Source organism: Rhodamnia argentea, chromosome 6 (assembly GCF_020921035.1).
Source record: "Rhodamnia argentea isolate NSW1041297 chromosome 6, ASM2092103v1, whole genome shotgun sequence".
In the NCBI taxonomy this organism is placed as follows: domain Eukaryota; kingdom Viridiplantae; phylum Streptophyta; class Magnoliopsida; order Myrtales; family Myrtaceae; genus Rhodamnia; species Rhodamnia argentea.
Window position 1 is genome coordinate 1,995,431 of NC_063155.1, and position 70,089 is coordinate 2,065,519.

At 38.6% G+C, this 70,089-nt stretch overlaps 7 protein-coding genes across 23 annotated transcripts in view; 3 read left to right on the forward strand and 4 right to left on the reverse strand.

The window, feature by feature from the left end:
- Positions 1–284: 284 nt before the first annotated feature.
- LOC115755965 (putative serine/threonine-protein kinase) lies at positions 285–3,612 on the reverse strand. Of its 10 annotated transcripts, none has more exons than XM_048280201.1 (9): positions 3,264–3,604; positions 3,023–3,182; positions 2,598–2,791; positions 2,265–2,500; positions 1,911–2,037; positions 1,750–1,821; positions 1,465–1,651; positions 1,241–1,370; positions 285–768 (listed from the first exon to the last, which is right to left on the reverse strand). In XM_048280201.1, the coding sequence occupies exons 3-9, from the start codon at positions 2,749–2,751 to the stop codon at positions 520–522; spliced, it is 1,155 nt and encodes a 384-aa protein (XP_048136158.1). In that variant the 5' UTR covers positions 2,752–2,791; positions 3,023–3,182; positions 3,264–3,604; the 3' UTR covers positions 285–519. The 10 variants fall into 10 exon arrangements, 6 of the variants coding, with proteins under 6 accessions (XP_048136158.1, XP_030551467.1, XP_030551472.1 ...); XM_030695607.2 differs by having other exon boundaries at positions 3,023–3,195; XM_030695612.2 differs by having other exon boundaries at positions 1,241–1,365; positions 1,505–1,651; positions 3,023–3,607.
- Positions 3,613–13,386: 9,774 nt separating this feature from the next.
- Positions 13,387–16,999, reverse strand: LOC115755968 (E3 ubiquitin-protein ligase Topors). 2 transcript variants are annotated; one of them, XR_007198657.1, is made up of 6 exons: positions 16,605–16,999; positions 15,913–16,050; positions 15,632–15,680; positions 14,431–14,678; positions 13,965–14,145; positions 13,387–13,853 (listed from the first exon to the last, which is right to left on the reverse strand). XR_007198657.1 is itself a non-coding variant. In XM_030695617.2 (5 exons), the coding sequence occupies exons 1-5, from the start codon at positions 16,991–16,993 to the stop codon at positions 14,076–14,078; spliced, it is 894 nt and encodes a 297-aa protein (XP_030551477.1). In that variant the 5' UTR covers positions 16,994–16,999; the 3' UTR covers positions 13,387–14,075. The 2 variants fall into 2 exon arrangements, 1 of the variants encoding a protein (XP_030551477.1); XM_030695617.2 differs by having other exon boundaries at positions 13,387–14,145.
- A 546-nt stretch (positions 17,000–17,545) lies between these two features.
- On the forward strand, positions 17,546–24,133 carry LOC115755960 (anaphase-promoting complex subunit 7). 4 transcript variants are annotated; one of them, XM_030695598.2, is made up of 20 exons: positions 17,546–17,585; positions 17,636–17,798; positions 17,894–17,962; positions 18,098–18,148; positions 18,534–18,671; positions 18,817–18,879; positions 19,078–19,193; positions 19,819–19,903; positions 20,427–20,486; positions 20,970–21,015; positions 21,598–21,671; positions 22,033–22,083; positions 22,168–22,368; positions 22,446–22,490; positions 22,584–22,677; positions 22,772–22,917; positions 23,005–23,234; positions 23,405–23,465; positions 23,586–23,716; positions 23,824–24,133. In XM_030695598.2, exons 2-19 carry the CDS (start codon positions 17,730–17,732, stop codon positions 23,673–23,675), a joined length of 1,689 nt encoding a protein of 562 aa, XP_030551458.1. In that variant the 5' UTR covers positions 17,546–17,585; positions 17,636–17,729; the 3' UTR covers positions 23,676–23,716; positions 23,824–24,133. The 4 variants fall into 4 exon arrangements, with proteins under 4 accessions (XP_030551458.1, XP_048136118.1, XP_048136119.1 ...); XM_048280161.1 differs by having other exon boundaries at positions 23,893–24,133; XM_048280162.1 differs by having other exon boundaries at positions 22,168–22,172; positions 22,293–22,368; positions 23,586–24,133.
- Positions 24,134–30,046: 5,913 nt separating this feature from the next.
- On the reverse strand, positions 30,047–30,717 carry LOC115755952 (monothiol glutaredoxin-S2-like). The gene has a single exon (XM_030695583.2). It carries the CDS (start codon positions 30,600–30,602, stop codon positions 30,291–30,293), a length of 312 nt encoding a protein of 103 aa, XP_030551443.1. The 5' UTR covers positions 30,603–30,717; the 3' UTR covers positions 30,047–30,290.
- Positions 30,718–41,739: 11,022 nt separating this feature from the next.
- On the forward strand, positions 41,740–42,391 carry LOC115755955 (monothiol glutaredoxin-S10-like). The gene has a single exon (XM_030695588.2). It carries the CDS (start codon positions 41,896–41,898, stop codon positions 42,202–42,204), a length of 309 nt encoding a protein of 102 aa, XP_030551448.1. The 5' UTR covers positions 41,740–41,895; the 3' UTR covers positions 42,205–42,391.
- Positions 42,392–63,610: 21,219 nt separating this feature from the next.
- On the forward strand, positions 63,611–68,717 carry LOC115755958 (lipase-like). 4 transcript variants are annotated; one of them, XM_030695591.2, is made up of 11 exons: positions 63,611–63,833; positions 63,939–64,031; positions 64,907–64,986; positions 65,247–65,312; positions 65,436–65,483; positions 65,595–65,662; positions 66,420–66,492; positions 66,578–66,739; positions 67,085–67,279; positions 67,724–67,812; positions 68,308–68,717. In XM_030695591.2, exons 2-11 carry the CDS (start codon positions 63,959–63,961, stop codon positions 68,519–68,521), a joined length of 1,068 nt encoding a protein of 355 aa, XP_030551451.1. In that variant the 5' UTR covers positions 63,611–63,833; positions 63,939–63,958; the 3' UTR covers positions 68,522–68,717. The 4 variants fall into 4 exon arrangements, with proteins under 4 accessions (XP_030551451.1, XP_030551454.1, XP_048136160.1 ...); XM_030695594.2 differs by having other exon boundaries at positions 63,613–63,833; positions 63,953–64,031; XM_030695592.2 differs by having other exon boundaries at positions 63,617–63,833; positions 63,959–64,031.
- A 476-nt stretch (positions 68,718–69,193) lies between these two features.
- The window catches only part of LOC115755964, a 1,250-nt gene continuing 354 nt past the window's right edge, over positions 69,194–70,089 (reverse strand). Inside the window, exons 1-3 of the mRNA XM_030695604.2 lie at positions 69,758–70,089; positions 69,591–69,679; positions 69,194–69,263 (exon numbers count right to left, since the gene is read on the reverse strand). The exon at positions 69,758–70,089 is cut by the window's right edge and continues 354 nt beyond it. Of these exons, the coding sequence (XP_030551464.1) occupies positions 69,219–69,263; positions 69,591–69,679; positions 69,758–70,089 (466 nt within the window). The 3' untranslated portion in view covers positions 69,194–69,218. The remainder of the gene's footprint in view (positions 69,264–69,590; positions 69,680–69,757) is intronic.

Sequence of the window (70,089 nt, forward strand, 5' to 3'; positions counted from 1 at the left end):
TCCCATGTTCTTATTTGAGAAAACGAGGACACTTCCAGTCATTATTTAGAATTTTTCTGTCTTTTTTTTTTTTTTCTGGGTGCTCCACGAATGTCTGGATTGATGTAGATCTGAACATGTGAATGTCATCAGAATGATGCTTCTTTCTTTCTTCCTCATTGAACCAAACTATGGAGTTTAAATTTAGTCTTATGGGTTTGTTGGGGACTCTTGGAAGAGAATGAAGGCATACAAGAAGCCTTTGCAGTTGCTGTGCATCCTGCAAAAGTTACACTATCTCGGTGTGCTCTAAATTGATCTTCCTTCTGGAAAATGTTTCATCAAATACAATCAATTCACGATGTTTGGTTTGGCTCCAATATCCCGCTGATCCACACACACGCAGAAGCACACGCAGACGCACGCAATGTAAATTGCTCGCTACCGTCCTACAGCTTCTAATAGCCGGGTCCATTAAGTTTACAGCTTTGCTCTCTCTTAATGGACACCTATAGCACATATTTTAACAATCCTGGATCGTTACGACTTAAACAACTCACTGCCCGGAGTAATTATAGAAGTTCCCTCGCCCATGACTGTCGTCAAAGCCATCTCTTTCTCCCAAATCCTCTCGAGCTCCCCCACAATTGTGTCCATCTTCGGTCGCCTGTGGCGCGGGGGAGTTATGCATGACAATGTTAGCCTCATCAAGTCCCCCATTCCATCCATCGTGAAAGTTCCAGCTAGCCGAGGGTCCACAAGGTTTATCAAGCTTTCCCGGGACTCCACCTAAAATCGGATTTTCCGAGAGGAGACGAGAAAAGTTCATCACCGATGACGTTCTGTACGAGTCACTTTTTAGTATGCAAGATGATGGGATGGATGGTTAGGAAGGTTAAACAAGCAACTTATGCTATGCAAGTGATGGAAATCAAATTGGTATTACCCTACTTTACAACCAAGTTACTCAATTAGGCATTCAACCGAAAAAAAAAAAAAAAACTGGAGAACTTTTGAGGAGAGAATGAACTAGAGCAATAGAAGAATCGCCAGTTGCATTGTGCTAATCCTGTTTAGGGAAATGATCCGCCTGATTCAAGATCTTTACTATAATTTTTGCATCTGTGAAGTGTAGAATTTCAATTGATCAAGTTGTTGATAGTAGATTTTTTTGCATCTTCGTTATGTGAATGTCAAGAAAATAACAGGAAGAATCCTAACAAGTTGATTGCATAAAAGTATTGGGTAGAAGTATATTTACCCACTGGATTAAGCTTTCATGTCCTGACGATATCATGTTCGGAATCGCTTCTCCAGTAACTAGCTCCAAAAGAAATACTCCGAAGCTATATGCATCGCTCATCTCAGAGAAACCACCCGATGCTCCTGCCCTATACAATGTTAACACATCAAATTTCCATACGAAAGTGAGTTTTTGTTCTTTCCGACTTGAATTAAAGATGATGCAAGAAGGAATAAATTTACTCTGGATCTTGGAAAACACTGACAGATGGGCGAGATGGACCTGCTTCTTCTATCTTTATCTTTTCGAGAAGTTCCGTGAGCCCTGCATCTGAGACTTTAGCTATGAAATTCTCGTCGACCAAGACATTAGCCGTTTTGAAGTTCTTGTGCACCAAAGGAGGTCTAAGGCTATGCAAATGGCATAAGCCTGCACTGGATACAGATAGAAAGGGTCCTCAATTTAGATATGTCTGTGAGATCATGCTAAATAATCTTCTGATATCGGCTCATAGCGCCGGGATCTACCTTTAGCAGCCCCAAGAGCAATGGAGATCCTCTGCTTGAACTCCAACTTCGTCGAAGATTCTTGTCCTGTGTCTGCAACAGCGGTGTTGTTTTTGTCAGTCATGAAAAGTAATTTTCATTTGCCTTTGCTGAACCAACAAGCTTTAACCACACTTTCACACCATAAAGATGGTTGCACATGCTGCCATTTGGTAGGTATTCGAAGACTAACATCTGACACCCATTTTCAAGGCAGTAGCCCAAGAGAGTGACTAAATTACGGTGGCGAATCTCCGACAAATATGATACCTGTTCGGAGACAGAAGAACATATTAATCTGGATGAATTAAGGGCAGAAAAGCTTTAACTGAATAGCAAAGGTTAGACAGTGTTGACGAAAAGCACACACGATGTATGTAAGTAGAAAGCTAGAAGAGCTTGTGTACTCAGGAAAGGCTCCAGTTAAACAATGTATGAGTGAAACAGAGGTTCTAGATACTGATCTAAAGCAAGTTAAATGTTGCAGGTGCTGATACCTCCGTGACAAATTCTGGTTGAAGCACACCTGTGCGCCTTTTGATGGCGACAACAGTTCCATCGCGAAGTAAACCTTTATAGACGGAACCGAAACTTCCATGTCCAATGAGATTGCTCTCATCGAACTGCCTAGTTGCTAGCTCCAACTCTTGCATTGTAAACTGCCTCGCTCCCTGGGGCCCGGATTGGGGCGGAGCTGCTCCTGAACCGGACGCGCCTCCCCTATTCCATTCGACTGTCACAAGGAAGAGAATGCCAAAGTTTGTACAGAAGAGGTAACCAAGCATATAGCTATGACAGATCGTCCCTTTTCAGTTGGACAGAGAACTTACCCAATGCAGATGGATCAGAAGATCCCGTCTCGGAATTCCTGTTAGCTAACGTGTTCAGCTTTGACATGCAAAACCAAACGAGTCCAACTAGTACAGCCACCAATGCAAGTGCCCCGGCAGAAACTGCAGCTATTGATGCTACTGAAGTTGACATGGCTTTGGCTTCGCTACTTCAGTAAGCCTAATCATTGAACCTGCCAATACAACCAATGCAAATGAACCATGTAACTGTGATGTTGGGGTTCACAATGGGAAAAGAAGAAAGTGCGGTGCCTGATACTGGTGAGTGCAGAGGTATTAACTGGGTCAATTAGTCCTCATTATTCAGGAAGCTCTAATACACAAATGGGACTTGCACATTCATAACGAGTTTCTTCTTGCCCAAAGGTGTTGAGGTGTACTAAGCTTCTGTCTCGAGTACTTGCCTTGGGACTGGACGTGTGGTGAAGATAAATGTAGCTGACTTCTGGACTCGAGAAGACACATTTGCTTCCTTAAAGAAACCTCACTCTGCGGCTATGCACAGTGCTCGCTCCTTAGCACCTCTCCAGAGCATCCTTGTCCTCAGAAACCAAACCTTTCTATCTTATATGATTTCCTAGGAGAGTTCAATAATTATCTGGTAAGTAAGATAATCTCATGATAAGTCGCCGTTCCATCTCTTACCGCCAGAAACATGCTCGCGTCACATTGTCACATAGCATTTTGCAATTTCTTGATCCCCACAAGGTTAAACACGCGAAACAGTACTTCGTTACCGCGGTTAATCTGAGGCCTTTCGGAAGGTGGGAGAGTAATTCGTCAGAGTTCAGGGATTCTTGCAAATGGACACAGCCAAGCACATGACTGTATGTTTGCAGGAGAGATCCAAAAGATTGCTAAGAGGCTCAATGGAGTACCTCTAGATCAAGAAATTGCAGATGCCCACTTGCTTATTTTTGTACTGAGACTGTGAGCATGTACAATTTCTCCCTCTTTTTCTTGTGGGTTTTTGGTTTTTTTTCTTGTTTCTGAGATGTACACATTGACAGGTATGAAAGTGACATTTAAGTTGGACAGGCTCTCCGGAAGACATAATAATTGAAGGGGGGGAATCAAAAGAGAAAAAGGGCTGTTATAAGTGTTTCGATCTGAAGCCTCCCTCCCCTGAATTTGCTCTATCTTCCTTTTTGCCTCTGTTTTGTCATCCGATCTGGAAAGAAGAGGCTTTAGTCGTATTTTTCTTGCTTCTGGTATGGAGAGATATCAGAGTCTTGCCTGATGGGGTCATGACAGCTTAGCCAACGTGACATTGCAGAAGCAGCTTGGCAGATTTTTAGTTTCTCTTTTTTTTCTTTTCTTGGCCTTTGCTAATTCTTTTAGATTCATTTTTTTTCCTTCTCAGGTAGCAAAGTTTTTGGCTTTTATCATCCGAAAAAGGATGCCTTTTTTCCTTTTCTTGCTCGATGAAAAGGAGGCCTATTGGTCGGTCCATTTTTCCCAGAGATTTTAGCAAGAGCTTGTACAATAAGAATCCTCTCTCTCACAAACACACACCCAGAGACACTAGCTCAAGGATATGTTTCTTTTCCTGTTTTTATAGCTGGTCTTGCCTGGATTGAAAGTGAAGGGGAGTGGAGGGAAGGAAACTGTCATCTTATGCAGAGTACAGGCTGAAATTAAGAGGTCCATGTCCCTCAATCACAGATCCACAGAGAGAGAAAGAGAGAGAGAGAGAGAGAGAGAGAGATTTTGTTGGGGAATGATGCAGTTGTCAAGTAAGATGCTGTTTGGGCATCTTTGTCTGAGTCTGGCAGCATGTGGGGGGAAGGGGGTCTTTTGTACATGAGCTCAGTGATTCTAAAAGATCTGTGTGTGTTTTTCACTCCCATTTTACTGTTCCTCTTTCTTTCATGTAACTCACTTCATTTCTTCATGCAAGATTGCAAGGTGACACCAACATTTCCACAAACCTAACAAAACAACCATTCATCCATCATCTGTCCTACTTCATGTCTTCCTAGTGGTCCTCATAACATGCATAATTTAGAGTCCCCAATACAGAAAATTCTTTACTAGAACAGATTCGTACCAAGTATGCGTCCTTAAATCTTCAATCGGACAATTCTGCTTTTTCTTCGTTGCCTCTTCTTTTCCAATTTACCATGAAGACTTACAAATGTTCCGGGAGAATGGGATGATCTTCGCTGTACTGGCCTTACCGTAATTTCAAACTAGGACTCTTGACTTCCAACTCATGCATACTGTTCCTGGCAAAGGAATCACAGAAAAGTGACTTTGCCTTCTTCTTTTTCACCATGATCAGTACCAAAGTCTAAACACAGATTTCTTGCTTTGGATTGGGATCCTCATGGATTGCTTGTGCGTCATTCATGCATCATTCATTTCGTCATGTTTGGCATAAGAAACTCTCGTTTTGTTCTTTTTCTTGTCAATACTTTCAACTTTTCCCTTCATTTTCCTTCGCAGTACGACCAACCTTTCGAGAATTCCGCGATCTGCGCCGTGAAATTTGAGTCTAACACTGTTTAATGGAAAGTTGAACGGATCTCACAGTCTCTTGCTGGGCTAAGAGACAAGGGAAGAAGAATCAAAGTAGCTTCCATCAGGCAATGCCAAGCTCCTCAAATCATTGAATCACTTCTCTGTCATGGTTTTACAGTCCATAAGACACCGAACGACCCATGACTCTGATTGATTTCCCAGAGAAAGAGGAAAAGCCACAACTGAATGACTCGGAGATAAAATGTTTTTTGCCCCGAGACTAATATCTAAATTCAACAACATAGCAAACAAATGGAAATTTATTGCTGGCAGGAATTTGTCTCTCCTCTGTTATCACTTGTCCCGAATTTGGACGCTCTTGGTATGGTCAATTTCAATGGTCAGCATGATAAAAAACAGTTAAAAAAGAAGAAGAAGACAAATCAAAATAGTAAAATGAATTTTTTTTTAACAAGTGGCTCCAAGACACTAGTTAACTAATAGTAGAGACAATATATTTTTTTTCAAAGTGCTTTGGAAATCAAAGCAGTAAACATACTTGCAGGAAGTTGCGTTGAGTAGAAAGTAGAGGTAAACGGTTTTAGGTTTTTTTTAGGTTCTATCTGGAACCTAGAATCTATCCGTCTGAACCGATTCCTCATTTCTTGAAATTTGGAACCTACCATGGGTACCTGGAACTTGAAATTTACCCTGTCACAGGTTTCAAGGTTTATCCAGTTTCCACTTGTATTTATAATCGAACGACTATAATAAATTACCAATCAATGACCATCATTTGCTATTATAAGCCACTAACCACAACTTATATTTAAACACATGGAAAATGCTAAACATTAACAAAGTAAAAGTTTTAGTCATGGATATTGTCGGAAATCGAAGCTCAAACCATTGGTTTTAGATTACACAGTTATCATTAGAGACTATGAAATACCGCAGGATCATGTGAAGACATACCGCAATAAAAAAAAAAACACACAAATACTTGTTCCAAATTTTTGGGACTTAAAACCTACCCGTCAGAACCGATCCCTCAATTTTTGAAACCTGAAACTCACCATGTGTATCATGGAATCTGGAACCTATCATGTTTCCACCAGTTCGGTTCTCCGATTCCTAGTACTGCCTTGAAACCATGCTCACCCTTGTAAAAAGTTTTATATTTTTCCGAATAAGATTTTCAAAGACTTAACAAGTGTTCTAGGTGCATTTTTGACATTTTCCCCATAAAATAAACGTGAAGGAAATGAAAAATGGGTGAAGGGGAAAAGAGGGCAAGTTGCGTCCTCCACATGCATTGTTTCCATGTCTCATGCAGGTTCCTATAAGCATTTACAGACAACAAACAACACCATAAAATGAACAGAATTCTTGTTTTTCTGTTCACCAATAATGAAACATAAGAAAAGAGACTACTGTTGACCTTCCCTAAATCCTCTCCGTCCTTACTGCTTCTGAAAGCTAGAAATTCGAGCAAAAAGCCAGATGAAATTGGGGAAAAGGGGATTTCATCTCCAGGATATTAAATTTGTGCATGTTCTCCTCTTTTTCTTTTTTTTTTTCCTGAAGTGGGTCATGAGTGAAAAGTTGAAAAACAATGATTCCTCGTTAAAGCCTGATGCAGAATCGCAGCCTCCACCCGAAAATCTATCCTCGGCGAAAGTGGACCTTTCGGGCATTGGAGACAACGTACATCAACTCAATCGTGCATCTTATCCTTAAAAATAACTTTTTGTCAATCCAAGATTTCATAGCCCTACGTCATAATTTCTAATGTCCTTTAGATTAGCACCACAGTACCAAACGGGAAAATTACTAACTCAATTATAAATCTATTACTTCGGTCATACGCTGTAAGATTATTTTACGTCGTCTAAAATCTCGAAAAAATTGACTTACCTTTTGTAGAACAACCAGAAAATTATCCAGAAATATAGGTTGAATTACCAGCGCTTAATGGACGAATTTACAACTCAACGGTAGCCCAAATATGATCACAAGGAAAATATTCCTGTTCAAGTTCAACAGCACAAATGCCAATTACCTTTCTAAAATAACAATGGGAGCTTTCATACAATGAGTTCTGTAATTCTACATTTTCTATAGAGGAGAACATATGCCTACATATAGCAAATCATGGGACGTTTATTAACATCCCATAATGTGGATGAGATGGTAGGAAGTTAGTGAAAAAAACTCGCTCCCACCTCTCGCATATGGGTTGTCAGCCCATCAAAGGCGACCCTCCCAAACATAACATCTCCCACTCGAATATAATGGGCTTAATCCCTTATAAAAAATATGTAAGGCATTCAACATCCATCTTCTTTAATAGTAATTCATACTGGCAAATGGGTTGTGCGAACAATGATTACACCTACATTTAGGAGCTCAAAATGTGCACTTGTTAGAGATCTACTACCATAAAAATAAATAATGTCTCACATTGCCCCGGACATAATTTGCTATATTAGTCTAAGTGTGTGTCTATATATATATCCCTTAAAGGCTAGACATGACTATTTTCAAATTACAATGTATCCGCAATTATATCCAAAGCTACAGCAGGTTGGTCGATTAGTGAATACATGTGGTAGATATAAAACAACACTAGTCTTCCTTGCATATCCATGTCTTTCCATTTCGGAACAACTGCTTTCCAAGACATGTCCTATAAAGCCATGTTTATTTATGACCGCTAGTAACATACTAAAGTAGCAACATTGATCTGTTACTTTGAAAACATAGTCAAAAGTTACATAGGTTACAAATTGAGGATAATTAATTTATATATTACCTTAAGGACTTACACGGTGAGTAAATAGGTATTATCTCACTCATCTCCCTTGCCGGTTGCATAAAGCCATGTAGTATGAATAACATGTAATAGTGGATTTTTCTTTCTATAATAGCATACATAATTTATTAAACATATCCATTATATGGATCTTAGCTTAAATATGGTCACATGCTTCTCACATATGTATGTTTAGCCCGAGTGCGATATCGGCTTGCTTTCTATAGAGCCCAATCACGTACTCGCATCCGACTTCCATCCGGCATACCTGATTGTGGGATTATCATGTTCAGTCTTATCTCATATAAATTATAGACTTCATCTTGATCATAATCAAGGCGACACAAACTAAAATATAATCATATTATGTACCAAATTTTCTCTTCTTGCATTTAGAGTACATATGATCTCATCTCAATTCGCTTACTATAGCGCTTGAGATATTACTTGAGTGAGTGAGGCAATCAGTGCCTAGTGTCATACCTTTTAATAATATATGTGTGTTTATCAATTCATTCGTGAAAATAAACAAATGCAATTCTTGTATGTACATATACACAATGAAATGATCCTAAATAACATTACATAGGGATAATAGTGTTGGAAGTCCTAAAACTTGTTAATAAAGTGCAAATAAGTCCTAAAACTTGTCGGAAAGTGTAATTGAGTCCTAAAACTTTCAAAAAGTGCAATCAAATCCTAAAATTTGTCAAATTGGTGAAATTAAATCCTTCCATTGATTATACTTTTTGAAAGTTTGAGAACTGGACTGCACTTTCATGATAAATTTTAGGACTTAATGGCACCTTTTGAAGGTTTTAGGACTTAGTTGCATTATTGTGATAAGTTTTAGGACTTGATTGTGCTTTTTTGAAAGTTTTAGCATTCAATTGCACTTTCGAGACAAGTTTTATGACTTCCGGTGCACTTATCTCTGTTACATATTATATTCTACTCAATCCTAGAGACATCTAATGGGTCAAGAACACGTCTCTAGAAACAGGCTTAATGAATGGATTAGCATGCATCTGATTCGTAGAAATATATTGTAGGATCACTTCTTTCTGCGCTATAATATCTCTAATGAAATTATTCTTTATGTCAATATGCTTTATCCTACCATGATACTTAGGATTTTTCACATAGGTAATAGTTGCCTAACTATCACTGGTCTTGGAATGTCGGTGACAATGGCTAAATTTCCCAAGAATCATTTTAACCATACTGATTCTTATCTTGCAGCAGAGTATACAACAAATTCATTCTCCATCGTAGAGAGAGCTATACATGTTCCTTTCTTGCTATTCTAAGAGATTCCCTTGATTAAGCAAGACCGTATACCCAAATGTCAATTTGCGCTCATCTAAGTCTCCTCCTTAATCAGCATTTTTCATCATTTTTTTAAAAAATGGATCTTCAATTATTCCTTTCATTTTGGCCGGAAAGGGAGCGCGTGAGGCAGCAAAGGTCCTCACCTAGGGCAACCTAGGGCTTGATCAAAGCTTCGGGTAAGTCTCTTGAACTTGTTTTGGTGCTATTTTATGATTGAATTGCATAGTTATGCTCTAGTTTGTCTACTTGATTCGCCATTGATGTGCTATGTGCGAGCTTGATTGCTCGTGTTATGGTTGATAACTTTGGCTAGATTTTAGATATGTTGTTCTCCTTGTCTAGACAAATCAATTGGGACCAATTTCATTTCATTTGATTAAGGCTTGGCCAATGATCATCGCTGGAGGAACCTCGGCTGTCCATCGGTCGTCTTACGTGCAAGGACGAAGACCGGTCAACACATGTTGACTTGGTCAACATCCACGTGGACCTGACGTGGCGCCACGTCGGCTCCACGTTGACGTTATTATTTGAAACTATTTTTCAAAATAAAAAATAAAACCTAGATCGGATGGCTATGAGTTGAACATGTGGCGTGCGCGAACTGGAATTTTTAGAAATAAAAAATAATTTTTCATTTTATAAAACCATTTTCAAAATAAAAAATAAATTTTTTTATCGAATGGCTAAGAATTAGTCTCACTGTGCGATCATGGCTGTAGGATGTAATATGTAGATCGAACGGCTGAAAGTTAGTCTCGCGATTCGATCTCGGTCATTGGTTCTAGTAATCTGATCGGACGATTGAGATGATAGTCTCCATTCGATTTGGACCATTGATTTAGGTAATCTGATCCAAGGGTGGTGACTTAGCCACGTGGATGAGTCCTGACCGCAGGATCCGATATTAAAATAAATAATCCTCGGAAAATCTAAAAAAAATTGGAAAAATTAGAAAATTAAAAAAATCAAAAGCTGCATCGTTTTAGGCCAACCCAGGATCGGTAGGGTCTAGGTCTTGTGGGTCGGGTCAACCCAATCCAAAAAATATTAAAAAATTCAGAAAATAATAAAAATAAGAAAATCATGAAAAATTCATAAAAAAACATAACAAAATTAGAATTTTTTTTCCAAAAATTTTAAAAAAAATTCAGAAAAATTTCCCAAAAATCACAAAAAAGAGGAAAAGACAACATTCAACTAGCCCAACCAAATTTTGTTGATTTTGGGTTCCCATGCCTTCCAAATTACCACTTTACCTCTCCGAACACTTTGTCTTGAATTTTTTCCGAACCACCCCTGAACTTAAATGACACATTCTCTAAGCCTATAGGGCTCGACTAGGAATGGCATGTGCCCGATTGTATGATGATTTGATGCGTTTTATCAATTCACGATTCCTTAATCTGCGCACTTTTCATTATCGATTGTGATTATTAAGATAGACGTTCCCATATGCAAGAACCCTTTAAGAAGTTAGAGCGCACCTCACCATCCGACGCATCTACATGAAAATCTTAGATTAGAAATTCGATCAACTTAGGTACCGAAAGGGTGTCGATGGCAATTTCGACGTAACTAACTCTCCAAACCCACTTCTCTGGTTTTTGTAGAATCAAACGATATCTCCCGATTGCTCGATAGGATTTTCAATTATATCCTCCAAAAAATAAAATTAGTGGCGACTCCATTGGCATGTACACTGTTCACATGTCACTTTGGGTCCGACCCCCACTACGAAGGGGATCGACCCTCGTTTTATTAAGAATTCCATTCCATTGTGATTTGGTATGGGTTTGGGAGGACCCGCGCTGAGTTCCATTCTCGTTCTAATAAATGGACTTAGTAATCCATTAGCCCAACTCGATATTACCTCGAGAATCGGACCTTCCCGTCCGATGGGTTGCGACAGGATGTTGGCAAATGCTATTAAGGCTCCGTTTATTTTATGAAAAAATGTGTAATTTGGAAAATATTTTCCTTAAAATGATAACTTACATCGCTTGAAATAATTAGTCGATAAAGAAATTTTTCATTATCGATAACAATTTGTGTCTAAACATGTGAATAGACGATGAAAATGTCTTTCATTCATTCATTTTTGTAAGCGATACAAGCCTTTATTCTTTGGAAAGTATTTTCCAAATCACTCATTTATTGCAAAACAAACTGAGCCTAAATCCAAAGCGATTACAATCAACACCTTCCTAAGGAAAAAACAGTCAATTTAATTTCACCAGCTCAGACGAAAACACAAATCTTGTCGATTCCCTCAATGTGCCAGCTAGAGCAAATTAGAATCTTCAAAGGGTGCATGATGAAAAGTGCTTGATTAATCTCGCATGAGGGTCTCAATGACTTCATTTCGTCTATAGATTTATCTTACTTTATCTTGTTTTGTTGTCCTTCTTGGCTATAAAGTTTTGTGTAGGGAACAAATCCAGGGCAGCTCGCACTGGGGAAATCAAAGCACAAAAGACGGGGTGTGACCCACGAAAGATTCAGGCACGCTCGTGGAAAAAAAAAGGTGGGGATTGATATGGGAACACCACGTCCTCCCTTGTTGGCTACAGCATGATCTTTAAGCGTGGAAATTATTGGGGGTTTGGTGATGTATTTCATTCTCTTTCCTTGATATGTTCATAGTGACCATATTCCACATTTTAAAAGGTATTTACCAAAATGAGGATAAGGAAATCAGGGGGAAATGACACGATGGGTCTTCATCTTATTGTGCGGATGTTAATTCGGTCATAAATATTTACTTTTTTTCAATTTTTTCTTTTCTTTTTGTTAAGGTAAATAACTTTCATTACTCGATCATAGAAGAAACATAAGAAGATCCACCATCGAAACATAATGCAGCCTAGAGTGGGCGAGCCCAGCTATTAGGAAGACTATTTCTATGATGGGCTTTGACATTCAATCCAGGGTCAGATTGGGTTCCTTGGGCTCAAAGATAACTGAGACTCCGTTGACCTGGGCCAGAAGAAGCTTGCATTCATCTAATATTTGCTTCGTAGATCATAAGTCCTAAAGTTCTGCACGAGATTTCAATATAGTAATTCTGACCAATTTTTATCGAAAATCGCTGATTGATTTTTGGCAAAAATTGACATTGAAATTAGTGCACAAAATTTTAGAACTCAATTGATTAAATTAAATGGTTTAAGATTGAATTAACATCCATACAATAAGTTTATGATTGATTGAATGATTATCTTGGTAAATCAAAGTATGAGCTGTTTAAAAAGTGCAATAAGAATATGAACTCTATTAGTCCAATCAGTCATGACCATATATACTTCGAGTTCTATATTTTGAAATCGCGTAAATTCTATTTAATTCAAACTACTTTGTGTTACTCTCTTTTTACCACTCTCTGGTATGCAAACGCTAACGTGTTCACTCACATTATACGAAAGAGCCTGAAAATAACGGCGATAAATCCCGGTTTTGGTTGCTCCGTCGCCCTCATGTCGTCCCCTAAAAGCTGAAGGGCCCAATGGACATGATTGCTATCCCAAACGTAGTTGACAAAAATCACCAAACACCACAATTGCCCGCTAAGAGAAGGAGAAACTACAGTCCATTCTCACCCCCTAGGGAAAAAGGACTACTGGAATCCAAGGCCAAACATGTGCTACCACCAGCGTTCAAAGGGAATCTGTATGAGAGGCAACACATTATATACATACACACGTGTCTAGTCAAAAGTTAAACTATAAATCTAAAATTGAAATTCGTGAAGTTAGAACCCACAGCCACAGATTTCATCGTTGGAAACTCACTGAAAATATCGACCCAAAAAATAAAAAAGGTTTACATAACATGACCTTTAGTATTTTATCTGTCATCTAACCAACTTAATAAGTAAATACAGCGTAAAATTTTTGTCATTCTTATCTGCTCACCCAGAACATTAAAAACGAACTCGTAAAATTGTTTTTCCCATGCTATGCCTGGGATTTGCCACTAGTTAAGAAAAAGACAAGAAAAGAACCATTCAATCAGCAGATCACTTGCAAGTTCCACCAAAAATTAATGTATCAGCTGAAGGTAACACGACCTCCAGAATGGATTCATTTGTATAACAGACTAGAGTTTCCCATCATTGATCTTGCACATAAACACCAACTTTGCAGTAGAGGAAGAGAATTAACCAAATGTACTGACATAAGCAGACCCTCCTTTCTTTTCCTCATGTGCAATCGACAAGATTACATATGCCGTGGCAGATGCATATACATGAGATGGTGTGGCGGGAACTACGTACACGGCCTGACTTAGAAAATTCTCAAGCTATCACAGCATACAAAGTTCAACTAGTGTCATCTCTGCTATTTGACTACCTTTAAGATGGAGGAAATTCAACTATTGAGTATGATCACCAATTTACTAATAATTTACTTAAAAATTAAACCAATTCTGTAGATTGGTTTTGATATACATGACGTTGAGCATATGTAAAGTGTAATCTCAACAAGAAGTGGTTTATATCACCTGAACAGCAATGCCAATAGTTCCAACAACCAGATTTTGGAGCTTCAGTATGGATATCTTTGCCAGATTTGGATTGGTCAAAATTCGACGGTCAATTTGCAGACGATACTGCAAACCACCATCTTAGACAGGAGAAAATCCACTGTCAGTGATTACCCCTTCGTCTCAATCATCCATTTCGTAATTTTGAGACTCAGGCCACATGACTGTTCATGTATATTAAGCAGACTCGCAAGTGAAGCAGTGATAGATCTGCAGATTTCCTCTGATCAGCATCCCGTACATGGTATGCACCTCCTACATGAGATCCTCAACCTGGACAGAACAAAATCCACCTTTGACAGCTATTGCAACTTCCTGTACTTGACGACTGCATCGTATGCTTCCATAGAGAGCAAATTCTCAGCAAAACATCTGCAACCACAATTACAACTAGTAAATATTTACACAAGAAATATATACAACAATGCAGAAATCATAAATTTGACATTAAAAGGTAAATCTCCCACTGGTACAAAAGTCCAAGTTCGATCCAATTCTAATCTGGGGATAACATCAGAGAAAAGCAACATAGCCTATCAAACTCTCCCTTCTACCCATAAACACACACACAGCATTCTACCTTTCTGCAAACAGCATAAGACTGCAAATGAACAGATGGAAGCAGCTTCGATGAAACTTAGGATATAATTTACAAACCTTAATTCGTGCCAGAACATGCTGGTTCGATCATGTAGGAAAGGTTGTAGAGAAGAAACCACATCTTCACCCAGCTGTCCATGTGGGATATTTGGTTTCTTCTCAAAGGTTGAAATAAACACTGAGGTCACTACATGAACTATAACAGAAGGATCTGGGTCCCCAAGGATGGCCTCTAACTCCCTCCGAATCCATGGTTCTATTCTCTGTAAAATTCTTTCTTTCCAACCACTGTGTCTTGGCAAGCCCTGGAAAGACAAGAAGCGTTTTGAAGCTATTACAAACTGGAAAAAAGGGGAAAACGAGGAGATGAAGAGCCGTAAAATTTACTGAACTAAAGAATAGACGATCTATGAGAAAGGGGAAAAAAGCAGTAGAGATTGATTTGAAAACCATATTCTCAAACCAGAGAGGCGGGTTGGTTGAACTTGGGTTTGGATCCAGTCTGATATTCTTCCCCAAACTCTCTCTGGTCAAAATTAGTCACATAAGGTTTTAACCAATTCAACTCCTTAACCCAGGTTGACTGAATTATACACTACTAAAAGTTTTAGCATGCTGGAACAGGAAGTCCACCCTTGGAAAATGTTCACCCATGCTCAAGAGCTCAACTGAATGTGCCTTCATTGAATTAGATTAGATGTCAAATGACGGATTTCAAATTCACTTGTAGGCTATACTTCTGTATGAAACATTAATTTGGTAGGGAAAAAGGATGAAACCTATGCCCTTGGGGAAATGCAAGCCTTGGCTAGCTGAGACCATGCTTGTGTCTTTTGGGTGTATTATAACATTTTACAAATTGCATATGAATTCGATGGAAAAATTGAAAAAGCAGTTCAACTGGTTGAGCCGTGAAATATAAGCTTGACCTGACCCTGCACCGCTCTGGTGTTTAGAACACCAGTGGCTTAAATTAATCAAGTTACTAGATGTAGACTTACAGATTGTGCAGAGAAGTAACGAAAATGATTCCTCTCAAAAGCCAAACAGCAAATGTTATCTTACCAGGAATGTAAATGCAAATGCAGTCCTTTTATTTCTATGAACAGAAACCACATAGTTCTTAAATATTAAAAGAAAAAAAATTCAAAGATGACTAGCATATCTAAGAGCAAACCTCTTGCCTAGACCACTAAAGGATTTCAAATACACAGAGAAGAAAATTGACTGAAATCAGTGGCATGGGAAGTTCAAATACCTGAGAGTTCCTGGAAGAAGGAACAGCCTGCAAGAATCGGTTGTATATGCTGCATAGAAGAAAATATTACATTCTCAGAGATCGGAATGACAAAACAAGTGCCTACTACAAACTATTCAAATATGGGTATAAATAACACGGGTTATTGAGGATAAAGATGACATGTCTGATAATACTCATGAGACAGGAACATTCTATCCACAATATAGCATGAGACTGGATGTGAAATAGACTGAAGCGAACAAATCTAAAACTCGCCACTTTTACAGTCTTATGCGTACCTGGCACGCCATTGGAGTTTTCTTGCAGCTAAAACATCGGGTGGAACAGACCCTGGCCTCCCAAATGATCTTCGACATGGTTCTGACCAGGTTTGCCGGGTTGAACCATTCAACTCATCTCTTGATCTTCGGATAGCTCTATAAAGCAAAAGAACTCGACTTTTAATATGTGCCAACAAAACTCATGCATTTGGTCAAAGGCCAAGAAGAGCAAAACAAAAAAAAAAAAAAAAAAAGGCAAGGAAATACAATTATACAACACTGACCAAAGTTAGTATTGGTTTTATGACAGCCCTTACCGTTCAAAGGAATCTGAATTCTCCAGGCACATGTAATGCTTCAACAGAAGTTCCGATTTGAACCTTTGGGTCTTGATAATTTCACACATTAGAATCACTTTATTAACACGATTTGTATAGCCAATGCAATCATCCACTACTTGAACAACGAAACTCAGTACTCGAGGCTTCATACTTCACACTAAATCAGTAAATTCGACTTCGAAGAACGCCAAAGTTCTAACATCTAAATGCCCAATTCCGATATTGTGAAAGACAATATTCAAATCAAATTGCAATGCACTTGAATGGAAAATTCGTTAAAAAGCTAATTCACCGCCCAATTTTTTTTTTTTAATTTATCGGAAACTGGAATTGCGGTCACGAATCATGACGGACAAAGAAAAGCCTAACCTTCGACACGAGAGGGGAGTCGAACCAGCTCGTCGATTGGCCTCGTCATCCTCGTCGATCGAAGGCAACCGCTCTTCGAGAAAGCTCCCGCGATGGAGGCTGATCTGGCGAAACCAAGAGCCGAACTCGGCGTTGCAGAGAGGGCACCTCCTCCTCAACCTGCTCCACTTGCGGATGCAGCACAAGCAGTAAGCGTGCAAGCAGCTGGCGAGGACGGCCGCTCCTTGCCCTCTGTCCTCGACGTTCTCGAGACATATCGGACAGGATTGGCCTCGGATCGAAGGTAGGATCGCCCCGGTGAGCAATCTCTCGCGGTGGCGATGAGAAGAACTTAAAGCCCGTTTTCGAGAAGAAGAAGAAGAAGAAGGTGGACAAGATGACGACTCCATGGAATCACAGGCGAGGTCGATCCTTCGCTCTTGCGTTGACACTGTGAGTCGGTGGCTGAGCCCGAGACTACCTTAGGAAACGTTATTTATAGTTTCGCATTTTGTCCTTTTATATTTTTTATTTTTTCAATACCTTTTTCTTTTTCTTTTCTTTTTTCCCTCCATCACTCGACCTCAAATGAGAGCTGTCCTTGCCGGACCGGAGGAGGGCAACCCTCGTCGGCCTCGGATGAATGACGCCCCCTTCGGCCCTCGCCCACCTAGGCAAGCCCTCTCCTGTGCCAATGGAGGTTGAGGTCGGGAGAAGAATGAAAAAAAAAAAGGGAAAAAGAAAATAGAAAAAAATAAAATTATGAAATTAAATAAAAATATTAAAAGAATACGAAATATTATTAAGAATTGTCAAGCGGTCACCTTAGCAATTTTAGGCAAAAATATAGAATCGATAAAAAAGTAAAAATATTTAGGATTAAATCGGAAAACTTTAAAAGTTTTAAGGTTGATTTAAAGAGTTTAAAATTTTTTTTGGGGATTCTTTTTGCTAATACTGGCCCTACTTCAGGGGCCGATTTGCAATTTTCCCAAATTCAAGGGGATTTTTTTTTTATTTTTTTTTTTTTTTTTTGGGGGTTCGAAATGAAGCGGGTTTGAACTAAGCGGTTCTTGAGTGAGCGCCTCACTGGTCACTCAATTCACCGGCAGTGAAGGAACGAATTCGAATCAGCAACACTCGCAAATGGACGTCCCCAAAGACCAAATCTCCACTCTCCTCGACCATGGCCTCTCCACCTCCGCCCAAGTCCTCGTAAAATCTCTCTCTCTCTCTCTCTCTCTCTCTGTGCTTCGATTGTTACTCGTCCCTTGCCTAACGCCCAGCTCGGTGATCCCTCCTCGAATCAGGGCTCGTTTCTGGTCTCGTCGTCCTCCGCCAATGCCGAAGCCAACCCGCACGTCAAAGCTGAGAACCTGGTGACTTGACTCTTAAAATTTTGCCTCTTTTTCCTACTTCTTCGGGACACATTTTAGTGGGGTTCTTGTTCTTTTCCCTTGATTGGGTTTTGTTTTGAATGCGGAATGAGCGTTTTGCCTCCTCTTCTGCTGCAGGTGCTGCTCGGCGATGCCTTGCTTCGCGACAAAGAGTATCGGCGAGCGATCGTGAGTGCTCCTTCGCTCATTTGTGATATTTTGGGTCTCGGTATTATTGGGTTGGAGCTTGGTGGTCCTATGTGATTGTTGGGTTGGTTTTGTATTCATTGGAATCTGTGTCTGTACTCGTGTGGCCGAATTTTGGATGTAGTAGTGTTGGAGAAACACTTGGTAGTGCGTTCTGTGCATATCGCTGTGGATTGAATGTCCGTGCTCTCTGTATTGAGCTCCTTCAAGTTTGTGCCGTGTACATGTTATGGCATCGAATTGGTATTTGGTGGTTCATCGTTTATGTCGTGGCATCTGGAGTTAGTTTCGAATGAATGTTATATCCCTACACTTTGTGGGGTTGTTTAGCCGTTTTGGTTAATTCTCTAAAATGTGTCTTTGGCAGCATATGTACAAACAAGCCTTGCAGTACCATAGGAGTATTCCAAAACAAACTTCAGCGAGTTCCAGAAGCTCGTTGTCCACGTCGAATAGATCGTCTTCTCCAAATTCTTTCAATGTATCTGCTGTTAACGAAAATGAGGTTTGATCAATTCACTTTGTTCCAAACTCACTTTCCTTTAAAATAATCTTCTTATGTTGTTTCCTGCTTTATTTAAGGAATTACTTTGTTTATATTTCGCCTCTTCCCTTTTCTTTTTCCTTTTTTTTTTCCATTTTCATGATAGGTGAAATTCAAGATTGCATCTTGTCACTCTTCACTGAATGAGAATAAAGCTGCCCTTCTTGAGGTTCTTCTTTATTCCTTTCAATCCTCTCTGCTATTACTAGTTGTGGCAAATACATTATTTAAGGTGTGTTAGCATAGTAGGGGTAACGAAGTTTAGAAACAGTTGGCTTTTTTGGTAAAGTTTCCCTTTGCTAATTGGGGCTTTTGATCATTCTTTCTCTGTATATCATATGCTTAACTTTTGTCACTGCTATAACAGTTGGAAGGGATTCCGAGCAAAGCGAGAACTTTGCAAATGAATTTACTCATGGGAAAGCTCTACAGGAACTCACGGAACAGTCGTGCTGCTATTGCTTGTTATAGAGAGTGCTTGAGGTAGGTTTGTTCCGACACTAACCTTCCACTTATGTTGGAATCTGTGCTTTTGCATTTCATCATCTGTCACGTCCTAGCTGTGTAAGTTTGTCTTGTTTTGTCCTTGATGTGCATATTAAGTCATCTCCATCTTATAAGACACTCCATCCTATAATCCATACTCAATCATCAGCAAATGAAAGTTAGATCACTGGCCAAAGCTTACTCCTGAATTTAGAAAATCAAAACCACAGCAAGCACATTAACCGGTGTACCATTGTTGAGCAATTCCAATACCCTAAAACAATCTCTTACTTATAAAACAAGTCTAACTCAAGAGTGGAGCGATTCTCGCACCACATGGCCTTGACTATCAACATGTCTGGCAGGTTTCGGGAGATATGATCGGCTGGAGTGTCTCCTCATACAACTTGGAATAAATATACAAAAAGCAATCCTATTGCAAACTGTTGTTACTCTATGCATATTTTCAACTTTTTTTTAAGTATTATGTTGTCTATGTAAAGCACGACTATTTGCTAAAGTAGCCAATTAGCTTATTGCAGGATTTAATCACAGTAGGAGTTTACCGTTAAATGCTTTGAGCTTTAAATTCATGTTTGTTCTCTTTTGGTTCGCATTACAGAAACTGCTTTTACGTTGTGGAGGCTATTATAGCTTTGGCTGAGCTGGGAGTTACTCCTAAGAATATTATCTCTTTGATTCCTCAGGTATATGATACAAGGGAAAGTTTCAGTTATTTTTCACTTCATTGATTGTGCAAGTTTCTTGATCTTGTCTCAATCGTCACCTCCATCCATTTCACTCACAGAAAAAAGTGACTCGGCTTCTGGTCCTATCCATAGTTGTCCATCTAACTATATTTTGCTACATTGTAATCACTATCCATCTTCTCATCTCTATTTGGATTGTAAAACCATAAGAAGTGCATTACTGTGTGAGCAGATAGACAGATCTCTTAGAAACTAAATTTGCTCCTGCTTTTCCTTTAGGAAAACGTTATATTAGTTGGGAAAGAATCCAAGTCAATAGGCCATTATGGACAGCTCTCTTGAGCAATTAGTAAGCATTAGTTTAGTTGCTAGGGTATCCTGTTGTTATTGGTTTTGCAAACTGATTGCAATATAATTTGTTGCTCTGAGTCTTTTCCCTTTTGCTGATTATTCATTTAAAATAACTGGAGATTTTGTTTACTAAATCTTAAGCCTTCTTCTTTTGTCCATGCAACTTCAGACTCCAAATAGAGGCAACAGGGGTTCATATGATCATCTCGATTCAATGCGGTGGCTGCAAGTAAGTTTGAGATAAATGAGAGGTGACTTCATCTTGTCATAAGTCAATAAAGTTGTTCCTTATAGAAGAAATTCGATAAACCAGTTAGCCATTGGGCAAATGGCTTAGTTGGTTGCCGCAGGAAAAGGACACATGAGGGGTTCAAAACCATTACTGAAAATTGAGAGAGTTTATATATAGGTTACTGGCTTTTGTTCATCTTTCATTGATGATAAGTTATCCTACTCTCCTGCATAGCTCCTCCTTTAATTAGTTATATTGTTCAGATGCCTTGCAATTGTTAGAAATCTGTGTGCTGGATAATTGATAAGTCAGCCTACAGTTACAATCGATGCTTTTCTAATGAGAAGCTATGGGATACCATATAGTTGCGGGATTTCCTAGCTTTGAGAAACATTCTTCACATGTCTCGTAATGACAATACTGCTTGTTGTACCAGAGATTTAGAACAGAGAGAGATGACTATTCTGTATTTCTTTACAGCGTTATGTGGAGGCACAGTGTTGTATTGCTTCAAATGACTACAAGGGTAATCTAATGCCTCTGCCTTTGTACATTTTCTAAAGATCAACATTTTTGTTTGCTAGAAACGGATAGACTAATCCTAGAAAGGTTTTTGAGAGGGCATCACCATTCATAAATTGTCATGCCCTTCATTGCTATTTTTATGGGTGTGAATACTATGGAAAAGACTTTAGTGATCTTCTCTGGTGCTTTTGCCTCGAAATTGCAAGAAACTGCATCCTCTGGCATGTTTTGTGAAAGCCCCAAAGACATTTGGAATGCTGACAGTATATTCGTCACCAATTGCCGTTGTCATGTTGCAGATGCAACATCCTTGATTCTTTTCATTTTCTCAGGTGCCATATATCCTTTGGTCAATTTCAAAAAGGGAAAGGAAGATATTAACACTAAAATACTAACCTCTTAATAGTTTTATATTAGTTGGATGCACCTAAATCCTACCTTTTCTAGGTGCATTACAATAACACATGTGCTGCTATGATGGATGACTATGCATATATTGTTTGTGTAATTTGTTTGCGGGAGTATGTTAGTAACTGAAGGCATGATGTTTAACTTCGGAGACTACTCTTTTGTCTTTTGGCAGGTGGTCTGGAGCTATATGCGGAGCTTTTGCAACAATTTCCAAACAACGTACATATATTACTTGAAATGGCAAAGGTTAGAAAGATATGCGATGGTTCTAAGTTTATCATGTGTGCCTTTCGTCTATAGTCCATGTGAAATCGAGGAACAAGTTAAGCAGTAATAAGCAATGTACACATTATTTCATCTATGGATTCTCCACCCAAACACAATTTGATTTGGTTCTCAGTTTGTGAGCTGCAAATTCCTTTTATTGGTATGGACCACCTCGGCGTATCTATATGTGCATGATTTGCAAGTTCAGACCTATCCTCAAATTTCTTGCTTGCTTGAATTTCTGTTTCTTTAGTTGTATATGACATTATACATGCCCAGGTGGTTGAGAAATGAGTGCATACTGATTAATTTTTGTTTCCATATGGACAAATATGTGAAGGTTGAAGCTATTATTGGGAAAAATGACGAGGCTATAATGAATTTCGAAAAGGTTAGTAAAGAGGATTTTTGGGGGTCATATGGACAAAATATCATGCTTTATTTGATGGCACGAACATAGTGTATGTACTGACAGGCTAGGTCAGTTGATCCGTACATCCTAACGTACATGGATGAGTATGCGATGCTTCTCAAAATGAAATCTGATTACTCAAAGCTTGGCAAGTTGGTGCATGATTTATTGAATACTGACCCAACGAGGCCAGAAGTCTTTGTTGCTTTATCTGTGATGTGGGAAAGGAAAGATGACAAAGGAGCTTTATCTCATGCTGAGAAGGTAGTTTTGTTTACCTTTGGCTTTGGTTTAGTTGTCTCCTTTTATGGTACCTCACAATCTCTTCTTATTGTGATCAGAGCATTCAAATCGATGAGAGACACATACCTGGCTATATAATGAAGGTAGACAGTAGCTTGGTGTTGATGCTTCTGGTATAAATCATGATAGGTCAATGTTAACTAGAATCATCAGAAGTATTTCTTGTATGCTTTCAGGGAAACCTGTATTTGTTGATGGATAGGCCTGAAGCAGCTGTAATTGCCTTCAGAGGAGCTCGAGAGTTGAGACCTGATCTTCGTTCATATCAAGGTGTGTGTGGGAAACAACTTAAAATTTGTTGCACAGAGGTGTACATGTCTAATTCTTGACCGGCTGAGTGATTGGAAGCTTATCATCATTGCAGGTTTAGTTCGCTCTTATTTGGCATGCTCAAAAGTCAAAGAAGCCCTTCATACGGCCAGGGAAGCGATGAAAGCAATGCCTCAATCTGCAAGGGCTCTGAAATTGGTTGGAGATGTCCATGCTAGTAATCCTGGTGGTAGGGAGAAGGTATAAAGCTTTTCCCAGATTGCTCTAGAATCTCCTTTTCTTTTAACTAAGTTGAAGAAGTCTCTGAATATCCTGGAGTGGTGATAGGCAAAAAAGTTCTACGAGTCAGCTCTTCGTCTCGAACCCGGTTTCCTTGGAGCTGCATTAGCATTGGCTGAACTGCATGTCATTGAGGGACGAAATGGAGATGCCGTCGCTCTTCTTGAGAGATATCTCAAGGACTGGGCAGATGACTCTCTTCATGTCAAGTTGGCCCAAGTTTTCTCTGCAACTAATATGCTGCAGGATGCGTTGGCCCATTATCAGGCTGCACTAAGGTTGGCACGCTTGTTTTAGTTCTTTAAAATTCTTGATCCTGGCTTTCACCGTGGTGCCACTAGATCCTTGCAGAAGGAGAACCAATAATGTTTGGGGAGAAAAAAGATAAAAGAACAAGTTCATGAATTAATTGTTATATTCATGCTCTCTCTTTCTCATTGTGATTCAGGATCAACTCGCAGAATGAAGCTGCCAAAAAAGGATTGGACCGCCTGGAGAAACAGATGAAGGTGCATCTTTAGCTCTTGCGCAGTTTGGTGATGGAAAATCGTTCACTTATTCTCCCTTAAGTCGTGAGACCAGACCATTCCTGTGATGTGAGGCATTGACTGGGTGTTGGTTTCTTTTAGGGAGTGGATCCAGATGCGCCTGACGAAGATGAAGAAAACGATATTGAGGATGTAGATGCAGATGTCGAGGAGACAGAGCTGCTAGCCTGACCAAGGTGATGCTTCATACGGGGAAGGACAGCTTTGTGAAGGTTAAGATCATCTGAATCGTGGAACAGGGCGTTTCTGATCCATTTGGAGCCAGAAATTGGAGATTCTTCTGCTTTTGCTTGGGTAATCATGAGTAGCGTCATGACAGATGGTACAGATGGTCAGAAAAGCCTGCCGTTTTCCTTCAATATGTGAATATGGTGCTGTGCATGAGCAGGTTTCCAAATATAGTGCAGCACGGCTTTCTGTTCGCCTCTGAATTTGATGGACGTGCCATGCGAAATACTTCTGTATATAGATTCGAGCCTTCCTGTGGTGGCCGAGTCTTTTTTGCTTGTGACAACTTGACTTTAGTTTTAGCAGGTGATGCTTTGGCTCTGATTGTAACTTTATTCAAAGTGATGATTCCTGAGATAGTTATTTTGTGCTATGTCCATTCATGCAATGATTAATTCAAAGAATTTTGACGTTGACGGCCTCGAAGTTTTGAAGATATTCTGATTTTTCTTTGTGGCCAAAACGGTGCGTCATTTATGCACTTAAACGAAGCAATATTTTAAGTATTTTGGTAGAATGTGCAGTCTACTCATGGTGCTGAATTAGGGAAAATTGTGAAATGAGTGTCGGGAGTAGATTCGTTTTCTCAAAAGAGAGCCTAGAGTGGACCTTCAGCCTGAAGTGACCGAATTCGTTTTCACTAATGGCCCGAAATGACCAATTAGGCAAATCTTCGCTGTGTTGGTTTTTGCAACTGGGTAAAATCCTAAAAATCAAGAATCCCAAATTGAATTCTGATTGAAGGATGCGCAAAGAGGAAAAGACATCAACCAGAGGCTCAACTGCCAGCGCACGTTGTTCTCCCCATTCTTGCGAAGTCATTCAATGAAGTGTTGGGAGAAGCTTAGGATGGGCATGATAACACTTCTGAAAATAAATTTCTGCTTCGGAAGTACTTCTAGAGTAGAAATTCATTTGGTAAAAATTTTTACTTTTGAAAAAAAATTTCACTTTTGAAATTATTTTTTTCCCCAATTTGATAAGTTAAAAAAAAAATAACTTCTCTAATTCAAGAAGTATTTCTCACCTCACCCTCCTTTTATTATGCCCTTAGTCTCTTTTCGATTATACCCACATCTGCCAACCTTCGCCGCCGTGGACCGTTGCTTGCTGCCGCTAGCTGCCGCCCATTGCCGACCTCCACCGGCCGCCGCCCATGACCATTGCCAATCGCCGACCATTGTCTATCCTTGCCCACAGCGGACCTTCGTTGGCCGATGCCCATCACCGCCCGCGCCCGTCGACCACCGCAACCACCAACCAACGACCACGCCCACTTGCCAACCTTCACCGGCCGTGATCGTCGCCAATCAACGATCTTCGTCGGTAGCGACCGCGGTCGACCGCCGCCAATCGCCGCTAACCATCGACCACCGCATCGATTGCTGCCGTCGAGTTGCCATCTCTAGCCGCCGGAGTAAAAAATAAATAATAAATTTTTATTTTTAAAAAATTAAATAATATTTTAACAATAGAAATTATTTTTAACGAAATTTAAAAAGTTCAAAAATGAAGTAGAAATTTTTTGGCCACTGATAATAATTTTTCATAGAATATTTTGTGTTAATAATGTTTTAGAAGTAGAAATTTTCAATTGTTACCAAACGAATTTCTCTTATCAGAAATTACTTCCGGAGTATAATTATTAAAATTAACTTCTGCTTCTGAGGAGAAGTAAAAAAATCAACTTTTGGCTAAAAGTTAATTTCTAAAGCAGAAGTGTTACCATATGCCTGGGCGCATGATAATACTTCTAGAAGTGAATTTCTGCTCTAGAAGTGCTTCTGAAGCAGAAATCCATTTGGTAATATAACTTATGAAGCATAAATCTATTTGGTAAAATTTTTTACTTCTGAAAGAAATTTCGACTTCTGAAGTGAATTTTCACTTCTGAAGTTATTTTTACCTCAATTTGAAAAGTAAAATAAAAATAACTTCTCAACTAAAGAAATACTTCTTTATCCAAAAAAAAAAAAAAATTCTCAAGAGGTATTTCTCAAGCAAAAGAATTCAAGAAGTACTTCTCACGTCACCCTCTTTTCGACCACGCCATCTTCCGCGGCTGCCCACCGCTAACCATCACCACCCAACCCCCCTCCCCCATGCGTGCCACCAATCGCCGACCACCGTCTGTTGCCACCGATCGCCGACCTCCCTTGGCCACCATCCATTACCTCCCACGATCGCCACCAACCGCCAACCATTGCCCGCCGCCGCCCATCGCATACATCCACCGATCGCCACTTAACACTGCTCACAATCGTCGTCGCCCGCCAACCTCCTCCTATTGCTAACCATCGGCCACCGCCGACCTCTACCCATCATTGCTTGTGCCCTGCGTCGGACGCCGCTATCTGCCGACCATAGCTGCCGTCGACCACCACCCATTGCCCACCTCTGTCGGTTGTGACCGCTGCTAACCACCGACCACTACCGCTCTAGCCGCCAACCGCCAACCATCGCGTCGCCCATTGCAATAGTCTACTATTGACCTCCATCAATGGCAGCCGTTGAGTCACCGTCTCCAGCGGCCGGAGTAAAATATAAATAGTAAATTTTTATTTTAAAAAGGATATAATATTTTTAATAATAAAACTTAATTTTTAAAGAAATTTAAAAAGATTAAAAATAAAGTAGAAATTTTTCTGCCGTCGACAATAATTTTTCATAGAAGATTTTGTATTAACAATATTTTAGAAGTAAAAGTTTTTAACTATTACCAAATGAATTTCTACGATCGGACATCAATTTTTGGAGTAGAAGTAGAAATATCAACTTCTGCTTCTGAGTAGAAGTAGAAAAACTAATTTCTGGCCATAAGTTTATTTTTGAAGTAGAAGTGTTACTATGTGTGCCCTAAGAGACAGAGAATTCAATTTCATCGGGTCGATTGTAAGGAAGAGGAAAAATGTTTGACCAAATACAGAGAGTCAACATTGATGTGGTATCTTATAAAGGATTAGCCTTTTTTCTATCCCTGGGGTGACTTTGATCCGTTTAGTGACGGCCCTACCACTAGATCACCGTTAACAACATAATGATCGTTGTAATTAGTTGAACACTAGTATTATCTTTCCGAGTCATCTTTTTAGTCCATGGACAATTGCAAGTGTGAAAATTCCTCAACTTTTGAGGATCCTACAATATCTTATAATCATTTCGGCGGTATGTCGCCGACAAGTCAGTTCAAAAATATTGCATAAAGCATAGATCAATGACGCAGGAGTCAAAGTTTTGATGATTCACCCTAAGTGCGGGATGCTACTATAGGACCTTATCCGACGATAGCCATCCGAAGATGACACGGAGTCTACCTTCCCCACCATCACCCCTCTAAGTTGAGAGAAAATACTTTTCTTCTCTTCATCATAGGGAGTACCTCTAAATTTTACATCTCAGAGTTTAGACGAAGCGGTTTAAAGACTTTACTTAGGTCCAAGTTCTTAAACTGTAATATGGTAATGAGAGAGAGAGCTTTCCTTGCAACAAGAGAAATTAATTTTTTTTATAAACTTTAAAACTTTAAAATTGTGAATGGTAATTTTGACGTCAACTTTTAACGTGCAAATCAAATTATATTATATCTAAACGGGGATTCCCCATCTCTTGTGGTCTCATGATGCTAAGTACGTAATTAGGATACCACCTATTTCGTAATTGTACCTAACAATGTTAAAGTCCATAAATATAAACATATTATTTGGATAACACGAGTATTTGAACTTCCCAGGTTGACTAATCTTTCCGGATACATGCAAATTGCTCCAATGTAAGATTCCATCCACAGGGAGGCGAGTTTGCCTCAAGTTTAATTTGAGAGAGAAAAATTGTTATTCAAATATAAGATTCGGTGCACTCAAATCAAGTGCTTAACTACTCGACTAATTTATTAGAAGTTTACATGTTTTGTAACTTAGGTGTGACAAAAATGTGCTTAATTTCATGAAAAACATCGGCTCATAAGGTAAGTTTGGCAATTCTAGAATGAGATTTTCTTATTGTAGTTGAGGGATATTGTCCGATCAGTCTTATATCTTTTGTACAAGCATCAATTCAGTTTTAAAATTTTAAAATTTTGCTATTTTAATCCTAAACCCTCGCACAAGATTCCAATGCAACCCTTCCAGCCAATTTTCGTTGGGAACGATCGATGATGACTCCATCTCTGCAAACTCTTGTGAAAATTGACCAAACTAATTACATTGGAACTTTGCGTAAAAATTTAGGACTAAATTGAAAAAAGTAAGACTCTTGCTAGCATGACAGTCCGACAGATCTGTCATTATTTTTGAACCCATGATTTTTCAATTAATGAATGCTTTATACAACACACGAGATGATGGTGTGTGGATCTACGGTCAGAAATAACCGACGGTAGTGTCGGAATGTCGGGAAAGCATTTTCCAAAAATTTAAAACTATAGGACTGAATTGATGTCCGTACAATGGGGGAAAGTTATCCAAAAAGTCGTAAACCTATTGTACTTTTGTTAATTTAGTTCTAAAATCTTTTAGTTTTGCTAATTAAGTCTTAAACCTTTTCAAGTTTTGTCAATTGAATCTATATAGCCAATATTAGCCGAAAATCACCGATGTGAACACCGACAGTCGTACATGCCGTGGCCAGTGCTGACGTGAATAATTTTTAATATTATTTCAATATATGTCAACATTTTTATTGATTTTTTTTATTTTTTCCTTTTCATCGTTTTTTTTTACATGTCTAGCTGGCAAGGTCACGGGCCAATTATCCCTGGACACTGCGAGTGGCCACCAACCCCGTGACTAGAGATGTAAAAAAAGAATAAAGATATAAAATAATAATAATAAATAATTCAAAAAATTAAAGTATTATTAGATATTGTCCACGTCACCACCAATCGAGCCACATAGGATAACCGACGTCAACATCAGCTATGGACTTAATTGAAAAAATGTGAAAAGATTGAGGATTCAATTGGCAAAATTAAAATATTTAGGACTGAAATGACAAAAAGTGCAATAAATTTAGGATTTTTTATACAATTTTTCCGTAAAATAGATTTATTACGACTGGCAAGGTAATTTTCCCATTTTCACTGGCTATGAACCATATAAAAGGTCGGCAGTTGGAAAACTGGCTAAGCCAAAAGTATGATTACCATATAAAAAATATTCGGAGCTCCTAGGGAATATTTTTATCCATCAATGTAAGGTTGTCATGTATCAATAGAAGTCAATCAAAATCTTGCTTGTTTGGAGCACTACCACTACAACATTATTCGGTATCGAAAGTGTCCTATTACTTTAGGTGAACTGTCATTGATCCTTTGAAAGGGCTTAGCAAAATTTCTATTACATGAATAAGAATTCATCAACTAATTATGGAATCATTCGCAACACATTGATATAAACCCTAAAATTTGAAATCACGATATTCGAATGCAGCGATTTAGAATGTAGACCGACAATTTCGCATTTCATGCAAATCCGAACGTTGCAATTAGGAGGATTTTGGATCGATAATATAGTGGGAAGATTACCCAGTCGGTTATAAACCTATTGTACGGATTTCAATTCAGTCTTAAACTTTTTTTCTTCGCCAACTTAATCATAAACCTTTTTGGTGATTTGCCATTACAGTCCTTCTGACTAATTTTGGTCGACAATCCCTAACGTGGAACGAGATATCTTACGTGGCATAGCGTAGGACGATTGGTGCTGGTATGGACAATTTTTACAATTTTTTTAAATTTTCTGTTTTTTTTTTTGTTGCTTTTCTTTTCTATTCTTTTTCATGTTTCCCTCCATTGGTCGTTGGGCCATCGCTTGGCGAGAGTTGCCCTCTCCACATCCAGGCAGTGTGCCATGTAAGACGACCGTCGATGAATGGATCGCTACTTGTGAAATTCCAAAATGGTCCTTCCAATCAATTTTTACCAAAAATTGTTGACGTGACAGTGTGCCACATAAAATGCTTGTCAATGAATGGACTGCCACGTTAGCAAAATATACCGAAATTTAGCTAGAAGGATCACATGGGAATTTCGCGAAAATGTTTAAGATCAAATTGACAAAACATGAAAAGTATATGACTAAATTAGCATCCGTACCATAATTTTAGGACTGATTGGGTAATTTTCTCGTATGAAAATTATTAGTTAGTCAATCTACCTCCATCACCATTGAAGTCGATAGTTCCCCCTTCTCCTCCCCCCCTCCCCCCGGCGCCCAAAAAAAAAAAAAAAGTGGATAGTTATAGCTTGAAAAGTTGACCGACAATCCAAATCAATGTAGATGGATGTAGGTTGTGTAACAAATAACAGATGTTACATGTATAGCAAAACTGCGTCATTTTTATTACTCAGTTCAAAAACACCAGGGGTCCCCACAAAATGATACAAACCCCATAAAAGTTAGGATTTTGTATAACATGAACTATGATAAGCTCTCTTCATACATATGACAACACATCCGACTAACATACCTGGATTTCCAAAACTCATGCGTACCAAAAAGACACATTCATTTATTTATTCTTCTTTCTAATTTGGCCGGATGAGGCTGTTGATGAAATCCTTTAAACCCATATTGCTCCGGCGCGTTTGAGCATGGGGATCAAGGACCTATTGAGATGGAGGCTCATCACCTCATTGGTTCCTCCGACAAGCTGGCCACCAATGAACACGGCAGGGACCGCTGGGCTGCACCCGCGTCTCATGAGGGCCTGCTCGAGCTCCCTGCCTCTCGGGATCTCGTCTAGCTCATGGACCGTCAGGTTCGCCCCGAAGTCGCAGAGGAGCGTCTTGATGGTGTGGCACATGCAGCACGAGCTCTTGCTGAAGATCACCACCGGCTTCTCCGAGATCATCCTCGCCACCGGATCCTCCATCGAGAAAGAAGCTTTGAGATGTTGGGAACTCTGAGTACGTTGACTAGAGTGAATTCCAGGGAGTGGCTAATAAGCTTGAAGAGAGAGAGAGAGAGAGAGAGAGAGAGAGAGAGAGAGAGAGAGAGAGAGAGAGAGAGAGAGAGAGAGAGAGAGCAAATAAGCTCTTGAAGGTTGGAATGTGATATTAGGGTAACTGGAGTTGTGTGGAGTGCTTGAAGCTTCTTCAGGGACATGCTTATATAGATGTTTCAAGGTAGGGTTTTGGGTTTGCATGGGAGAGAGAGAGAGAGAGAGAGAGAGAGAGAGAGAGAGAGAGAGAGAGAGAGAGGGAGGGAGAGAGAGAGAGAGAATTTTCCTTTGGATAGTTGGCTATTTTTCACAAGGATTCTCATGGAACACTTGATCATTGCAAGTGTCCTTTGTACGGCTTCACATTATATCCACTATATACTTTATTTTCTTATTTTCATGGCTTTTGATATTTGCATGAGTTTCCTCCGTTTTATTTGGGCAATTTTCATTTTTAGGCCGAGTATTTCTTCCCTCCTTAAGCAATTAAAGCCATCTCCCTCATTTTCTTATCAGCACCAGCTAGGGTTTATAACTTGGAACTATTTTCTAATCAATCCATGAATACCAAAAAGTATTCATCTCTCTCATTTAATTTTTTTTTTATTTTCATTTTGGCTCATTGTTGAGACAAGTTCCTTTCAACCATGGGAATTTTCATGCGTGCATTTATCTTGGAGGCATCTGCTGAGTTGGAGAATGAAATAGGGTTTATCCACTTGGGGACCTCTCTCTCTCTCTCTCTCTCTCTCTCTCTCTCTCTCTCTCTCTGTGAAGATTCTCATTCTGTGTTCGAGAAGAGAAATGTGGTGAAAACAACTGCTTCTTTAGGACAAGGAAACCAACCAGATGACATAAATCTCTGCCCTCCATCTTTGTCCCAAGCCTCTTTTTTCCCCAATAAAGAACAGGATTCTGCCTAGTGCGTGAGTGACTTTGGAAAGCTGAAATGTGTGGCTTGGCCTCAACTTAAAGAGGCAGAACTCATCTTTGTGATTGTTAACTGCCTTGCATTGAACTCGTGTATGACTATGGTAAAACTTTGGGACCAATAAGTTGGCTTATTAAATTCTAATTACTCGTTTATTTAACCACTTTGGAAAGTCGAGGAAGAGTTTAAATTAAGTTTGATGGAAAGCTTGCCGAAGGCCTGGTTTTAGGCCAAAAGGAGCTTGAATAACTAATCCCGCTTCCATCTTTCAGCTTAATATTGCGGAGTTCATGTGCCAAAACACTCGTTTGGATGTTGTGCAAGTCGACTAGTAGCTAAGAAGACTTGTATTCGATTATTCATTATTGACTCTTCATGTCGTCATCCACGTGCGATTTTTCAAGCAAGGGGCGCTAAGAGATTATATAGTTTTCTTCAAGGGCTAAGTGATCTGACGTTTAATTCCTCATGCCCTTTTAAAACTCTTCCTTAATTTTCCTTTTCTGTTTCGGCTATTTTTCAACCTATATGTACTTAAGCTATTCAATATCATACCTCAAAACTATATGGTTTTTGGGTTTAAACCCTTCACCACCCCCATGAATTTACATGAGACGTCTCTTGGGATACTAAATATATAATATTTCTCTAATAAATTGAACTTTCAGAGCAATTAGTTGCGTCCTCGACTTCATTATGTCCAATTTATGTTATCGAACATCGCTTAGGAGTCCTCATATACTCATACTACCAATTTCAACAAAAAATTAATTCATTAAATCTAGACCTAGTCAAGGGCATCTCAAAAACCTTTTTTTTCTTTTTGGATTAACGGCACCCGATCATCTCGAAATAGACTAATTAGATGTCTATACTATGTCCTTAGCATAAATGTTCTCACAAACTCTCTCACCAACAACAAATTCTAGATCGGATTCCCCTCTTAATTATATAATTAGGAGGATGTCCGGCATAAGGAATAATTAACCACGGTGATTAATCAAATAAGTTGGCTAAACAGGAATTCACTTCAACTAGCTAAGGTAAAGATTCCAAAAATTTGAATAGACAACGAATATTAACCAAATTTAATCTGGTGAGAACTATTTACAAAATCATTTATTCAAACTTTTTAAACTTTTTCAATTGATATTATTCCCGCGTGTACCCGACATTGTAGACTACTTTTTTGGCCTTGCAAATCAAAAGGCACGTCGATCCAAAATCCGAAAGGCCACTTCACTTTCCCAATTCGACCTTTCGTCAGTCGTCACCATTTCGAATCTTCTTCTCACGTTAAAAGAAATAAACTAAAATCATGCCTCTCTTTAATTTGTATTTGTTTGAGTCTATCAAGTTACCACGTATGTATGCCCTGCAAAAAGGGTACTCGACCCTAAAATCATAGGGCACAATATCTTTATAGCTTATCCAATGGGCAGGCCAAGGGACATTTTGTACGGTCTTGTTCTTTTGGCCTTTTAAGAAAAGTGGGTGGTCCTTCAATGTTATTGTTATCTTATCGTGGGGTTGGGATAATTTGTACAATTTGAGGCAATGCAAAGTCAAAAGTGAACTTTGGACCTAAAAAAAAAAAGTCAAAAGTGAACCAATTGCAAAGAAAACGTATTAAATTTACTTGGTTATGTTGACGTGGCTAATTAAATTCATGAATAAGTATTGGATGAGTTCGATGCAAATGATCGTGAGATAAGAAATGTTCTCTCACGACCTAATAATAACCTTCATCGGATTGGGATATCTTGACCGTGTTGCTAAGATAAGCTTTCTTGATAAAGGACGTCTAATTTTAATCGATTTCATTCTCGCCGTGTATGACTTAAACCAAATTTATGAAAATTGTGTAGATCAACAAATCCAGGCATTATCATTAAATTTATACAAAAAATTGGTTGTGCATATCTTTTGATGCATCAACTGCTAAAAATTTCCTCCTATTGATTACCACATAATTAGAAGTAGCCATGAAAAGAAAAAGATGGGATCTAACGGCATTCCTAGATGCTTTAGTTTTCATGGGTATATATGTCTACTTTGGGTTAGGATGAACATTTTGATCTGGTTGGATGAAGATATGCCTCCTCTCATTCTGATGAGGAATCTTGAAAACGATCATAATTTATTCTTATCAAACAAAGACAGTTGGATTCATCACATTCATAGTGCATTGACTCTTTGTCTCGAGTCTCATCCTATTGTCTAAGTTCATTCTAAATGGGAAGAAAGTAAGTACGCACTTGAAGATCTTGAAGGGATAGCTCTTATCATCCTACTTTCATTTGGGAAATATGAATATTAAGTCTAATGTAAAGAATAAATGGAGATTTCGATTCCCTCCCCAATTATAGCAAATTTCTTGAAATTAATAATAAAAAAACATTTGCTTTTTTCTAATTAGGTTGTTTTCACAGTTAATTTGAAAGATTTAGCTTTGTTAATATTATCCTCCTTATGTTGGATTGGGATCCCAGAGAGAGTCGCCACCGGCTAAAGTCGAAAAATGGGTTACAAACTCTCCATACTATGATTCATCGGGAATTGATTCCTTGCTCGTAACTTATTATGATAATGTGAATTTTCTCGTAACTCTTCTCCAAATTATGAAGTGTGCTTAAAGAATTTGTAATCGATGGGAATCTTACTTGGTCCAATGGTTCAATTAATCTATTGAAAAACGATTTCTCAGGGATTGTAGAAGCTCCTATATGTTAGAGGATTAATATGTTTTAAGTAGTCGGTGGACCGCTTTTCGAAGTTAGATTAGTACATGGGGGTTAATGTCTTGTTCTCGTTCGAATCAAGTGAATCCAATATTTAGTTTTCTCTCTTAAGTTAATTGTAAAAAATAAAAGAGAGAGAGAGAGGGATAAATAGAGAAGGGTATAACACGATGTTTCTAAATATCCTTGATGATTAACAGGGGGATGTATTAGCATTGAAAGAACATGTGAGCAAATTTCACTTAACGATCATAAATCTTTTAAATTTTCATATGTTACAATTCTTTATACAGAAATTTAACGTAGAACGCCCGCGAATTACGAAGAAAGATCCGTCGCGGGGGAACCCTAGAAGTTCCTAGAGACGCAAGCGTGCGCGAGTTGCAGAAAAAGAACGTGAGCTTTCTCACCAGCCAGCAGCAGACAGCAAAAAGATAAAAGAAGAATGCGAGGTCGGACCGTGGCATCCCAGTGAGAGAGAGAGAGAGAGAGAGAGAGAGAGAGAGAGAGAGAGAGAGAGATTGCAAGTTACAAGTTGTTTACGAAAGAGAAAGAGATCTCTATCTCGGATGGAGACTGCATCACTTTTGCAGATGCCCCCGGATGGATAATATCTCTCTCTATATTTATACGAGCGCATATATATCAGAAACCCTAAAAAAGTTAACATTTCAGAGCTGTCGGAGACAAAATATCATAAGCCAAATAACGATGAGAGAGTGGGCGGTGACTTGGAAATGACAGAGATAACGACATAAGTCGTCTTTGAGACATGAAGTGTGATTTTTGAATTTTTAATTATTCATTATGATGGTTGGACTTTTAGTACATACTTAATAAGGTTCTTGAACTATATGAAAATGTTCAATGTTGTCTTTCATTTAATTCAAGTGCAAGGACAACATTGAATATTTTCACATATTCCAATGACTATATTGCACATGTATCAAAAGTGTAGAGAAAAGTATCGAAAAAGTCCTAAGCCTATTGTATTGGTGTCAATTAAGTCTTAAACCATTTGTGGTGCAAATTCAATCCTAAAATTTTTGCATTGGTGTCGGTTCAGTCTTAAACCTTTTGCATTGATGTTAATTCAATCCTAAACTTTTTACATTTGTTCCAATTGAGTTAATACATTCAATTTTGACCGGAAATCACCGACGTGGGCATCGATTGCCCTATGTGGCATAGATGGCACCGACGTGTATATTTTTTAATATTATTATAATATATTTAAATATTTTTAATAGGTTTTTTTTTATTTTTCTTCTTTTTTTTCTTGCACTTTTTTTTTATTGAGAGTCGACAAGGGTCGTCGGCCTGCACTTGACAAGGGCATCGCGGCCCTTGCCTGGGCCTACGGGGGTCGGCCGGCAACCCTTGTTGGCCCCCAATTTAAAAAAAGTGAGAAAAGAAAAGGAAGAAAAAATAAAAAATATAAAAAATATTTAAATAACATTAAAAAATACTAATGTCAGCGCCAGTTGTGTCACATAAGATAATCAACATCCACGTCAGCGATTTTCGGCCAAAATTAGCTGGATTAACTCAAGTTGCATAAATGCAAAAGGATCAAGACTAAATTGGCACAAATACAAAAGGTTTATGATTGAATTGGCACAAAAAAAATGTTTAGCATTGAATTGACACCAATGTAATAGGTTTAAGACTTTTTTTTGACACTTTTCCCCAAAAGTACATGGACCACAATGTAAAAATTAAAAATTTAGGGATGACATTATATATTAGGTCAATATTCAGGGATCACATTGAAAAAATTAAAAGTACATGAATCGCATAGTATATCAAAGTTCATAAAGCATTTATGTCACCTATCCGTAATGATGTTGATTATTGAGGATAATCCACTTTCGTTCTCACGTGTGCTTTTGTTACTGTCGAACTGTTCCTCAAAATTTTTCAACCCCAAAAAAAAAAAAAAATGTTCCTCAAAATACAATACATAATTTAGGGTAAAAGCCTTTGGATCTGTGAATATTCCTTCTGTCCACAATCCCACCCCCCATTTTGTCAACCCCTTGTTAATTTCTTCTGTCCTTCATTAACACGTGCATGATCGGAGGGAATACTTCGTCCCTCATTCCCACTTGGTGGATGCTTATCTTATAAAGTTCATTAATTGCCTTTAGCGTAGATGCCCTTCTTTTGTTTGTAATTGTACATATATTTTAATTAAGTGAGCCGTCTGGACATTTAAAAGTCAATTTTAGGTCTATTTTTCTATGGTGCATGCAAGAGAAGTCTGGTTTCGGGGGAATATATATTTAACTAGACGTTGCTTCGCGCTTTGTTTGAATTGTTTGATAAATTTATGATAAAATATGATACATGACACTTTCAATTATAAAGACAACTTCCGACAAAAAAAGAGAGTATAAAGACAACTTAGGGAGCGCATGACAACAATTTTGGAGTAGAATTTCTGCTCTAGAAGTGTTTATGGAGTAGAAATTTGTTTGGTAACGCAACTTTTGGAGCAAAAATGATTATGCAACTTCATTTTTTTTTTTTACTTTTGGAGCATTATTTTTGTTCCAAAACTAGTTTTGGGGTCATTTGAAAAAGTAAAACGAAAAAATTTACTTCTATCTAAAAATAGAAAATCAAATTCTGCTAAGAAGCGGAAGCAGAAAAATCAACTTCTATTCAGAAATTAATTTCTAGAGTAAAAGTGTTTCCATGCACGCCCTTAATTATTAGATTATATACGAATTATAAGGTTAACACAGTATTAAGAGTTTCGAGCAACTCAAATAAACAGACTAATAAATATGGGATTGCGGCCAATGGTAGGAATAACTTATAAACATAAAGATATTCTTAAAACTATTTTGATGGGACTGTACGTCTTCCATAAGACAATGGACACATGTTTCCCACATTTAGCAAACGAGATTTGATTGAGCCACGTGCAACACCTTTTGTCTACCAATGATTTGATTCTCATTTGATTGTGGAAGAGCGATAAGAAAACATACCGAACGAATTCTCGACGATGCTGGTGTCACTAAGAAGTAAGGAATTTCGGTTTATTAAGTGACATGTCATAACTTTCAATGATTAACTAAAATATAAGTGGGAACCCAACACAAAGAATTTCGTATAATTAAATACTCAAATAAGAGTTTTACGCATAGTATAGTAAATCAAATTACGTAAAACAGATTAATTCTTGCCTATATTGGTCTCTACTGATGTGGATCTATGCACTTAATAAAGTCAAATCACACTTATCGCTTGCTTACATGGTTTTCTCTGCTCAGTAGCTTAAATTTTTGGATCGGACCTTCCTACGATAGCAATAAAGTTGAATTCCAAATCCCTTCATGTCCCATTTAATTTTCCATCGCGTGGGCGGGTGCTTATTTATCTGTTCGTCGTTCTTCAACACCACGTCCATTCTGCAAGTTATGTCATTCGAGTTTGCACGTTTTGAAAGGAATGTTGATTTTGACAAAAGAAGAAGAAGAAGAAGAAGGAATGTTGATGGTTTCTCACTTTGTTTGCTTATTGGGTCCGTAATGACACTATCTGTATTTTCTTACTCGTAACATCTTGCATATTTTTTTTTTTTTTTTTGGGGTTGGGCTGATCCTAAAGATAATTCTCAAATGTTCCGAGGATTGATGACAGAAGGTCTACAATCAATGACGACTAGCCGGATGCTAAAAAAATTGAGAAAATTGTAAAAAAAAAAAAAAGTCTTATACCCATTACACTTTTGCAAATTCAGTACTAATTCCTTTAATTTTGTCAATTCAGTTTTAAGCCCTTTTTTTTATGCCAATCTAGTCTTAAACCTTTTGAATTTGTGTTAATTCGGTCATAAACCTTTTGTATTTGTGCCAATTTAGTCCATTCGGCTAACTATGACCTGTTGATATTGACATGACAATTTATTTTAATATTTTTTCAAAATCTTTATTTTTGTTCTTTCTTTCTTTCTTTTTTCATCTTCAACCTCCAGTCGATCATTTGGATTGGCAATTGGCCGAAGGCGAGAGCCAATAATGTTGGCCTCGCTAGATCCGGGCGAGAACGACCTCGACTAGCCATGACATTGCCTTTGTTGTCAACCTCACCCAACCATGTCACCAAGTTGGGCGATGCGATGCCATGGCTAGGTGAGGTCGGTCTAGCCTAGATCGGGTGAGGCCGAGCCTCACCCAGCCTAGCAGCAGTGGTAACATTGGCCAACAAGCGGCTAGAGGTTGAAGATGAACAAAAAAGGAAAAAAAAAAAAAGGAATTGGAAGAAAAAATGAAATATTTATTAAAAGTTGCCTCGCCAGCGTCAACATGTCAAAGTTGGCCGAATGGGCTGAATTGACATAAATACAAAAGGTTTAGGATTGAATGGCACAAAAAACATTTTGGGACTGAATTGGCACAAATAGAAAAGGTATAGGACTGAATTGACAAAATTAAAAAGTTTAGGACTAGATTGACAAAATTACAATAATTTTAGGACTTTTTTGACAATTTTTCCCAAAGAATTTCTTGGAACGAAAGCCCGATACCCTCGCTTGAGCAATAAATTTACAAAAATAATTGCGTGGACGTTGAGTGGAGCATCATGCATCTCGTGTATTGCTTCAGACCATCTAAATTAGCCCAACCAAAAAGACCAAGCCCTTTCATGCAGCGGGTCAACCGTAAATCTTGCCTTCGGTTTCCAATGCGATCTAACAAGTCGATCATTTGTGATATCCGGTCTAAATTGTGGGTAAATATATTTCCATCTCATTTTTCGAAGGAAATCCTTTCTTTACCCTGAATTGTCATAAAAACAATGAAAAATTATAGAAAATGAGAGAAAAATATAACCAGTAAATACTAATAAGAGAAAAATAAAGTATTGATATAATATTAAACATTAAAAGTTTGTTAAACTTATAAATATAGCAACTTTAATAACTGCATATTATAAAATATTTAACGCAATATGAATGAAAAGGAAAACTGCCTCCTTAGCAAAAAGGTAAAATGAAAAAACAAATGGCTACTAATTATGGGAATAGTTAGTGTAATAAGTGATTGATAAATAACTACATCTAAAAAAATAGGGTTAATATCACGAAAAACTCCACACCGATATACCTATGATAAATTTACCCAAAACTGATACATATGTGATAAATTTACCCCAAATTATTTTTTTGACCACCAAAAATTTCAAATTGGTACATATGTAACAAATCATACCCCATGTTAGTTTTCTTTAAATGGGGTTAATACTACGAAAAACCTCAAATTGATATATCCGTGACAAAAAGAGGGTAAAAATCCCAAACCGGTACACGCATCATCTAACTCAATAATTTGATGGTAACATTTAATGAAAAGCTACAAGAGTCGCAACGTATTAGTTCGGGATAAATTTATCACAGGTATACCAGTTTGGGATTTTTTGTGGTCAAGAAAAGTTTAGCGTGAATTTGTCACATGTGTACCGGTTTGAGATTTTTTGTGATCAAAAAATAATTTGAGGGTAAATTTGTCACAAGTGTACCAGTTTGAGATTTTTCTAAAACAATGTCCTCAAGTCATAAAAGTAAATGATTAATTGAAATCTAAGGTGATGCTTTTAAATAATTTTTGTTAATCAATCAATTAATATGTCATAATTAGTATTATTATAAAGGAAAAAAGCCACAAAAAATCCTACACTATGCCTACTATGATACATTTATCCTAATTTTTTTGACATAAAAAACCCCAAATTTATACTCATGCGACACATTTATCCCAAATTTTTTCTTGTGACACTAAAAATCCAAAATTTATACTCATGTGATATATTTACTCCAAATTATTTTTTTTTGAGACATTAAAAGCCCTAAAATTATGGTCATATGACACATTTACCCTAATATTTTAGATAAATATGTCACACATATACAATTTAAGGTTTTGGTGTCACGAGAAAAAAATTGAGGTAAATATGTCATAATGATACAAGTTTGAAGTAAATGTGTCATAACTACAAGTTTAGGGTTTTTTTGTGTCACAAAAAAAGTTTAAGTTAAATTTGTCATAGTGGGCATAGTTTAAAAATTTTTGTGGTATTTTCCTTATTATAAAATGCCAAATACTTTTCATATAATGCGATGCCCCATGACGAAAAAGCCGCCCCACCTCGCACGGCCCTCAGGGTGGTGGAGGGGCAAGTGAGTTTCGACCCTTCCTCGCCCATCCCCATACAAAGGCCTGCCAAACAATCATCGTCTCTGGTATGGCTGACTACGAATAACAACATAAACTCTACACTAAAATCCTAGGGGGTTAACAAGAGAAGAGCTTTGGTCCAAATCCATTAACATATCGAGCTTGGCCTATTTTTACTCAAAAGTTAAAGTCAAGAATTTATAAACCAATTAGGATCACTTACTGCTCTAGAATAAAACAATCTTTGATTGGTACTTCTCTAATCCAATTCATATATGCTCTCAAAACTATTAGTGATCCAAAGAGTATTATCATGTGCGGTGTACTTAGGAATGAGCTAAAACTTTTTCAGAAAGCAGCAGTGATGAATAAGTAAAACTTCCATCTTGAAAAGCCATCTTGCTGAAAGGGACTTCAATCCAAATGCTAATTCGATAAGGACATTGAAGGATCCAACTCTAAATGAAGTAAAAAAGACTTATCCCTAGAAGTCATCTTCTAAAGCTTTGTACAACCCCGCTGGAAAAGAATTCTCTTTGTCCTAAGGCAGGGTACCCAAGCATAAGTCCCTACATAAAGTATTGGGGCACTGCCAAATGCATGGTCGAGGTTTCATCTCGAAAGCTAAGTTTCTCGACCAAGGAAGTGAAGGGTCCTTTTCCTCGCTCGCCGAAGCAAATTCACATCATCTACACGATGCCCCTCTTTGGCTCCAAGCCTTATCCAAAGTTGACATTCCCCAAATCCATCCCACACCCTCTCTTGTGCTCTATCAAGAACTTTGGTACTCCCCTAAAAAAGCAAAAAAAAAAAAAAAATTCTTTCGATGCAATTCCGTACAATTCTCATAATTCACACATTTTGTACCCCTATTAATTAAAAATCCACTTTCGGCACATTGTTGTGCCTGTCGCCTCCCATAGATTAACGTCAAATTCCCATCAAACAGTCTCGGAATAAATGTCGGCATCAGATCGAGGGGGGCGTTCTTCGGATAGCGCATCAAATATCTCAAAAGAACCTTCGCCTTTTCTCATCACCATCACCTCCTTCTCTTCTCTTCTCTTCTCTTCTCTCCTCTCCTTTTGTTCTCCACTTCGCCTTTTAATATTCAGATCAAGCCAATATCTAAAAGATGCTCCTCCTCCTCCTTCAGTGTATATATAAAGGTCCATGACACGTCCATATTACATCACAAGGCAATCGCAAAACATCAAAAGAAAAGGTCCCAAACCCTAGCCGATCTTGTTCTTAGGGTACTCGGCGTTTTTCTCCGTCTTTGGACGACTTCGTTTTGCTACATTCGAGAGGAAATCAACCCTAAAACAATCCCCCCTCCCTCCCTCTCCCTCTCTCGAATCGACATGGATAGGGTGGCGAGGCTGGCATCGCAGAAGGCGGTAGTGATATTCAGCAGGAGCACATGCTGCATGTGCCATGCGATCAAGAGGCTGTTCTACGACCAGGGAGTGAGCCCCGCAGTCCATGAGCTCGACGAGGACCCACGGGGCAAGGAGATGGAGTGGGCGCTAATCCGGCTCGGGTGCAACCCCGCAGTCCCCGCGGTCTTCATCGGAGGGAAGTTCGTCGGATCCGCCAATGCCGTCATGACGCTTCAGCTCAGCGGCTCCCTGAAGAAGATGCTCAAGGACGCCGGAGCTTTGTGGCTCTAGCGAGATAAGCCGGAAACCTGCTGCCACCCAGAAAAAATAAAGTTTCCTTATAGCATGGGAAACGAGCTTAACAGTCCTAGCTTAACTCTCATATGCATAATTTATCAAGATATGCAAGGCCCTTGCATGTGCGGCTTTTAGTGGACACTGTAAGGAGAAGATTAGAACAAATCAATGAAGAGAAAGTGCTAATTGTGTTGCTAATTTTGATTAAGGGTCTTCATTATCATATGAACCATATGATGATGCGTCTACTAAAGGGAAGTTTAATAAATTAAAACCCTTTCGAACGGCATGAAGCAAAGCCGAAGAGCGATCTTTATCATACGACGTGTACAATTCGAAAATTTCATTGACGATGATAGATTGAAAAGGTCCGATGATTTTACTATTTTCTTCCTTATAGTGTTAATTAACCTTTCTAATGAGAAAAACAATGTGGACATGCATTGGAATAAATTCAATATTAGGAATTGATAGAATAAAAATGGAGGATGTGGCTGAAGATTCATAATTACGTAGTGCATGGATGATCATCGCTGTCACCTTTGGACAGTGGTATCGACGTTGAAATTCCGCAGCTGTCACGATGCTTTTGCACTGGCTAAACGCAAGAAATAGGATAAATTGCAATGTCAAATCAGTGATTGGAAATATTCTTTCTTTTGCAAAATCGACGCCAAAGCTATGTTATTCTTCATTTAGTGTCGCTCTAATTTTACGTACGGCCAATCCTCGATATGGGAAGAATTTTTCCTCATTAGGCAAACATTAGAATGGCCTTCTGCATCGAAGAATATTTAGGTTCTTTCTTTCACAGGGATGAATTTTGTTGAAAAGCATTTGCAAAGGAACTTATTTTCAAGGAAAATTATTCATTTTCCAATTGTTTCGTCGTACTTTGCCAAAAATATGAAGGTCATTTTTGTATATGTTACAAGAAAATTGTGGAGAAAATTACCAAAATAGTCATAAACATATTGTACGAATGTCAATTCAGTTTTAAACTTTTCAATTGAGCTAATTTAGTCATTAAACTTCATGACGATTTGGCAATGTAGCTCATTCGTTAAATTTTGATTGAAAAATGCTGACTTAGACGTCGGTTGTCTAATGTGGCATGGCAAGGTTGACTCTAACGTGAATTTTTTTTTATATATTTTTTAAAATATCTGAATTTCTTAAAAAAATTCAGCAAATTTAAAAAATGCAAAAATTATCCACGTTAATGTCGGCCATGCCACGTAAAATGATTGATGTACACGCCAATAATTGCCAACCAAAATTGGTTAGAAGGACTACATTGACAAATTGTCAAGTGTTTCACGCTAAATTGATCAAATTAAAAAGTTTAAGACTGAATTGATAGTCACTCAATAAGTTTCATACTTTTTTGGTAATTTTTCGAGAATTTTGAATACTTATTTAAAACAAAAAAAAATCGAGTACAATATCTAGTCTCACATTTAGATGCCAAAAATACAGACTCGGGATAAGTACACCATGCGTGCCATAACTTGTGTACAACGTTCACTTGAGTGCCATAACTTTCAAAACGTTCACTTAAGTGCCATAACTTTCAAAAATCGTTCCCTTGAGTGCCACGTCGGAGCAAAATCGTTCACTTGAATGCTACAGTAACTTTTCCGCCGTGCCACGTCGGTTTTCCGGCGTGTCACATTATCTTTTCGGCAAGCCACGCCAGCTTTCCAGTGTGCCACGTCAGCTTTTCCGGTTGTCACGTCAGCTTTTCTGGCGTCCATGTCAACATGACACTCAAGTGAACAATTTTTTAAAGTTATGGTACTTAAGTGAACGTTTTGAAAGTTATGGCACTTTTAGTGTACTTTTTCCTACGGACTCGATCGCCGGGGATCTAGGCACAAGAGGCGAGACCCTACCCAGGGCCAGCCCCAAAGGGCATAAATTTGACTGCTACGATCCTGCGATAGGGATCAAAGCCTAGCCGCTGAGTCCCAACCGTGAGAGTCAGGGTCCTATGCCCAGTTATCTGAAGACCAAGGCATGGACACTGGGACCTTGAGCTCTGCCTTAGGGACCTAGACGCTGGAATCGGATACCCAGGCTTAGGTACGAAGTTCTATCATGAGTTTTCACCACACCACCTCTTTGTACGACTTTAGTATGTTTTACACGTGAGGTTTGTTCCCTCGCATCACTTGAGTACAAGACGAGTTTTACACATTGGATCTCTCTCCACCTAATAACTAAATTTTTAAGTTGGATATCGGCAGGCCGCACCAAGCTCTAGCCCTAGAAACTTGACAGTAGGTTTCAACTTAAAAAGTTAAAGTGCATCAAAGTTAGGTCCTTGTTAAAATTTCTTGAGATCGTATGTTAATTGCTCTGATGGCAACTTTACTAACCTTAAAGCAAACATAGGTATGCATAGGTCGGCACTGCTAAGATTTAGTTTTGAGACTTAAGTTACCATTACATCAAAGGTTGCAAGTTGGATCGTAATTTAATAACTTAGGGGTAACTTACTATCTTAAAATGGATCATATTGTTTCGTTACTAATTTCGATGATAATTTACTTTTTGCCCTGCTAAAATTTAGTTTTCAATAGTAAATTTATAAAAGATTTGATGAGTAACTACTACATGGTCATAAGTTGCTTACATCATTAGTAAATTACATCAAAGTACGTGGCTAATGGTCAGCGGGAAAAGTGTCAAAAAAGTCATAAACATGTTGCATTGATGTCAATTCGGTGATCAACTTTTTACTAGTGTCAATTTAATCATAAACCTTTTGTATTTGCGTTAATTGAGTCCGTTCGACTAATTTTGATCGGAAATAGTAGATGTAGACGCCAATTATCCCATGTAACATGGCGAGCACTGGCATGGATATTTTTTTCTATATTTTTTAATAATATTTTTCCTTTTTTTCTTTTCTTTCCTCTTTCTTTTATGTACTTCTTTTTTTTTTTATGTATAAAGGGTGGACGACCGTCACGGCATTGGGCGAGGGTCGCCGGCCCTTGCTTGGGGCCACAAGGGTGAGCTAGCGACCCTCGTCGGCCTTTAATCCCAAAAAAAAGTGTATAGAAAAGAAAAAAAAAAAAAGAAAAACAAAAAAATTACTAAAAATATAAAAGATATTTAGAAAATTTTCACATCACTGCTAGCCATGTCACGTAGGAGAACTAGCGTCCACGTCGGCGCTATCCTATCAATGAAGTCAATTGGCACAAATGGAAAAATTTTATGACAAAATTGTCACCAATAAAAGATTTAGGACTGAATTGACACCAATACCATATGTTTAAGACTTTTTGGACACTTTTCCCATAGATTAATAGTCGTATCTTAACTGGATAGGTGTCAATTCAGTCGATAGTTTGCATTTGCGAAAAGTGTAGTTGATAATTTGTGCCAATTGACTTCATTGAGTATCTTTAAGATACGACTATCAAAAAGTGCACGGCATCGTTATTGTAAATTTTCCCATAAATTTATTGAATTTTTGGACACTTTTTGGACACTATAAATTTGCAGTCTATAATTAATTTCACTTGTTACTTACTACTTATATCGTTATCCTTTACTTATCAACAATAAATTTATCCCAAAGAAAAACTATATAGGTTACTACTACATTGGCAATCATTTCATAACTTGCTAGCGTGGATCATAAATTACGACTAGGAACTTGATGTCACCAGCACGTGACACGACACCACACGACATGACACAACATGCCGATATGTTATTTCTCAAAAAATAGAAAGTTCTAACACATTAGGAGATATTTAATAAATATATTTTTTTTATATATACATTATAAAGGGCCGCTTTTTTCACTCTCTCCTCGGCCAAGACACTCCCTATTTCAGTGTTTTGACCATATTATTCTCCATAATTCCCGCTTTTTTAGCATGTCTTTTGCTTGACAGCTCCCCTAGAACTTGAAAATGGCAAAACAACCCAAGGTGGGTCCCATAGTTCCCACTTCTTTATTTCCCGCATTTTGCCAGCATAATCTCCTCTGCTCTCCCCCTGTGCCGGTCCTCGAAGCGCTCATCATCCTTGCCGCCACTCCTCATCATTGCTGCTGCTTGCTTCGCCATGCAAGTGATCTTCTCCGCCTTGCGAGCTTATTCTCTTAGGGCGACGGCGATGATGACTTCGACTTCCTCCAAAAATCAGAATGATTGGTTAGCAAAGAGACTGGATCATGCGCCATAGTGGACTTCCAACGACAATTTCTCTTCTAGATTCCGCTACGGCGGCAAGAAAATTGTGCCCTCCACTAGAAGATTCCACGAATCATAAGCCGAAGAATCGCACCCCATTCCCTACCAATCCTCCAGCTTCTCGTTCAGTTTAAACCGAGTCTCTCCTTCAAATGCCGACTACGTCTTGTGATTGTTTGAATTCTAAGCAGTGTTTGGGGTTTGGGAATAAGGAATGACACAAGCTTGCGAAAATGAGGCTTGAGGTCGGAGGGTAAGAGGGAGTTGTCGGCGGCAAAGGAGGAGCAATTGATGGCCACAGTCCTTGGTCTAAGAAATGAGGTCTTCCACTATGGAGTCTTCGGTGACGGAAAGGTAGGAGAAATGGGCTATGGCTTTCTTCTTCTTCTAGGTTAATGATGTGTGGTTATTATTCTAATTAGTGATTATGGCTTTTTTTTGGGGGAGGGGGGAAGGGGGGTTGTGATGGCCCAAATTTCCGTAAGTTGGATTATTAAGCGGAATCGCCAATTATGGATAAAAATGAACAACGATTAGGCTTTGAAAGGTTTAATTAGGGACGAAATGAAGTGACGAGACCATTGATATGGACAATAAGTTTTGGACTGATGAGCACGGCATTTTGGTTTGGGGTTCGTATGATGGAATGATATGAATTTTGGTCTCAGGATTTAACTCACGCCCCCTCCATTTATCTTCCCCATACCCTACATAAGCGCTCAGCCCCTCTCTCTCCTCATTCCTTTCTTCTTTTGCGTGATGACATGAAAACTCTCACCTACTTAAGATTGGATTAGCATTTAATGAGTTCGGATTATTGGATAAACTTTAAGGAATTTTTATCCGGACTCAAGGGTATTTTTTTGACGATTTATTATGACCCGGTAATATTTTTAGAGACACGATATGTCTAATTTAAGTCCCATTGGGTCAAATATGTGTGAAATTGGGACAATCGAAGGCATAATTGGGACACATGGCCACACGTGGACACATGTAGGGCCATATGTCAACACCTGGCAAGGTGGTATGCCACGTGTCCCGTGGTACCATGTGGTAGCCATGCATGCCACGCACATGTCGCGTTCTGATGCTACTACAAGTTGTTGAGTCACCTAAGCTAATTTGCCTTCAGTTGCTTCCCATATATAAATCGCCGGAGTCGGTTTGTTCATCATAAGTGCTGAGAAAACCTTCTTTTTGAATATTTTGATTCTGACAAAACTATCATTTTCTTAGAAAGAATCTGTTTAATGACTATAAATATTTTATTGCAACGTGAACATGTAACGAGAGCTTATATTGTTCCAAACCCGATGATCGGACTCAAGTGGTAGTCGTCATATATTTACTTATGAAGTTATTCAAATGGAGGATGTTCTTGTCTCTGAAGACTTGGTCTTATGAAAATATATGTGACACGTCGGCAATGACTTTATTGGAGCTCAGAGTCACTATTCAAGTCCGTTCGGATTCAAAGAGTCTCTACTTCTGAATACCGCTTTCGAATAATATTCAGATTCGGCAACATCTTTCAGAATGATTCTAAAGACTCACATTTGGCGGGTTTTCAATATTGGTTGTATTACTTATGGAAGTCTATAATATTTGATTGACAAAATTATTTTCCAATCAGATTAGGAAAATATCTAGGATTGAATATTACCTTCCAAGAATAAGGATCTGCTAAATATTTGAATTAACTCTACTTATGAAAACCGAAGATTTAATTGTATGGCGACTGAATCTGAAGATTTCGGACTCAACTTTAATGGCTATTATATCTTCCTAGATACGGTCTCGTTCAATCATGATTGATGATGTCCAATTAATGATTGAAGAGCGATCCTTTGAAGACCTATCTAAGTGCTAGTTTGGGGATAAATGAGTATAAAAGGAAGATCCATGGTGACTAGCAGAGTGGGATTATAACTTACAATTTTAAAGTGCTTGAATTGTTCAGATTCACATACTTGTTCTCGAAAGCTATAAACTGTGTCTTTGAGAGGTTGTTGTAAGAGTGATTGAAAGTGATATCTCTTGTAACCTCCTCCATTGATTCATCTAGTGGAATCCGGTCAATCGGCTATCGGCGTGGGAGAGTAGACGTAGGCTTGCTAAGCCGAACCACTATAAACTTTGCATGCGCTTTTCTCTACTCTAAATCTCATTTACTGCATTTAGATCTCCGCACATGATATTTTGAACTCATTTTCCAAACTATATTTGTTTATGTTTTGAACTTGTTTATATTCTACAATAAAGTTTCAAAATAGTTCGGAATCACCTATTCACCCCCTTTGGTGATATTGCTAGGAACAATAGCAAGATTGTCAGAACGTTGTTACTTTGCCTCTCCGAGACTGCCGACCGCTGTCCGACTACCGTCGTTGTCCACAACCCCCGCTTGGTCGCCATCGCCATTGTCCCACAAGGTGCTCGCCTTTGGCCGTTTGGTGCCCTAGCGCCGCTATCCGCCCATTAGACCGTTCGTTCGTCCGTCCGATCGTTCTTTGTTTTCTCGATTTATCAAGGCAAGTAGATTTCTAGTTCTGATTACTATACTATCTATGGTTTTGCTATTGTGAGCACTGTTTATCGATATGTTGTGGCTATGACGGTTTTATTTGGATATTATGAGATTTTGAAATCCTATCCTTGAGTATCCTAGATTCTGATTTGATAGGTCTCGAATCGTGATATTTATGACTCTGATTCAGTTTATCTTTGAATTCTGATTGATTATATTCTTGAATTCTGTTTTGATTTAGAGATTCCATCCTTTGAATACCTCGGATTATGTCGTGGTGACTTTGATTGCAATTCTGCAATTCTATAGCTGGTTTAGTCGTTTGGCCTAGGAATCCTACTTAGGAGGAGTTTCGGCTTACTCCCGTTGATTAACCATTTTTTAGATGAGCAAGTCGACAAGGAAAAACATTAAGGGAAGTGAAGATCGTGGATGGAGATGATGTTGGTGGATCCCGAGTAGATTACCTTCCTTTATAAATCCTCCCAGTTTAATCTGTGTAAATAAAGAAGTGTTGTATCATATGAGAATATGAATTATATAAGTCAAGTTGTTAAATGATCTGGTTGTTTGATATGTATGCTATTTGGTTGCGAAACCTATTAAGGTCATACATTTTGATAGGCGTGCCTGCCATTGGGTGTTTTGTATTTCATGCACTTATACCCGTGTGGCCGTCCCGCTTGATTTTCTATTTTAAAGCTTCCGCATACGCCAATTACTCTAAAAGGTTAATTAAAGAAAGAACGCAAGTATAGTAACACATTCGGGTGTGGCAGTATGGGACACTACAGCCTCCCCCTTTGTTGCTTCGCCCGATCCATCCCTCTTCCTCTTTCATCCCTCTTTCAATCTCTTGGCCTCTCATCTATCTCTCTCGCCCGTTCCATCCCTCTTCCTCTCTCATCCCTCTTTCAATCTCTTGGCCTCTCATCTCTCTCTCTCGCCCGAGCTCTCATCTGTGGCAGCTCGACTAGCAGCCCTTTCGACCCCGAGCTTAGCCCCGTCTTCCCCTGCACGTTCGCCCTCTCTCTTTCTCTATTTGGTCGCGCGCAATGTCAAGGAAGGAAATGGCAGTTCGGGCTTGTTCTCGAGCCGATCCAGCCTCCGCCTTCTTTGATTGAGGTCCTAAGGCAAGTACACATCGACCTTACCTCTATCCTATTCAATCGTCGTTTGTTCTAGCATGGATCATCAATTTGGAAATGGGTACGGGTTGTGAAAGATTGGTTTGCATGGAAAGGAAAACGGCTTTGTGAGGACGATCCATTGCCCAATCTAGCGTCCTTGAGTTGTGGGTAAGAGGAAATAAGCCCCGATCGTTTTAATTTTCCTTGATTCGAGGTGAATCGAAGTTAGACAACCTATGGTGATAGTTCGGCTGTGAACTAAGAGAAAGAAGAGGATGGTTCAAGTCTCGTCTTCGCAAGCTAAGGACCAAAGGCAAGTGAAGTAACTACCTTTCCCACTAGCCTAGCTATTCGTGGTTTGATTAGGTGCAACGACGCAAGTTGTGTCTAGATTTGTTTGGTTGAACGATTGTATATGAGTATTTATACGTGTAGCCTGACGGGTGTGCATGAGGTTTGGGGCATGTGATGGGTAGCTTGCATTATGGGGCCCCTCGTCCGGGTGGCCAAGGGGTGCGTATGGTCTGTTCGGGTTATGCCTGCTAAAATTGTGAAGTCTCGTGGATTGGGGTTGTCAAGTTGTGTTGTCGGTTGCATTTCATGTTAAATATGGAAGTTTATGTGTAATGGATGCTATTGCTTGATGAGTTTGGAGTCAATTTGGTGTGTGTGAACTTGATGGATTGGTAATCAAGCGGTACTTGAATTTACAGAAAAACCAAGGTCCCACGACCTGTGTCCCGACGAGGACATTTAATACAAGTGCATGCATACAACCGGCGGGGATGACGCCTAAAGGGTATGGCCTTTCATAGGGTTTTGCTAACTTGTACCACATACTGAAACACAAAAATACTAATTTTATATAATAGATAACCGTTTAATTACCTCTTTTTTTACTCAAACGACCACCTAAATACACTAGGAAGATTCGAAAGGAAATAACTCTACTCCATAGCACTATCCAATACCACCTTCGACGTGCTCCAACGCCATCCTTATCTTCCATGGTTTCACCTCGGCTTCATCCACGCTTTTGCTTTGAAAAGGAGTTACATCAACGGGAGTGAGCCGAAACTCAACGAGCGGGAACTTTCTAATCCAATTGACTAAACTATCTATTCATAACTTGATCAAGCAAAATAGAACACGCAAGCCACATACACGATACAGCTAACGGGCAAATATGAGACCCACCCATGACTCCACACATCATGACCGACCTTTACCTATATCCCGAACCTCACACGCATAAGCATGCACATGACCTTTACCTATATCCCGACCCACCCTGGATTCTTAACGGTTTTTCATGGGACACAAGCCATGGTTACTTGAGGGACATAGGTCTCAATTTCGTCTCTGAAAGACACAAGCTTCGATTATGATGGATAAAACACAATAGCTTTTATCCATGGGACACCGGCCATGGGTAACTTGATGGACACAGGCCTCAATTTCCCCTTACTCCAGGACTTCCTAGGGATAAAGGCCTTAGGCATTCTATTCCAACAGGACACAGATTGTGGACTTCTTGATTTTCCTCCAGCTCCCACAGGATATCATCCACACACGGGTGGATGTCATCTCGTCGTCATAGGGACACAGGCCGACGGGATATTAGTTCATTCATTCGGATTCACATGCGGACCCATCGATCAACCGGACAATCCACACAACCAACTTTAAACTCGTTAAGCGGGATGTCTAACCAGACGTGCTTTGATACTTATATGCAACGCAAACCGACACCATGACTCGGCAATTTAGAACCACAGGACACTACATGCACAGTTACACCACTTGGTCGCATACCCACATACAAGACGAATCCAATTCATCCCATTTCAACGACAGGCAATACGGTCAGCCCATAGAATCATCTTACCTAACTCCCACCAATAAAAATGCAAGCAGCGGATCGAGCATGCAAACCAATCTCTCCATCCACCCAAGCCAAATCTTACTTCAACATCCCAAGAACAAACAGTGTTATGGCACCAAATCTGCAATTTAATAGGTAATCTAGTGGAATAGATTAGAGGTTCTACTTGCCTTAGGTTCGTGTACGAAGAAAATGGAGCTCGAATCGCCACAAGAACAAGCTCGGGTCACCTCCTTGATCCTCGGTGGGTCGCGTGGGTAGGGGAAGAAGAAGAACGATATTGACAATAAGAAGGGGCTGAGCTATGACTAAGGGACGCTCAAGAACTACCTTTGTCAAGCTACAAGGTCTTTGGCGCAAACAAGAGAGAGAGAGAGAGAGAGAGAGAGAGAGAGAGGAGTCGATTTGGGGGGTGTCCACGAAGGAGAAGAGAAAAAAAATGAGTGAAGAGTTGGGTAGAGGTGGTGGAAGCTAGAGGCTATTTAAGGGGCTTCATCGTTCAATCTAAGCGATGTTTCACGCGAACCATCCTATCAAAAACCAAAACAACTAACGGCAATTGATGGTCCGCCAATTCCTAATTTCATTACGCCCATTACTAGTCTTTCACCCACAATTCGCCTCACCAAAATATTAAATCTCTCAAATTCTTATTTGCCATTAATCCAAGCCCGACATTTACCAATCCGCTCGTTAATTCAATTCAAGTAGAAATTTAGGATCCGTATGATAACATTCCAGAAAAAGTGTTTCTGTTCCCAAAGTATTCCCGGAACACTTTGGGAATAGAAATACGTATGGTAAAAAAGTGTTCCCAGAGTGTTCCGGGAATACTTTTGAGAAACAGAAACACTTTTGGAGTAAAAACAAGAAACAAGAAAAACTTGTTTTCGTGTTCCTAGAACACTTTTTAAAAACACATTTGGAACATTTTTTAGAAACAACTGGGACCAATTTTATTTTTTAACACACTTTTTTCTCTTTTTTTTTTTGCATGATGTTGACACTTGATTTTTAATTATTTTATTTTAAAAAACTAATTAAAAATATGAAAAAAAATTCATAAAATTACAAAATCAACCTTGGAAGCTTTGGCCTAGCCTTAGCAACCAATTTTGAAAAAAAAAAAATTTTGTAATATTTGACATTTTGCAGATTTATTTTAATTATAAAATAGCAGAAAATAAGGAAAAATAGTATTTGTGGTCAGAAAAATGTGCAAAAATAGTCCATATTCTTATTTTAATTCCCTTTTCATTTTGGTCTCTTAAATTTAAAAAATTCAGTTTGGGACCACATGCCTCTTCATTGAACATAATCCTAAATTGACTAAAAAATTTCATTTTAAATAATTTTAGCCAAATTTTTTGCTTTTAGAGTCATGACATGAGAATTTGATACCCTGCATCTCATTTCAGTCCTCATGTTTGGAAAAATTGCACAATTGGACTAAAAGGACCTAAATGCACAAATATTTTTCATTTTAGTCCCCGATTTCACTCAAAGTGCAATTAATATTTTTCTAGGGTCCCCGTTTAAAGGTAATCATATTTTTAACTACTTGGAAACTTTTACGTGTAACTCATAATTGTAATTTTTCCTATCTATAGAAAACATATTTGATGTTCTCATTGTCTAATTCTAATTCGTCTTCTCTATCGGTTTTTTTTTTTTATAGTTGATCTCGTCCATATCATCATTTGATAAATCGTGCATAAATTACTTATACATATATTGGTCCAATTTGATTTATTAAATTGAATAAATGCAATTTAATTTGATTTAGTAAGTTAAAAAGATAAAGAATTTTAATTTTAATATATATAGTCCCCTTAATTAAATGAAAATAATTAGGAACAATTTTTTTGCAGTTACCAAACGCATTTCTTTTCTTCTTCTTTTTTGTTCCAGAACAGAAATTTTATGCGATTACCAAACGTGTTTCTGTTCTTTTTTTTTTTTATTCCGGGAACAGATTTTTTTCTTTCAGTTACCAAACACGTTTTTGTTCCCAAAAATCGTTGCTGGGAACAGAAACGAGAAAAAAAATGTTTATGTTCTAAAAGTTGTTTCGAGAACAGAAACGTTACCATACGTGACCTTAGGCTTCACACTGGAGAGTGTTAATTTTTCCTAAGTTACCGGTTGCGCGAATTTACCACAATGATTTAGAATTCACTATCGATAGTACAAATTTACCACTAACGGATGAATAACTTTAACATCCCACCGTGTGAAGTTTCTTCTAGTAACTGGAACCTATTTTTAAAGAAACTACCATTGTAAAATAGTTTAAAATGTATCTCCTAAACGAGAAATATTTTGTAGTAGATTTAATGTATTGAATAGCCTAAAATCAACATTTGAATAAGTTTCTCATAACTTTTTTGTCTTACCAAAGAATCATATCATATGAAAAATTAAATGTGACATCCGAAATTTTGCCTAATTAAATAGAGGTGATGCCAGTATTAGAAATTATTGAACATTACCATGAATGTGTCAATTGATTAAATTAGATACTATAGCGTTAATTTTGTATGCACTTAAAATACTGAGGGACCTTAAGGTAATTTGTGGTGTAACTTGGGGTTTAACGTGCATAATTAAGTAGCTAAGGGCAAAATGGTCATTTTACCTCTATTATGGCTGACCACCCCTATTGGAAATTGACCAAAAAATTCACTCAATTACCCATCATGATTTACCCTAAGATACTATTCATGCCACCCTTTTGCACCAATGGAATTTCATGACAATTTGAACCTTACACTCAATCTCTTCCCCTCTTCTTTTGATCCCCTTGGCCCAACCCCCTCTCTCTCTCACACTCTCACTCTTTGCATTCTCATTTTCATTTTACTCAAAAACACTCTCAAGAAGCTACAAAGGGTTTAGATTGTTCTTGGATTAAGGCAAGTTATTTATCTTCTCATTACTTTTATGTGATTTGGTGTTGTTAGATTATGGTCCACTTGAGGTTTGTAGCTTAATATAGATTAGAATGGAGGTAATAATGAGCCTATGGCTTGACACGAATACGTTGTCTTCCCCGAATCTACGTCTGTTTTCGTTAAGTACACATCCGTTTTATGGGTCAACGTGGGACGCCCGCCTGCAGTTACTTTTAGATTTATCGCCCGACTTGTTAGGCAAGGTGATCGCATATTAGGACCTTTGCACTTCATGGATGATGGCGATAATGGAGGTGGTAACAACAGAGATGGCGACAGCGGGCCGAAGGAGGAGAGGCATCCGGAGGAGGTGGTTGAGGACTAGATAATAGATGCATGTATGTATGTGAATTTATGGGTGTACGAGATGTATTGTCCATACATATTGGACAAGTTTTGTTGCTTGGACCGCATGATAGAAAGAAGTAGGATCCTTTTTGTACCTCTCTCCAGGTAGGTTAGATTATTCCCTGTATGCCTCGAATGGTAGTGTATTATTCGGCGATGGCTTGGGTATAAACTTGCTTAAGTCTTTAAGTCTTAATGAATGGAGGTATTATGTTTAGCATGAATTTTAATGTTCGGCTCTTTTGGATGGGAAACCAATATAAATTTTCTTCCGCTTACGCTAATTAAGTGAAATCATAATAAAATGAAACACACAAATTAGGAAGTGACATGCTTCGGGCGTTACATTAAATGACCTCGGAGAAAATTTCCAATTATTATTTGGATTAATAAAAATTTAACAACTTGATATTTCTAATATTTTTAGTCTTCTATATTTCCATGGATTTGCCTTTTTTCGTGTTTTCAGTAACTTATTACCAACAAAATATTTATATTTATTCCGTTTACCCCTTTTGTGGCTCTCCACCACTACCCATGATCAAGACAATTGGCTGAATCCCGTAGCCGTCTGGGCGAGCTTTACGGCTTTGCCCCATTACACCAATGATACACTTATGTCTAGGCTCATCCTTCTTAGATTAGTTAAGATTTTCTAAGACCAATTATAGATTATTCGACCAAAAAAATAACAAAAACAACCGCGGGGCAATTCAAGGGGTGTAGCACTTTTTCCACTCTCACTATGGCTAAAACACTCATAGCACATTGTTTTGACAATAATAACCTTTGTGGGTCCCACATTTTTTAAGTATTCCACATTTGTTTTTCTTCTTTTTCCTTTTTATGCCACTTTCCTTCTTATCATTTATGTCTCTGTTCTCTCCTTCTAAAACACTCATCTCATGCCAATAATGGACAAATTTTTTATACCCCAACGTTCGTCACCAGATTCCACAACAAAAAAGACATCCGTCACCAATACACGCAATTGACATAGTTGAAGCCCATATTTACATAAATCTATTCCTCACCCACTTTCATATCCACTTCTTCAATTAAAAATTATTGTAAGTGCAAAACCCATCTCATATCTCTTCATTCTTCACCCTCACCCATTTTTTTCACTCTTTGTCATTCGTTTTCCCATTTTGCATCAAACATTTCGATTGTTTGATCATGAAGACAAGAAAAATCCCCCATTGAAGATTCAAATCCATGAGCTAAATTGCTTGCCCAAATCCTCACCAAGCTCATTAGCAATGTTTGCTTCTTTGTCTTCGTCATCTTGGTCCTTATTGTCACCGTCATTGCTGATTCTCCATCACCTATCCACCTCCAAATCCATGGATGGAATTCACCCTCACTAAGTTGTTTATGCAAACCAAAAATGCTACTTTCAAGAACGACAATCCGCTAGACCGACGAGGATTTAGCCATTCTCGCCCCTGCGCTCTCTCCTTCTTCTGTGTTGATCTCAATCGTCAAGCTACCATCGAGGCAATTGAGAGGGCTGAAGAGGTGAATGCGTACTTGACCCTTGTTGATACCTGATTTTTAATCAATTTTTCTTTAGAAAAATCATTAAAAAATAATAAAATTTCATAAAATTTGAAAATTGATTTTAGAAGCCTTAGCCAAGTCTATCGAACCAATTTTGAACAAAAATTATCTTTTTCAAATTTTTTTAAAATTTTCGGTATTTTTTTAATTAGAAAATATCCCAAAATAAGAAAAATAGCATTTGTGACTAGGAAAAATACGAAAAATAGCCATTAGTCTTGTTGTAGTTTCAATTTCATCTTGGTCAGCTCAAATCTCAAAAATTTGATCAGGGGCCTTAATTTCCAAAATTTTGTAATTAGGCCCCTAAAAGATCAAAAATCACAAATTGAGTCTTTTCTAGTGCTTTTCTCGCTTTATGCTAGTTGGGACATTCAATCCTTATGCCTTCAATTACATTTTGGTCCAGTAATTTCGTAGACCGGACGATTTGGAAAAATGAGAGACATTATTTTTCAATATAGTCCCTGATTTATTATTAAGGTCAAATTGGTTATTTTAAAGACAAACCCATGCACATATGAACCTTCACCCAAAGGTTCTTCAACATTCTGAACACACTGATGGGGTTGAATTAACCTAAATTGATCGGTAGAAGTCTGAATTTTTCATTTTTTCTATTCGGGCTAAACTTGGAATTAGGGGGTTTTGCAATAAATAAAATGAATTTTCCCCAAAATTGTCATTCCTAGATGAAATTTATGTCATAGAACCTAATTCCAACTTCAATTTCATGAATTTTAACTATTTCTAATGTCAATTGGGCAATTTTTTTGGACGTCCGGGTCAATCGGGTCGAACGGATCCGACTTGTTGACCCGACAGACCACCTGCTTCCCCAGGACTGTTTTACGCATAGTGGAGAGGCCAATTGAAGAAGCACCGATTTGGACACGAAAATGAGGACACCGGAATGCAATTTCAAACTGCCTGAAGACCCAACGGGAGTGCAAGTATGTGCACGTTCATTGGAAGATCATTGGACCTTCCCCGAGCACACCCAAATTTGTGAATTCGAGTATAACGGTTTTGATTCATTTTTAGCAGCAAGGAGATTCTCATTCAGTTTCAACAAACTCAGAGAGAGAGAGAGAGAGGGGGGTTGAAAAAACTCTATAAGCTCACAAAAAAAAAAAGGCCATTGGAGGACCGATACACGTGAGGTATTGGACTCAATTATTTTGTCTAGGCTTCACTGAAGTAAACCCTTGGCCTTCCACATTCCTTACTGACCTCCATCATAGGCCTGTTTTCATGGTGTTTCTTCTCATAGGACACTTGATGTGAAAGAAGAGATTTTCTTGATTTGTGTCCAAGCGTGAATTGCTTCCCCAATTTTCTCATCACACGTTAAACAGATTAAGAGATAGCACATGAATCCAATCGAAGGCCACAACGCATCCCACGCACCCGGCAAGAATCTTCCCCGGAAGATGAGAAATGCCAATCATTCACGTGAGATTTTGGTCAGAATAAGACAAGAAAGAGAAAGAATCAATGGAGTGCCGCCAATCAAGATAAAATTTCTTGGTGTTTTGGAATTTTTCTTCGTGAAAAGGGAAGAGGATCAGACAAAAAGCCCCATGCTTATTTCACCTTCGAGATTGAACCTCACAATGGAATAGATAGGTCAGCAACATGATTGATTGATTCGGAAGATCGTTTGTTTACCGTCTTTCATGTATACGTACAACGCGAAGAAGGAAAGATTAAAATAGACGTGCATGGTGGAACGAATCTGGTCATTGAGAAAGGGGATATTCATGGAGACCCACACAAAAGGAAGCTTTCATGCACCTCACGGTCAATTCTCGACGACAATTCAGGCCCACGATTCAGCAATCAACTCCATGCATCCAGACTTGGCATGGAAGCGTGAGTGATATTTACTATAAAACATAGACGTCACTCGCTTCAAGAGAGGGGAGAGTGGTGATCCTGGAAACACGTACAGAGAAAAAGAAAAGGTGATGGGAATGGCAGAGAAGAGAGAAAGAGCGACGTTCATGTTAAGAATTCTCGTCACAGAAAATTGAGAAACATTTACAATAGAGAGAGAGAGGAGTAACAAAAAAAAGAGGAAACAGAAAGTTTTCTTCTTTCCGGAGGTCACGCACGTCTAGCCTTGAAGCCGTCGCTCGCCCTGTTGAATTGCCAAGCAACTTCTACTTTTCTTGCAGCTTCACTGACGCCACAAGCGAAGCTCCAGTCGGCGACGTTTGCTCCTGCACAACCGTGACCTTTGATAGAGACACAACAACGGAGCTGTTTGGCTTCTCGGTTTTGCTGTGACGCCTCCAGTAGTGCTCGGATTTCCCTGCGCTGTTTCTAATTCCTGTCCATGACGACAAGGCCGCATTGCGAGAACAACTTGCTGCGACCTCCCTTAGCCATCACTCACTTTGCTGACTTCCTGTGGACTTTTTTTCATCTTTCCGTAGTTTGGAGAATTCTTTGTTTTTTGTTTTTTGTTTTTTGTTTTTTTTTTTTTTTTTTTGCAGATTTCCTCGACTTTCCAAATTCTCTTTTGTTGAGCCATCACGCCCAAAGACCTGCTGGGTATTCCCCTCCTGTCTACTACAGTGACCAAGAGCATCGTTGGTTGGAGCCTGGATTATCTGCAAGTGTTCTTTGTTAGTCCGAATCAGAAATCAAGTTGTTCCAAATTAGGTGACTATTCGATCAAATTCTAAATCCTCTATATATTCGGACTGATTTGATTTGATGTGATTCTAGGCATTATCCGATTGGGGATTTCCGCATATAATTCAAATTTAATTATTAATTTGAGCCGCCGTAAGACGACGGGTCATTTTTCTAATTGTATTTGAGTTCGTCATGGTCAAATATTTTATCAAGATTATGATATCCGTTAATTTATAACGCGAGATGATGGATTTTTTTTTTCGGATATCATAATCTCTTGTCTGAAATATCGATGAATATCTTGCTGGGGATTGAATCGGATTCTTATCTTATTCTAAGAAACTTTTTAAAAAAAAAAAATTGGTGCATAAACGAAAGGGTTGCTTTTCTCAATAGAAATCTGATAAGGTTGCATTGTTAAATTAGGAAAGTTTCTAGATTTTTTTTTTTTTTTTTGCATTTAGATAGACTTAAGAAGATTAGCATAAGATTCCAATTTAAATTAGGACCTGGATTAGCTTAGTTCCTAAGTTAACATAGATGTAATCTCTTTCTAGATAATTAATCGTCATTATTTTCCAATAGCGAATTTTAGTAGAAAATAAAAAATATATCATGAGCATGTCATATGGTTTAATTGCACCACATCCATGTCATATACTATGTTGCTCTTATGCCATGTTAATTAGGATTGAACGTTATTCCATTTTAATAATCTCTCCACGTTTCCCTGGAATAGAGTTTAATTAGAATGATGCGTGTTGTCTTAGAATTAAGTTTAGTTTGACTTCGCGTGTCTTTAGGTCATGCATTTTACCGTCATGCTACAATTAGGTCGCCCTTTTCTTTATGTCATTGCATCTAGGATCAGTTCATTTAATGTTGAATCGTTTGCATTTCATTCACTCATATTCATAGCTTTGATTATTGGGTGTTTAACACCCGAGTGCGCAAAACCTCTTGCATGTTAGTGGTTAAGTTAAAAAAAGAAGAAGAAATAATCAAAGACGGCCTGCCTTTTTTTTTTTTATGAAAGAAAAAAGGTACCAAAAGGGCGTTAGGGTAAGCTAGCGTAATCAAGTCCTCAAGCTTGTAAACTCTAGTTCGTAGGAATAAAGCATTTCTCCCAATGCTTTATTTAAGTGTCTAATCGACCCACCATCAACAGATTAGTGGCGACTCCAAATAATTTTTTTTTTGCATGAAATGATTGAACCATAAGTCGTAAATTGGTATGGACTTGGGAAGAGCCCGAGCTAGGTTTAATAGCTTAATAATCCATTATCCTGAAATGCTAATTTTTAGGTTGCGACAGTCGGTTTAGTGGGGGTAGTTTGTACTCAAATTCAGTTCCGACCTTCGCGCAAACGTGCCATCGCGAATCGGTAACTAACGTCCACCAATTAAACCTTGATCGCACTCACTCACTTGATTAAATCCATTTGTCCACCGCGCAAATGTTTAATCCCCAAATTATCGTATTTTGCTTGTGTATTACTCTAGCGGAACTTAGGTTGTTACACTTCAACTTGGTATCGGAACCTTCTTTCCCGAGGAAACTCTAATGCACTAGGTGCACCCAAGAAATTTTTCAATTTTATTTTTTCATTTAATCAGTCTCAATTTGCACCCTTGCATCATCCTAGCAAAATAAAGCCATCTCGTCCATAGACAGTGCTCGCTGAGTGCCTCATTCCCATCTTAGTATACACCACAGCAGTAGTGTCATGACGTTGTCGACACGTTGCCAAGTTGAGCCTTTATCACGGAGGTGATTTTCTTTTGATGCCATTCACATAGGCCGCGTCGCTCCGTAACTATTTTCCAAGCCAGCAGTATAGGCCGCATTACTCGGTTATTGTTTCGCAAGCCACCACATCGATTGCTTGCTGTTTTTCCTCGATTCTCAACTTTTCAAACGTCGTTTCGAGAAGCCAATACCACCATCAGACTTGACTCCTCAAATCAACTAGATCTAAAATTTTCACCACGAACAGCCGTCGGACACCGTCTCACACGCCACTTCGCCTTGAATCCACGAAGCTCATCTTTTAGTGCTGATTTAATGAAGAAACAAGTTTCCACTACACTATTCACTTTATTTCAAATTCAAGCTGACTTAGTCACCTTAAGTTCTAGAGGAGATGTTAGCGATATTAGAGTATCTAATTGATTTTGCACATCTATCGGGATTATACATATATCTCTTTGATATAACATATCCTAAATTGATTACATTTGATATTGTATTTAACTTATTATCTTAGATGATCATGTAATATAGCCTATAAATATGTTCCACGTACTCTTTTCTATTCACATCGACATATATTGAAATTCCTCTCCTCTTCCGCTTTACATTCTTCAACCGGTCACATCTCTTAAAAGAATTAGTTAACGAAAAATATTTTCATTATCGACAATAATTTATGCCTAATTATGTTCGTAGCTGATAAAAATATTATACTTTCATTCATTTTTGTAAACGATATAAGTGATCATCTTTTTTTTTTTAAATTTCAAATCTTGAGTTTTCCGTGAAATAAACACGCCCTAACCCCGAGAGCAATCTTTTTCCCTTTCGAAGATACTGATTTGTACCGAATGATAAGTTAGATTTCAACTCTCCAGCAAAAAATATGTTCACTTTATGACTATGGTGTTCATCTATTGCCTCCTCGTCTTCGGCTCAGAGTAACTTTTGGAGTGAAAAATATACCCGATGCACGTGAAAATGTAATGATTTGCATGTACCATGGGATTGAGCCGAAAGGTCTCGGTGTCCCGTATGTTATTAAAGATAGAACGGTTAGGTGAGTAATGTTCTTCCTTTGCCGTTTTCTTTCCTTTGGGTATAATCAAGATGCTAAGTTTTATCCTTCAACTATGCCCACGCTACTCCTAGTAGGAAAAGATTGTTCTCAATGTCCCTTTATAACCGTCGATACTCGTCCATTGCAATCTTTTATGAAAAAATTATCTTAAAAAGTCTTAAACCTATTATACTTCTACTAATTCAGTCTTAAACCTTTTTAATTTTACCAACTGAGTCTTAAATATTTTTATATTTTGTCAATTGAGTCAATTCAATAAATTTTGATCAGAAATCGCTGAAATAAATGTTAGTTATCCTACGTGACATGATCGGCGTTGGCGTGAACACAATTTAATAATATTTTAATATCTTTTCCAAACATATTGTTATTTTTTATTCTTTATTTTCATGCTCTTTTCTGTTTTTTTTTTTCCTTTTTTTTTCCCTCATTCGGCCATAACCGCTGATAACTTGTCTGTTGCAATCTTCAACTTGGGGGCAAGAGAGCATGTAAAGTTGAAATTACTTCTTCGGAATCAAATTCGGGTATTGGGGATAGAGGTTGGGTACAAGGGATTCACGTATATTTGTGCATTGTCGAATGAAAGGGTATATATGATTACCAGAATTAAGATATAAACAATCATGTATCAGTTAAAAAAAAAAACCTACAAAGAGGAAGAAAAAATAATAATAGAAATAGAAAGAGAAAATTACACTCTTCAGTCCTAAAATTTCAGTACTTTTCTAATCCCTATGTTCTCAATTGTTCTAATATAATCCATTTAGTTATAAAAAGAGTAAGATTAATTAAGTCTGTTATGCACTAAGTTCGGCCAAATTCGACTAACGTGGTCGTTGGAGGATGCCGTAATATGAAGTCGATTGAAAATTGCTTACATTGACACCCACCGTGGCCGTCGAAAACTCCGTGGAAAGTGTTGTTCACCGAATTTTATAGTTGTATTCTCGTAACCCCTTGACTATCTATATTGGATATCTATGTAGATAATATTTAATATCTTTTAACACTTTCGCATCTGCCGACGGCTACATAAGTTAGTTGGTTTTGGCCGGAATCGGTAACAGAGGGACTCGATTGCATTTTTTTTTTTTTGGGAAGTAGGACTTCAATTAAAGAAATTAATATATAAGGATTTAACCATTAAAGTTCGTTGATGAAAAGTGGAAATCTCACGTCAACAAGATGAGCTAATCATCAGAGACCAGAAACGAAACAAAACTCAACGCATCATTTCCACGTGATTCCTCGATCTACTCCTCAATTTCCAATAATACCCATGCACAAGGCCCCAAATCACCGTAGTACTAAGGAGGCATCCTCGGAAAATCCCACCCAAAAGCATGGGTAAAACTGGAATATAGCGAATCACGGTCAGACGACTCCGTCGTCGCCTTGCCTTCCACGGGGTCGAAGCGATTTCCGTCACTCGGACCGCACGAAACTCGCTGAGTCGCGAATCGGACCTCATCGCCGCCGATGCAGAAGCTGCGCGTCCTCTGAGACCCCAACGGTTCGTCGCTATCCGCTTATCGCTGATGGATTTTCTTGTTTCCTTTCCTCAATTATCGCGGCATGTTGTTGGTGACGTGAATCGGCGGTGATTTCTCTGTTTTAGGTTTGATTTGTCAGCTGCAGATGATGGAGCGAGAGAGGCGGTGGTTAGGATTGATGGTCTTGTTATGCCTGTCTGCTTCTTGCGCGGCGAGAGGTAGCTTGTGATTTCCTCTCTCTTTTTTTCCCTGTTTTGGCTCGCGAGTTGTGCGGCGATTTCGTGTGTTTTGGCTTGATTTTTAGTGCTTGGGATTAGGTTGGCGAGAGTGGAAGTTTAGTTAGCTTGCATGTCACTACTCGTGATTGTTGGTTTTAGTGAATTTGTGGCTATGGAGCAATTTTGGGTGTGGGTTTGGAGTCACTTGAGTCAGTGCCACCGAATGGAGGTGGATTTTGTGAAGGAATGGAAAGTCTCTGGGGTTGGAGCTCTGTCCACGCGTGCTGAACCGGTTGCAGACATGGTTTGCTTTATTTCATCTGTGACTGCAGCTACAATGCCATTTTAATTGGCACTCATGATGAAGTTTCATTGGCAAACATACGCATCCTATCTGGGGGTTAGATAGAGTGCTGAATCATGTGGAAACTCATGAGTACATTTGCTTTGTTTTTTGCAGTGAAACCTGCATGTTGTTCGGGCTATAAATAAACGGAAATTTTATGAAAGCTTGTTCCCAATATAGAAAAGAGTCTCATACTTTGGGCTTCCACTTTTGTTTCTTTTTTCAACAAAGTACAATTTCTGTGCAAAGTTTTTCATTTTTTTTTTTCCTGATTTAACTTGGGAATGCTTTTATTGGAATGCCATTTTCCATTTCAAACTAACTTGAAGAATGGGGTTGTCATCTTATGCCATCAAGTTAATTGCCTTGGGGACTAGATGGTAACTAGAATGTTCTCTCTAACCAACTGGATGTTGTTGTTTGCTTTTGGCAAGTTGGAGTCATCCAGGGCCAGCTCAATATTTGATGGACCTTTGTTTAAACTCAGGATGTTTAATTTGGCTCTGACATCTTCTGCTGTTATATACAGAACTTAAGATCAAGCACAAGGACGATGGCCCTGTTTATAATCACACTCTTGCCACAATATTGGTGGAATATGCATCTGCGGTGAGCATTACCATATACCCTCTTTCCTCTATTTTAGGCTTATTTGGAAAAGAATACTACATTCTAAAATTATCCTAGCCACCTGCCAGCAGAGACAAATTTCTGTTTAAGTTCTCCAGATGTTGAAACTTTGATTTGATATCTCTGTTAGTTGGAACCAGCCAAAAAAGGGGAAGGTTGTGTAAGGGTCTGAGTCATTCTCTGGCCTTAGTTCTTCTTTGCTTCACTTGTGGTTTAATTGTTAATGAGTTTATTTGTAGGTTTACCTTTCAGATATGACGGAACTCTTTACGTGGACATGTGAAAGATGTGGAGACAAAACTGAGGTAATCATCTAAAATTAACGTGTTAACTTATTCAGAGGCTCATAAGTTACATATTGAGCAATGGACGCTGGTAACTCGTGTTTTGGTAGTTGAGCTGACAATCCGTGCTCTAACATAAAACAGGGATTTGAGGTCATAGAGCTTGTTGTGGATGTACAGCATTGTTTACAGGTTAACCATGACCTCCACTCTGAACTTGCGTCATTGCTTTTTTGGCTATTCTCTGTTAGTGTGGTCTTTTTATGCCTTTCCTTTATGATGGATTTGAATGTGTTTGTGCAGGCATTTGTGGGAGTGGCACAGGATCTTAATGCTATAGTAATTGCGTTTAGAGGGACTCACGGAACGAGGTATTGACATTCAGATGGCTACTCTTTCTTAGCTTTGCCTCCAAAACTAGAACCGTGCTTTTTACTTGTATGGTAATGCATATTTGCAAAGTTGTGGGACCGTCGCTTTGATGGATGTTATATATGGTCTTATGGGGAAGTACAAACACTTCTGGATCTTAAGAACTGAAGTTTAATTTCCTTTTGTTCATAATTGTATCTGGAATACTTCATTTAAATACTTTTGTTACTATTGTGTCAATACAAATGCATCATATCCCCGTCGTGGAATAACTGGCATATCGAGTAAATTTTTGGTGAATGACCACAACTGTGCTCACAAGCTAATAGGAGCACCATCTTCTCCTATTTTGGGAGGTAGTAGGAAACATGTTCTAGAATTTGCTGGTGTCAATGCCATCTACCCACTTGTTGATGACAGTTCCAGATTTATTTATTTATTTCCTAGTTGAAGCTGCTTTTATTTGTGAATTCCCTGAATTATGTACAGGGTACAAGCAGATGCATCCGTTAACTGCTATAAATGAGGAAATATGACTACATTTGTCTAATGTTTATTCCCAGCCCAAGTCAGTGTCTCCTTTTTTTATCAGAATTTATCTGTTATAAGTTAGCTTTTGCTTGCCACAATTGTTTGATGCTTGTTTCATTGTTGTCATGTTTATGGTCGCCACTTGCGTTTGTTGTGTTTCTTGCACTACATTGATTGGTGTCAGTGCCTTCATGGTGCAGTAATGACCTGATTTTACTATTGCAGCATACAGAATTGGGTTGAAGACCTTTACTGGAAGCAGCTTGATCTAAATTATCCTGGCATGCCTGATGCGATGGTACATCTTCCAATTTCTCATTTTGGAGTCTTTTGGTGCATTTTTGGTTTAGTTAAGGCATCCTTTGATATCTCAACTGTTTCAGGTGCACCATGGATTTTATTCTGCTTACCACAACACAACTATACGGCCTGGGATTCTAAATGCTGTTAAAAGAGCACAAGAGTTGTATGGGGATATCAATATCATGGTGACAGGACATTCAATGGGAGCAGCTATGGCATCCTTTTGTGCACTTGATCTCAGAGTAAGGATTCTTATACCTCTGCTAGCGGAGATGGAGTAGCTTTGAGGTTGTTTAGGTCTCTGAGATTAGCTCTTCTCCTGATGTTGTCAAAAGTTGAGAAGAAAATGAGTCTATTCTGCATAGTCCTACCAGAATGATATTAGCTCCTTTTGAATGAATATCGAATTGATGCAAAACTATTGTTTATCTCACAATTTGCAAATAAATAATAACACTTTAGCTTAGGTAAAAGCTTCAATTGCCATTAAGTAGAATTTTGCCTTTTGCCTTTTGCCTTTTGCTCGGCAGCTTATGTGCAGCAGTGGGTCGTATTATGCCTCTAACTAACTGCTACTTATACTCTAGGTGAATTGTCTGGCTCAGAGTGTTCAGGTTATCACGTTTGGACAACCTCGTATTGGCAATGCGGTTTTTGCATCCTACTATAGTCAACTTGTGCCAAATTCATTTCGGGTTACCAATGGGCATGACATGGTTCCTCATTTACCTCCATATTATCACTATTTCCCGCAGAAGACCTACCACCATGTCCCAAGAGAGGTAAATTTACTTCTTGCTGTCTGATGGAAATTATGAGCCGTATCTGCCCTGTTATGGAGAAAATACGTTCCATGATTTGCTTCGTATGGCACCTCATTGTGTTTTGAGTCTTGTCGAGGTCCCTAGAGCATAAAATATCACTTAATTTCCAAAGAAAATTTGTGGTTTTCCATTTATGATTGGTTCTTGAAGTACAGTCCTGTCAGTGAGATTAGCTATTTACGGGGATAATGTTTCTATGACATTAATTGCTCTCTAGGCTTTCTGCCTGCCCTGGCATCATAATTTTTATTATGTTCAGTTGCTGACTTCTTGTTATTCTTACTGGATTGCTCTATAATCTGGTGTTAAGGTCAGCTTTGACTAAATTGGTATCTGTCTGGTAGAAAAACCGATAGGGTGCATTATTTTGATATCTAAATACATTCAATGCTTTAATTCCAGGTATGGCTTTATAATGTAAACTTGGAAAGTTTGGTCTATACAGTCGAGAAAGTTTGTGATGGTACTGGGGAGGACCCGTCATGCAGCAGGTAAACACATCCCAGATGTTGCCTTTTTCTTTGTCTTTTTTTTTTTTTTTTTGTTCACTTGATTATATTTTGGAAAGTTCTGTTTCAAAGTTGATATATGTTAAGTTACAATCAAACTTGATTCGCTAATGTTTAAGACACTGTACTAATAGTAATCGAATCTAAACAATGTTTACAAAATCTAAGTGTGGAAGGTTCCAGAGGTTCGGCTTTCTGTGTGAAACTTGGGCTTTTAAGAGAAAGTGTACCCTTCCAGCATTTTGGCTTCATGTGTCAAGTTCGATCATTTGCCCTCTCCAGTTGAATATGTACACCCACTCAACGTATCTTGCCACATTAGCTTTACCTCGATGTTTGAGAAAGTTTGATAGGCTTTTAAGAGAAGTGGGGGATGCGTGATCAGGAGATAGAACAGTCAGAGAAGTGTGGCCTGTCTAGAACTGCGTCTGTGCACAAGAGCTTTTTCTCGCAGTTAACACAGATTAATCCTTGCAGGTCCGTGACAGGTAGCAGCATTTTAGACCACTTAGTTTACTTCGGGGTGGAGTTGATGGGCGACCCAGCAGGATCATGCAGAATAGTCACAGACCCTCGTATAATGAAATATGGAACTGCAGATCCTGGGGGAAATCTTGTATTATCCAAGACTCCTGGTGTCTCCATCTTGAGATCTGGTGCGGGATCGAATGACGGGCAAAGAATTCTTTAGGATCATGTTCTCTTGGGGAGATAATTTTCTTCAGCTAGTATATTGGAGTAGACGGTGCAAGCCTATTTTAGAGCAAGCTTCATCATTCTTTGTACAGTTCTTCTAAAGATGACACAGCGTCGAATAATTCATGTGCTTTGTATGTAAAGCAGTGAGTCATGTAAACCTTCCTCATCAATTTGAAAAATATTTTACTCACTATAAGTCTCAATTCTTGTAACATTGTGCCCGTCCATGAGTGATCCGTGAAGTGCCTTTTTTATTGCACCCCACAAAGTGATCGAAAGTGGATAGAGAATTCTGTAATAGGTAATCCAGTCTTTCTCATTCGGAGTTGTGACATGAAGCTGATCCGACAAATTCAATCCAAGATGGTTACGGGCCGCAGATCCTGTGATTTCTAGGAACCATGGGGGTTCAAGATGAAGTTGATGAAACTGTCGGTTCGACATCTAAAACTCTAATAGTTCCAAGGTCACGATGAACTATCAGGACATTGTTGTACCATTCAAGTTGTGATTTACAAAGCTGTCAAGAGATTGTCATAGTAAGATTACAATTCAATAGTATGAGAGGAAAAGGAACCCTTCCAACTGCAATTTGCTCCTAAGCCCAGGTACGCCAGGCTCTTTCTTCAGTTCTTCTCGTCACTAGCTGCTACATTTGCTGTAGAAGCCAGGTACGCTGGACTTTTTCTTCAGTTCATCTTCTCGTCGCTAGCTGCTACATTTGGTGCAGCTCCCTGTACACAACAGAATTTCTGTCGATTAATTTTTTCCGCATAGTTCTGTTCAAACAAGTTTTATACAGGCCTTAGGGATCCATTTATGCTCGACCGATTTCACAGGTAGTCTCTCGCAAAACTCTGTATTTTCAGTTTTTAGGTTTTTGTTTTGTGTTAGCAGTATACCATCTCTTGATCAAACGACAGGAATGCTATTGTAATCAGAAATTTCCCCTGCTCTCTTGATCTAGCATAGCCATCTTCTCTTTCACCTTAGACAAAGCACCAGCATCAAAATACTCTTGTTCACATGTATTCTTGGAATTACAATCCGTTTGAATTTACCTGTGCACTTGTTGCTTTCGATTCGTCAACTGTTTGGGCAGATTCCGGTTCCTCGGCCGAGTTCTCTTCTTTCACAATCTTGGGCTCTCCTGGGCGAAAAATGAATGAAAATTAGACCAACATCGAGTACTTGCTGTTGATATTAGATAAAGCCTTCTCTTCTTTACCATTGTCCGTGTCTTCTTTCTTCTCTTCGACAACATTTTCTGGGGCAACAGTCTCAGCTAATGCAACATTTGCACTTGAATCCACCTCCTTCGTCGAAGAGGGGTTGTTCGTTACGGCCTCCCCGTCTTTCTCTTCTCCTGCTCTCACCTCGGTCTCTTGGGTTACGTCCCCAACATCGGCCACCCCCTTCATGTTTTCACCTCCCGAGCCCGTGTTTGCCTCGCTTTCCCCTTCTTTTTGGGCGGGCAAGTTTGTGCCGTTGGTGTTGGCCGCTTCAGGGGTCGTGTCGGCATCCTTTTGGATGTCCTTCAGCTCATCGGAGTTTGATTTC

Coding starts and splice junctions, on each gene's coding strand:
- LOC115755965 (XM_030695608.2), bottom strand. CDS start 2,751: ATGTCAACTTCAGTAGCATCAATAGCTGCAGTTTCTGCCGGGGCACTT. Junction 2,501..2,597: donor TTCTGATCCATCTGCATTGG/GTAAGTTCTCTG, acceptor TCCTTGTGACAG/TCGAATGGAATAGGGGAGGC. Junction 769..1,240: donor ATGAAAGCTTAATCCAGTGG/GTAAATATACTT, acceptor ATCCGATTTTAG/GTGGAGTCCCGGGAAAGCTT.
- LOC115755968 (XM_030695617.2), bottom strand. CDS start 16,993: ATGGAGTCGTCATCTTGTCCACCTTCTTCTTCTTCTTCTTCTCGAAAA. Junction 16,051..16,604: donor ACTCCCCTCTCGTGTCGAAG/GTTAGGCTTTTC, acceptor TTTGCTTTATAG/AGCTATCCGAAGATCAAGAG. Junction 15,681..15,912: donor AAACTCCAATGGCGTGCCAG/GTACGCATAAGA, acceptor TCTTCTATGCAG/CATATACAACCGATTCTTGC.
- LOC115755960 (XM_030695597.2), top strand. CDS start 17,730: ATGGACGTCCCCAAAGACCAAATCTCCACTCTCCTCGACCATGGCCTC. Junction 18,149..18,533: donor AAGAGTATCGGCGAGCGATC/GTGAGTGCTCCT, acceptor TGTCTTTGGCAG/CATATGTACAAACAAGCCTT. Junction 20,487..20,969: donor ATTCAATGCGGTGGCTGCAA/GTAAGTTTGAGA, acceptor ATTTCTTTACAG/CGTTATGTGGAGGCACAGTG.
- LOC115755952 (XM_030695583.2), bottom strand. CDS start 30,602: ATGGAGGATCCGGTGGCGAGGATGATCTCGGAGAAGCCGGTGGTGATC.
- LOC115755955 (XM_030695588.2), top strand. CDS start 41,896: ATGGATAGGGTGGCGAGGCTGGCATCGCAGAAGGCGGTAGTGATATTC.
- LOC115755958 (XM_030695591.2), top strand. CDS start 63,959: ATGATGGAGCGAGAGAGGCGGTGGTTAGGATTGATGGTCTTGTTATGC. Junction 64,032..64,906: donor TGCTTCTTGCGCGGCGAGAG/GTAGCTTGTGAT, acceptor TGTTATATACAG/AACTTAAGATCAAGCACAAG. Junction 67,813..68,307: donor GAGGACCCGTCATGCAGCAG/GTAAACACATCC, acceptor TAATCCTTGCAG/GTCCGTGACAGGTAGCAGCA.